Source organism: Cannabis sativa, chromosome 5 (assembly GCF_029168945.1).
Source record: "Cannabis sativa cultivar Pink pepper isolate KNU-18-1 chromosome 5, ASM2916894v1, whole genome shotgun sequence".
NCBI lineage: Eukaryota > Viridiplantae > Streptophyta > Magnoliopsida > Rosales > Cannabaceae > Cannabis > Cannabis sativa.
Window position 1 is genome coordinate 58,826,715 of NC_083605.1, and position 72,089 is coordinate 58,898,803.

The 72,089-nt window shown below is 35.8% G+C and overlaps 2 protein-coding genes and 1 non-coding gene across 3 annotated transcripts; 1 reads left to right on the plus strand and 2 right to left on the minus strand.

Annotated features, from left to right (window-relative positions):
• The first annotated feature begins 30,212 nt into the window (after window positions 1-30,212).
• LOC115702525 (putative Peroxidase 48) lies at window positions 30,213-32,488 on the plus strand. The gene is made up of 4 exons (XM_030629956.2): window positions 30,213-30,812; window positions 30,935-31,123; window positions 31,232-31,397; window positions 31,838-32,488. Exons 1-4 carry the CDS (start codon window positions 30,426-30,428, stop codon window positions 32,287-32,289), a joined length of 1,194 nt encoding a protein of 397 aa, XP_030485816.2. The 5' UTR covers window positions 30,213-30,425; the 3' UTR covers window positions 32,290-32,488.
• Window positions 32,489-32,695: 207 nt separating this feature from the next.
• On the minus strand, window positions 32,696-35,115 carry LOC115713319 (uncharacterized). Its single transcript, XM_030641801.2, has one exon. It carries the CDS (start codon window positions 33,584-33,586, stop codon window positions 32,927-32,929), a length of 660 nt encoding a protein of 219 aa, XP_030497661.1. The 5' UTR covers window positions 33,587-35,115; the 3' UTR covers window positions 32,696-32,926.
• Window positions 35,116-38,855: 3,740 nt separating this feature from the next.
• On the minus strand, window positions 38,856-38,962 carry LOC115703338 (small nucleolar RNA R71). Its single transcript, XR_004009111.2, has one exon. It is a non-coding gene; the product is annotated as a small nucleolar RNA R71 (small nucleolar RNA).
• Between the last annotated feature and the right edge of the window lie 33,127 nt (window positions 38,963-72,089).

Below are 72,089 nucleotides of genomic sequence, written 5' to 3' on the forward strand. Positions count from 1 at the left end.
GGATAACTTGTAGGGTATAGGATTTTATGAGTGTCTTCTCTAAGAATTGTATTCAGGCTGAAAGAAAGAGATTGAGATTGAGTTTTATTTTTCTCAGGTTATAGGCTCTCCATATTACGTATCAAGAATGTGATAGATTTAGGTTTTATAATCTAATTAAACCCATAAAAGAAAATAATAAAATAACCCCTGTAATCTAATACTAATTTAACTCTAAATAGAATAATTAAATAAAAATCTTATTTGTTAGATATAAGTTTTAAATTTGAATTTTAAAACTTAGGGTTTCTATACTAAACTTAACAGGTCGTCACTTTGTACCTTAATTTTGACCCCAATAAAGTTAAAATTACGATAAATCTACTTCTACATAATTGATAGATCTTTGAATTATCTTTCTAACGCCACTGAAATCAGCTCAATCCGAGGTGTAGAACTCCAGATATGATCGTTTTAGTAAAACAGTTTTTAATCCTGCGAATTTATCCAAACCTACGAATTTTTAACATTAATTCTATAATAATGTTATTTAATATCACTTATACCATTAATTAAAATCCACTAAATAATTTATAAAACCCTAATAAACTTTCATATTGGGCTTTAATTAAATGATTACCTACCTTGTAAAAATACCATAATATTTTACTTTCGTAGTTAATATAACTTTAACTCTCTCTAGAAAATTGGTACAATAATCTAAGCAACAATCTCAACTCACTAACAACACAAATATATAAGATAATTATCCTCACACAATTAATATCCCATGGAGAGAAAAAAATAAAAAAAATTAAATACTATTTTAATCTGGATATTACATTCTACCCTCCTTAAAAATTTTATTTGATAATTAATTATAATTATTAAATAAATATTTTTGGCATTTATAGGATTGAATTGAAAAATATATTATCATTGAAAGAAGAATAAGGGGTTGAAAAAGTGACAAAATTGGAACTAGAGATTGGTCCTTTAGTGGCCGGCCCTAGTGTTGATTTTTGCCCAATATTTTATTCTTTTTTAATCCATATAATTCAATCCTAAACCCTAGTTGAAACACTATAAAAGGAACATGATGCTCTCACTCATCCAACTTTTGATAATTTGACAATTACCTTCAACCTAGATGAGAGAGTTCCTTCCATAATGATTTTAGCGTCCTTCATTGTTCTTCACCATTCGAAACCTTGAGTGAAAGAGTGACATGCCCACACATAGCAAGTCAAGTACTCAATCATAGTGAGTAAGATGGTGGTAACCAAACCAGAAGGAGAAAAAGAGATCCAAGTTCAGATCTTGGTAATGCTCTGCGATAGAAAAGAATCAAGGGCTAGAGATCTTGAACGGAATGAGTCATTATATTCCGCTGCAAGCAATGTAAGGTTTTCTTAAATCCTTATGTGTTTAATTTCATTGTTTTAGAGATATTCATATTTAGGATGTTAATCAACATACTTATTAGTAAATCTAGATCCTGGTAAAATATTTCCAACAACTGGTATTAGAGTCATGGTAATGATTTACTTTCATGTAATATAGATATAAAATGATGAATATGCTTATTTTGTTGATTTGGATGTGTTCATGTTGGTTTATGTGTTATTTGATGATTGAATATGTTTTACAAAATTTTCCATAAAAATAATTTTATTTTCGTTCTAAAAATATTTTATTTGGATTCCTTGTGAAAATTTAAGCAATTTTAGTTTTTACAGAACTCAATTCCGATAAAAATTGATAAAGTTATGTTGATTTGAAGTTTCGGGTCAAGGTAGTGTCGAGAGGCTCGCATCGCACGCACCAGTCACTCGGACAAGGTGCTCGTGCGCGTGCGCGTGCCTCAAAAATCACCTTATCTGAACTCACCAGCTTCGGACATGCTCCCACGCTGATGCTGCAAGACGCCGAGAAATCTCAACCAGACACCCTGCTGCCTCCTTCGTACGCGCACATACAGGGCTGCATGCAGCCTGTCCCTTCAAAATCATTTTTTTTTGGTGATTTTTTCACCAAAATTTGAATTTTTTTTTTTTAATTTCAAATCAATAAATTTCAAAATAAAATATTATTTTTAATATTTTAAACTTAAATATCAATTTTGTAAATTAATAATATTTAATTTTAATAAATTATTATTAATTTTTGATATTTTGAGATTTAAATTTAAAAAATTGATTATTTTTTTTTTATAGTTAGATTTTAAGATTTGTTAATTTCTTTCATATTTATTTATTGTGATATTTTAATATTAGGTATATTTTAAATTAAATGATATCCTTATCTTTTAATTTGGAATATTACATTAAAATTACCTTATATGATGAATTAAATAATTAATAAATTTAAAATTAACCTAGATATTTTTTATAGATATTCTAACCATAATATTTTCAAATTTAAAATTAGTTATTTTGTTAAATATGTAATTGTTTAAAAATTATAAGTTAGAAAAATGATATGTTATATCCTTTTACTTATGAGAAATTTATAAATAGTATTTTAAATATTTAAATAACTTAGATATTTTTATAGAAATTTGAAAAAGGCTTAATTTTGATATATTTTGACATATAATTAGGATAATTATTATTTATTTATTATTTTATTCTTAAAATAATAATTGCCTAACCATATCTATTTTAACATTAGTTTATTTTGAAATTTAAATTTCATTAAATTACAAGATTAGAAAATGATATTGAAAATATCTATTTGGTTATTTTTAAATCATTTATCTTATTAGATATTTAATTTAATTTAATAAAATAATTCAAATAAAACTAGATATTTTAAATTAGTTTCATTTTTTGAATTTTAAATTTTGAAAAGATATTTTAGGTTGTTTTTTAACAACCTTAATTTGTCAAAATTTAGTTGGTTATTAAAATAATAATTTAATTATATAAATATCTTATTTCACATTTGTTACATGGACATTGTTTGTTTAATTTAAATTGTTTATCCAAAAACTTTTTTTAACAAACTTGTTATTTATTTAGTCTAAATTGCTATGATTATCTTGTTAACAGATCTAATAATTTGATTTTAATCATAGTCCAATTGTCAATAGATCTTATAAATAATTTATAACAGGTAAATTTTGTAATTCTTTCATCTGTGTAAACCTAGAAACATGATAGGGCCCATCCAAATCAAGTTGACCTATGTGAGCCTATATGTTTATGTTGCCCCTGAATTCGCCCAAAATACGTGGACCAGTCGAAATGGGACACGTGGATCAGATAACTTGTAAATATTTGATAAGTCTTTGTACGCCGCAAGGAAGCGCCATGGGCATAGGTCCCGGAGGAGACACCCGGAATACAAGGCACTCCCGGAAGCTCGCATAGCATGAAGCCTCTCCGGGACGTGTCAGGCCTCTCCTGAGTAATCAAGTCGCATTTAATGCCGCATGGGAGGAAGCGTGTTGGGACTGTAACACGCAATAAAGTCTGACGGCACAACCCCCAAACAGCAGCGCTACAGTAATGATCATTTAAGTCTAGCGACGGCTACTCTGCGAAGAGTCACGTCAATCACAAGGCAAAAAGGACATTCCTCATAAAAACCCTACAGCACCTAGGGATTTGACCATGCATCACCCATGGTATATTCACTGGAAATACCCAACTTTATGGATACTTACAGATACATGTGTAAGAACAATTCTAGGGATTACCCCACCAAAACACTATAAATACCCCCTCAAAGCTCATTTAATGGGGTCGAGAATCTTGGGTTGCATAAGAGCAAGAAGAGAAAATACTCACCAAGAACATTCTCTGTATTTATGAGAAAAACATTCTCTCAAGTGTGGAATCTGTATTAAATACATCCATTAATAACAAAGACTCGTGGACTAAGGCTCATTAACGCCCCAACCACGTAAAAATCTTCATCTCACTTTCTTACAACTCTTTAATATAATCATATCCTAGTAGTTGCCAAAAATCTCGGTCAACATTTTGGTGCTTTCATTGAGAGCTGAGGAAAGCTGCTACATAACAAGCATTTGACTTCACAAGAATGGTGGAGACAAGAAGTACACGTCATCCTCGTCCTCTGGAAGATGCTCAAGATCCAAATGAGGAAGATGTGGCCTCAAGAGCGGCAGAGGAGTCCGAGGAAGAAGAAGAAATAGTCCCCGACGAGAACTACGAGGAAAACCTCGACGAGTATGCCTACGACGGAGGAAGTTACTCAGAGCTGGTGCTCCTCAGACAAAAAGCTATCGATCATGAAGCCAAGATCGAAGCTCAGAAAGCGCAAAATCAAAAAATGCAGGAAGTGATGCTAGCCATGCAGAAAGCCATGGAGGCAGCTGGCATTCACGTGCACCCCAAGGCAATGGCCGCTGGGCTCGACAGAGAGCCAGCGACGTCCTCGCCTAATTCCCAGCAGCAAAGACCTAGGGAACCTAGCCCTATAAGGCACCCTGCTGAGGAAAATCAAACAAAAAACCCTACTTCTACCCCTGGGCGAAAGAAAAAGGTGCAGGATCCGCGAAGGGTCCGCTCAGATTTCCCTAAAGGGAAAGGTCCGCAGAGGGGCAAGCCCCAGAGAGAGGGTCTTGGCCCTCAGGATCGAGGGGACCGTAAAAGTGTTTCTGTGCACCAGGAACCAGGGGGTAGAGGAAGAAGAGGACAGAGATGTCCTCCCATTGATTTGAGAAATCAAATCAATGGGAATCAAGGTGACCTCCGGGATCACCTTGACCAAAAAAGATACAGGCGCGTGGTTTCCTCGGGTACTTTAAACGAAGGGATTATGGCGGAACTTGCCATACTTCGAAAAGATATTGCTCGAGTCTCCCGGAGGCAGAAGGGAGACGACTCCGACTCGGACAGCGAGGATCGGGAGCCATGTGCCAAGCATATCCTGGAGGCGGAGCTCCATAAAAACTTCAAGATGCCCGAAATGGCGGCATATACTGGGAACTCCGATCCCAGTGACCACTTGTCACGGTTCAACCGTGTCATGACAGTCATGCGGGTCAGCAATGACGCAAATGCTTGTGCTTCCCCCTCACTCTGAGCGGATCAGCGGAGGAATGGTTCAAAAAGCTGGAACCAGGATCCGTGGGTTGTTGGAACAAACTCCAAACCAACTTCCGGAGACAGTTTGTCGCCGCCAGGAAGGTTAACTTGGAGGTTAGTGCCTTGACCAACATCAAGCAACTGCCCACCGAGACCTTGAAGAATTACATCAAGAGGTTCCGGGAAGAGGCCTCGAAGACCAAGAAGGTTGATGACGGACAACAGCTTGCACTTCTCCAAGCAGGAATCCGTACTGGGACTCCCTTCTGGAACGAGTTGCAGCAAGAAGGCGCTGCTAGCCTCCAGGACTTCCAGAAGAGAGTCCAAAAATATATTAACCTCGAAGAAGCCCAGATCGTGGCTTACGGAGGTTACTATCAAACCGGGATAGCAGGGTACATGCCCGGAGTGTCGCCCTCGGGCACTGTCCCGACCGCGACTCCACAAGTGAGTGGCATAGAGTTCTCTGCTACTCCCGGGTACAGCCAAGGCCAAGCTTTGGCACCAGTATCTTCCCATTACGACAACCCGTCCGGGGTGAATGGACGAGCTCCTTCACAGGCGGCCCCGACTGTTAGCTTGACAGGCCCTACCCAGGGGTCGAGGAGCAAAAGGTCCTCCAAGGGCAGCACCCGAACGGGAGAGAAGCGCCAAAAGAAGGGGTACACACCCCAATATACTCAGTACACAGAGCTCACGGACTCCCAGGAACGTGTATATTTTGCCACTAGGCAAAATACGCACTACCGGAGACCACAGCCATTGTACAAGGATAGCTCCCGGAGAGATCCGAGTAAAAGATGCGAGTACCACAACGACATTGGTCATAGCACCAATGAGTGTAAGAATCTCAAAGACGAGATTGAAAATCTGATCCGCTTGGGCCACCTCTATGAGTGGATCAAAAATAGGTTGCCCCACCTTAATCCAGGGCAGGTGGCCGGGGGTATGCCTCCGGGAACGCCAGGGGGTACAACAGGAGTATTGCCTCCAGCTGCTCCCGCAGGTGACGCCCAGCATTTCCCCGGGCTACCGCCCCGGCCTAATGGACGGGTAGCCATGATCTCCGGAGGTCCCCATATCGGAGGAAACACTCGCAAGGAGCGAAAACGATATGCCGAGGCCGCGAAACACAGTGAGGTGTGGGAGGTTACTCAACTCCCAGCTCAAAGGCCTCGGCTAATGGACCAACCCATAACGTTCACGGAAGAAGACGCCAAGACGGTGCGTTTTCCTCACCACGACCCGCTGGTCATAGAGACCCCCATCGCAAATAAAGTGGTGGCTAGGGTCCTGATTGACAATGGGAGTTCCGTGAACTTGCTCTTCAAAGAAGCCTTCACTGTGATAGGGTTGACCGACCGGGACCTCTCGCCTAGTGGGTCACAGCTCACGGGGTTTAACGGGACGACGCTAATCCCGATGGGAAAAGTAAGGCTCCCGGTTACCCTGTGCCCGGATACCCCCCAGAGCACATTTAAGTATTGCACCTTCGTGGTGGTAGACTGTCCAACAGCCTACAACGCGATCCTAGGCCGACCGGCCCTAGTGGACTTTGGTGCGATTACTTCAATCCGACACCTGTGCCTGAAATTCCCTACCCAGGAAGCCGGAGTCGGAACTGTGAGGGGAAATCAGGGAGAGGCCAGACAATGTTACAATGTTGCCACCCACCTACCTATACTCATGGTCCGGGAATCCCCTGAAACAGAGAAGGCTGAAGAAGATGAGCTGGATCCTCGCATAGGGTCCGAAAGGGTCGTGGAACCAATGGAGGACGTCGAAGAAATACCAGTGTGCGACGACGACTCCACTAAAGTACTCCGGATAGGGAAAAGCCTGGATCCGGAGGAAAAAGACAAAATAATAAAAACACTGAAGGGCGCCATCGACATCTTTGCATGGCGCCAAGAAGACATGACCGGCATAAGCCCTCATGTCATCACCCATGTACTCAATGTCAACCCGGACATGCCCCCTGTACAGCAAAAGAGACGCCCGCTCGACTCGGTGAAAGCCGAGGCCTTAGAGAAAGAGGTGGACAAACTTTTGTCCAGTGGCATGATCCGCGACGTGTACTATCCGGAATGGCTGGCCAATCCGGTCCTGGTGCCCAAGCCGAACGGGACTTGGCGGGTTTGTATAAATTTCACAAATCTAAACAAAGCCTGCCCAAAGGACTGCTTCCCGCTACCCAGGATCGACCAGATGGTAGACGCCACGTCCGGATTTAAGCTGCTGTCTTTCATGGATGCCTATGCTGGGTACAACCAAATAAAAATGCATACGGCAGACCAGGAGTGCACTAGCTTCAGGACCGATAAGGGGGTATACTGCTACCTAGTCATGCCTTTCGGACTGAAAAACGCCGGAGCAACCTATCAAAGAATGGTTAACCGGATGTTTAAAAGCCTCCTGGGACGAAACATGGAGGTATATGTAGACGACATGCTCGTCAAATCCAAAGCATGCAACAGCCATGCAAGCGACTTAGAAGAATGTTTCGAAGTCGTCCGGAGATACGGTATGAAGCTCAACCCGAAAAAGTGCACCTTCGGGGTCAAGTCAGGAAAATTCCTAGGCTTCATAGTCAGCCAAAGGGGGATCGAAGCAAACCCGGAGAAAATCCAAGCTCTCCTGGACATGCCATCCCCCAAGAAGCATAAAGACGTACAGAGCTTGACCGGAAAGGTAGCTGCACTGAGCCGCTTTATCTCACGCTCTACGGACAAGTGCATACCCTTCTTCAACATACTGAAGAAGTGCCAAAAGTTCGAATGGTCGGATGAATGCGAGGAGGCATTCAAGAGGTTAAAAGACCACATGGCCAAACCCCCTATCCTATCAAAACCCGTCCTTGGAGAAGACTTGTTCCTTTACTTGGTCGTCTCCGAGCACGCGGTTAGCGCTGCCTTGGTCCGGGAGGAAGAGAAAATTCAGCACCCGGTGTACTATGTCAGTAAGCGCATGATAGGGGCCGAGACAAGGTACCCGGTCATTGAAAAATTAGTATTCTGCCTCCTGGTGGCATCAAGGAAGCTGAGGCCATACTTCCAAGCCCATCCGATCAAAATCTTGACCAACCATCCGCTCCGGCAAGTTCTCCAAAAGCCTGAAGCATCCGGAAGACTCCTCAAGTGAACGATGGAGCTGAGTCAATTCGACTTACATTACGTACCCCGGATTTCCATAAAAGGCCAAGCCTTGGCAGACTTCATCACTGAATGTAATGAAGCCGAGGCAACAGCTGATACGCCGGTACCGCCAATTCCCACTTGGAGGGTGTTCGTGGACGGAGCTTCTAATGAGAACGGTTCGGGAGCCGGAGTGGCTATGATATCACCTACTGGATTGCGGCTCCAGGCAACACTCCGATTCAACTTCGCAGCTTCAAACAATGAAGCCGAATATGAAGCCTTGATAGCAGGGCTGAAATTGGCCAAAGCTGTAGGAGCCAAAAGAGTGGAAGTCTACAGTGACTCTCAACTGGTCGTAAACCAGGTATCCGGAGAATACCAAACTCGCGGCGAGCGGATGGCCGCGTACGTAACAATAGTCCGAGAATTGCTCCACGAGTTCGCGGACTATAAAATAGAAAGAATCCCCCGAGAGAAGAACGCTCATGCGGACTGTCTGGCTAAGTTAGCCTCGAACAGTGAAATCGAAGAGCTGGGGGTAGTACCAGTGGAACGCTTGGCAGAGCCAAGCATCAAAATAAAAGAGACCACACTAACGGTTGGGCAAGAACCCAGCTGGATGGTCCCCATCATAAAATAAATAACCACAGGTGAGTTGCCCCAAGAGAGGGCACTGTCTCGAAAGATTCAGTATCAGGCTCATCGTTATATAATGATGGACCAAATTCTCTACCGGAGAGGACTCATCATGCCTTATTTAAGGTGTGTATCAGACCCTGAAGCTAGACAAATCATGCTAGAGGTCCATGAAGGGTTCTGTGGAGATCATACGGGAGGACCCAACCTCTCAAAGAAAATATTGAGGCAAGGGTACTTCTGGCCAACAATGAAAAAAGATTGTATAGACTATGTCCAAAAGTGTGACTCGTGCCAAAGGTACGCGAACATACCGAGAGCTCCTCTAAATGAGATCACCTTGATGACCAGCCCCTGGCCCTTCGCGGTCTGGGGAATAGATCTCATCGGGTCTCTACCTACGGGAAAAGGAGGGGTAAAGTATGCAATAGTAGCAGTAGACTACTTCACCAAATGGACAGAGGCTGAGTCTATGAAGACAATAACTGCTAAGAAGGCATTGGACTTCGTTATCAAAAACATAGTGTGTCGATACGGCTTGCCTCACAAAATAGTCTCAGACAATGGAAAGCAATTCGATTGCGAGGAATTTACTGACTTCTGCAACCAACACGGAGTAGTGAAAAGCTTCTCCGCGGTAGCCAGGCCTCAAACAAACGGCCAGGCGGAAGCGGTCAATAAAATCCTAAAGGTCACCTTGAAGAAGAAGCTGCTGGCCTGTAAAAATAACTGGCCTGAAGAATTGCCAAGGGTATTATGGGCCTACCGGACGACCCCCAGAACCACAACCGGCCACTCGCCGTTCTCAATGGCGTACGGTTGTGAAGCAATGGTCCCGGTGGAAACGTTATTCCCATCCCACAGGAGGACGACTTACGATCCTGCCACTAATCAGGCACTGCTCCAAGAAGCTTTGGATCAAGTCGAAAAACTCCGGGATGAGTCTCAAATACGGATGGCTGCTTATCAAAAGAAGGTGACCAAGTATTTTAACTCCAAGGTTAAAAACAGAAAATTCGCTATTGGGGATATGGTCCTAAGAAGGGTTTTTCCAGCCACCCAAGAACCCGGAGTGGGGGTACTTGGACCAAATTGGGAGGGACCATATGAGATCGAGGACGAGATCGGTTCTGGCACTTACAAACTAAAAAGAATGGACGGAACCACCGTCCCAAGAGCCTGGAATGCCGATCACCTCAGAAAATATTACCAGTAGCGAATTAAAACTTAGATTTTGTTCAAAGGGTTTGTACCGTCCAAATGTATACCTCCTCTATATTAAATAAAACTGAGTGCCTTAAAAACAAAGTTTCTATGCCACTCAGGGGGGTACTAGGGTATACCGCACGGACAAACAAAAAACAAACTAAGTAAAATATCCTGACCCAAAGGGCAGGTCAAAGAGTATGCACAAAAATAAAAAGCATAAGTATAAAAACCCTGATCCAAAGGACAGGTTAAAAAACATAAGTGTGACAAAAAAAAAGATCGCATAAAAAAAATATCCTAGCCCAAAGGGCAGGTCATATACATATAAACGGCCCGGGGACATGCCTTAAAATATAATTGTCTCCCCTTCAAATGAAAGCTGCTACCTATATGTAAATTGTTCTAAGGCAGCAGCAAATATGTACAAACAAAAAAAAAAAAGAGTTATAAAAGAAGCGGGTGGAATCTTGGTCAGTTGTACGGCAGCTCAGTCAGCCCGCGGAGGAAGGCGAGGTCCAATACGCGCCTCTAGCGCGGCATCAAGCTTCTTCTTCTTTTCCCAAAATTTGGCAATCATTTCCTCGGGTTTGGGATAAAAAGTAAGCTTGATATTCTGATCATTGGTGGACCAAGCCATGTAGACACCATCATCGAAGCGTTTCGGGCACCGGGCGCAGGAAACGGGAGAGAGGAGCTCGGCCCTCTTGGCCTTCCTGGTGGATTGTTCTTTGAAATCCCTAAGCTCCTTCAGCTCCGCAGTTAGAGCGGCCTTGGACTCTATGTCCGCCTGGTGAGTTTCCTCTAAAGATCTCACTTTGGCGACCATTTCATCCAAAGCCTCCCTGGCCCCCCGGAGGCCTCGCCTGACCTTCTCAGCAGCCTCGGTTTGAGCCCTTAGTTCCTCCTGATGATGGGCCTCCATCCTGTCCCTCCGTTGAGCCTCGTCCCGGATCATGGCCTCCGCCTGAGCCTCCCTCCGTTTGGCCTCCTCTTCCTTGGCCTTTGCAGCCGCCTCCTGGCGCTCGGCAGCCTCCTGGTAGATCTGCCTCTCCGCTGTGAGGTCCTGAAGGACCTTCCTGACATCGTTCATGTCCCCAAAGTCGGACAGAACGAAGCCATGGTTTATGATGTTCTTGGAGAGGCGGCCAGCCTCAGCAGCAAGCTGAACCATAATGCAAGCATAAGAAGGAGGAATTTCTCAAAGGGAAAAATAAAATATAAAAGGAAAAGCAAAAATTGCAAAGTACTTACCACCGTGAGAGAATGGCTGAGATCCTGGACCTGGAAGATGGAGTTCAGGGAAGCACAAGTGGCAAACCGCTTAGGCGCGCAACGGGTGAGCTGAGAAGCGAACTCGCCGGTCATCTTCGCGGCAAAAGGAGCCAAGGTAGGCCCTAGGAAGCGACAGAACCAGTCCGATAAGGGGTCCAGATTAAGGTCCCACGGATCCTGGTATTCCGGGAGGTTAATGCTCGCCTCAACCTCAGCTCGCAGAATCCTCCTAAGGGCTTCCACTTCAGCGTACCCCCGGGAGTACTCATCCATGGCATAGTTATGCTTGGCTATTCGAAGCTCCTGCCTCACCTCGTCCCCCGGAATCGGGGTAAGCACGATGTTGGGAGGAGCAGGATTTTCCTCCATGGGGGAAACCCCGCCGTCCAGACCATGAGCAGGAGTGTCGGCCCTCCGAGGTTTCTTGGGCTCATCCTGGGCAATCATCTTGCCCTTGCGCTTACGAATCAGAGCCACCTCAGGCTCCTCTTCGCCCTCCTCAGCTTCCTCCGGAAGGGCTCGGGGCTCTCCCGCACCCTCAGCGACTCCCTCCGAGAAGTCCCATCCCTTCCCGTGGCCTTCTCCCGGGAGCACCTCCTCGTCATCCACTAAGTCAATAGTGTCGGGGGGAGCGCTGGAAGAAACCTTCAAGGAAGGGGCCGGGGGAGAAGAGGTAAAGGCCGGAGGAGCCACGGGAGTATGAACTCCAGCAAGCTGGTCCAGGATGGCATCCATGGAGATACCTGATTCACAAAATAAGCAAGTGTTAGAAGACCGTGAGGAACCGCTTATACAAGACATAACAAATAAGCTACTCCTACCCGAACTTCCTAATTCAGCCCTAGCAAAGTCCTGAAATTTAATGCTGGTGTCGTCATCTCCGAGATAACTGTCCGAGGGACGGAACCATCTGGACGTTATGTAAGCTGATGGACCTAAGGGAATAGGTTCCGGAGGGCCGGAGCCCATCCGGGACCGACCTAGGTAATCTCCTAAGTTCGAAAAATAAAATTCCTTCAAACGATCCCCCCACCGGGTCGACGGCATCTTAAATCTACGAAGACGCTCGTCGAACCCTACGGGCCTACGACTGGTGTATTCATCAACGGGAGGAACATAACGAATTATCAAGGGAGACTTACCGCCGGCACCGGAGGTGCTAGCACCGGGAGCCCCCGAGTTTGGTTTGGGGACCGAAGGCTGTGGCCGGGAAGTCTGTTTCTCAGAAGAATCTTCAATACGAAGGGGCCTCCCGGCAGGACGATCCCCAATCTCTTCTTGAAGAATCTTGTCAAAAAATTTAGCCTCGGACTTCCCGGCAATGGCTTGGCTCCTTCGCACCACCGGACTCCCCACGCGAAGTCCTCTCCCAGAGGCAGCCTGGGCCTGAGAGTATGCTTTCTCCTGGTCCTTCCGGTAGAGATAATCTTGGTACTTCTTCTCTGCCGTGGCAATGAGCTCATCCCGGAAGGCCTTCTCCGCAACCGGCGCCCTTACGTTGGGGCAGATGACCCGTGAGAGGTTGGAGTCCTCCACGGATTGGTGAGAAAGGATAAGTTTGGCCTTCCTACAATTCTCCGTGGTGACTAGGCCCCCGACATCAAGATCGGCGCGGTCATAGGAGGCAAAGGCTTGGGCCCTTCGGAGGAAAGCCTGAGTACGAGGCGTCCGCTGGTAAGGTGGGATCCGCACCCACTCCGTGAGAAGCTCCGGGTGGTCCACGGCCCTGAACCCGGAGGAGAAGAAAAAGCGGTGGCGGTACTCCTTAACGTGAGTCTGCCTATTGTACGGAACCACCCCCTCGTTAGCAGGGTGAATCCGGAACCCATAAAAACCATCCTTAAGTTTGTCCCCTTTCTTGGGGACGGATACAAGTTCGTAAAAATACAAAATTTCCGCCGGACTGGGAGACCCCCAGCCGCGGGCGGTATAAAAAATAAATAAGCCTGAGAGCAGGCGGTAAGCTTGAGGAATGAGTTTGTATGGCGCAAGGCCGACAAATACAAGGAAATTAACAAAGTAATCTTGGAGCGGGAGCATGGCACCGGCCATCAAATGAGTCTGGCTCCAAGCCCCGAAGCCGTCATAGTTATGATTAGGCGTCTCCGAGTCGCGAGGAGGCCGGTGATAGGTCCCTGAAGTGGAGGGTTTGATCCCAGCGACTTCTATGATATTCTCCAGCTGGTGAGGACAAGTCAAGGTGGATCGAAGCTCAGCCGCTTCCCACCCAGTCGCACGGGATTTATACCCCTCCTGGGCAACAGGTCCCAGAGAAACCTCCTCCAACGTGGCCATGTCTTTTCCCTTCTTCTTTGAAGATTTCGAACCAGAAGCAGACATTTTGTGTTCTGCGAAAGACAAAAGGGGAAAAAGAAAATTCCAGCAGTTAGGTCCCATACCAAACCCTAAGTCAAGAAAAAGGGAGTGGGGGTCCCCTAACCGCTGGAAAGAGGCCCCCTCCGGACACGTGTCACATGAGAAACCCTAGAGAGAATCCCTGAACAAGTGTCGGGTGCAGAGAAATCGCAGAAAGTGGTTTTGCAAAAAGAAAAAAAAGAAAAACCATTCTATGCCCTAAGCAACTGTTGAACGAAGAACACATGGCTTTCTTCAACAGAAATGCACATTATAGCAGAGGCATGATAATGGCGATCCTACAACTAAAGCAGTAGACATAAAGCAGAACACTCAAAGAACTTAAAACACTCACACACTCAGAACTCGAAGTACGAACCCAGAAAACGAACGAAGTAAATGAAAGCATGTTATTATCTAAGGATGCAAGAAACTTACAGTAGATCGTTGAACTGGGGGTACTGGATGTGGTTGAGTAAAAGTTGAGAAGAGCTGGCGTAGGCAAACACTGGAAAACTGAAAGAAACGTCTAAGTGCTAAGTCAGTTCGTGCTACTTTGAAGAATTTTCTCTCTGAGAAATTCGAGCAAAAATGGCAAGAAATGGAAAGTAACCGAAATGAAGGAAAGGTGGTGGCTTTTATAGGCAAAAACGCATGAGGAATAGGCGTCATCACCTACCAATCGCACGGTGGGGGAGATGCACGATTCGAATTCCCGAAAATCAACGGATCAGATCAATCTGCCATAAAGGCGGTGGAAACGTTTGAGTATCCGTCTGACACCATTAATGCGCCGCATCAATCAAAGGACGTGAAATGAATCGACCTCTGCAAAAGCGAATCGCTGCATTTAATGCCATCATTAGACGCACCTTCACGCGCCCCAAGCTCGTGTCAGGAGACCGAGGAGGCGGCCGGAGACATTCCTGCAAAAAGCAAATCGCTGCATTAAATGTCATCATTAAATGTGCCCCCACGCGCTCCAGGCTTGAGTCAGGGAAACGAGGAGTCGACCGGAGGCACCTAAGCAAGCCTTGGTTTATTTTTTCCAAGTAAACAAGGCTTGGGGGGTAAATGTTGCCCCTGAATTCGCCCAAAATACGTGGACCAGTCGAAATGGGACACGTGGATCAGATAACTTGTAAATATTTGATAAGTCTTTGTACGCCACAAGGAAGCGCCATGGGCATAGGTCCCGGAGGAGACACCCGGAATACAAGGCACTCCCGGAAGCTCGCATAGCATGAAGCCTCTCCGGGACGTGTCAGGCCTCTCCTGAGTAATCAAGTCGCATTTAATGCCGCATGGGAGGAAGCGTGTTGGGACTGTAACACGCAATAAAGTCTGACGGCACAACCCCCAAACAGCAGCGCTACAGTAATGATCATTTAAGTCTAGCGACGGCTACTCTGCGAAGAGTCACGTCAATCACAAGGCAAAAAGGACATTCCTCATAAAAACCCTACAGCACCTAGGGATTTGACCATGCATCACCCATGGTATATTCATTGGAAATACCCAACTTTATGGATACTTACAGATACATGTGTAAGAACAATTCTAGGGATTACCCCACCAAAACACTATAAATACCCCCTCAAAGCTCATTTAATGGGGTCGAGAATCTTGGGTTGCATAAGAGCAAGAAGAGAAAATACTCACCAAGAACATTCTCTGTATTTATGAGAAAAACATTCTCTCAAGTGTGGAATCTGTATTAAATACATCCATTAATAACAAAGACTCGTGGACTAAGGCTCATTAACGCCCCAACCACGTAAAAATCTTCATCTCACTTTCTTACAGCTCTTTAATATAATCATATTCTAGTAGTTGCCGAAAATCTCGGTCAACAGTTTGCTTTTGGACTTAGATGCATATAGGAAGCCCATTTATTTCTAGATAGATAAATGGACTAGGTTGCTAGAATAAAATATCACCTTATGATAGTTTTATTTAGGCCCAATTAGTATTGTGTTTACTCAATGAATAACAATTATTTAATGAAAGATTAAATTCCTCTCTTTTAGGCCTTGTGTGAGAGTGAAGGGCCATTAGTAGTGTGTACGACATACTGAACCTAGCCCTCCCTTACATGAACAACCCTAATTGTGAAGGCCCATTCGCCTTATTTAAATAATTGTATTAGGCTAATTATACTAGTTTAACCTAATTAAAATTGAATTAGCAACATAATTAATTTTAAAAAAAAATGAAATTAATTTTTCATTGGATTATTTTAAAATTAATTTAGAAAAACACACTTAGTTTAATGAAATATTCTAAATAGAAATTTCTAGTAACTAATTAATATTTTCTAATATTTAATTAATTAAAAAATATATATGAGCTGAAAATTAATTTTTTAATTAATTTTAGACCAACTTAAATTAGGATATTTTTTTTAGAACTTAAATAGAATTAAGTTGATTTTATTTATTTCTATTTCATGAAATTTAACTAAATATGAAAAATATATTTAAGTTGAAAATTAATTTATTAATTAATTTTAAACCAACTTAAATTAGAATATAGGGCCCACAAAGGGAATTCGGCCATATGGTTCAATTTAAAGCTATTTTATCTTTTTTTATTCCATATTTAAATTTTAACATAACCTGAAAGACATCTTATAAATAGATAATTATAGGCTCTTATTTTAATGTCCTATGGTATATAATGAACGAAAGACAGAAATTAAAAAAAAATATAGAATATTAGTTTAAGTTAAGGTATAATTTTATTTCACTAGGAAATATTGTCTTTATGTTCATTGGTATATCATGAAGGAAAGAAAAAGAAAAAAAACATGTGGAATATTAAATTAAGTTTTTGGTATATATAATTTTTTTAATTTATTATATTACATTTTCATTATAGTATTTCTGTTGATGGTTGTGGTATATAGTTTTTGTATGTTATTATATATATTTTGGAAAAAAAATTCATTTAATAGTATATTAGTTTAAGTTTGTGGTATATTCATATTGGTCTTAGGTATATCGTTTGTATGTGATATGATATAAAAAAATTTGACATATATAATTTTCACTATATTATATATATTATGCATTACATTATCTCATTAAAAAAACAAATAAAAGATAAACAAAAAAGAAACTTATGAAAAATTTAAGCTCGTGGTATATTAATTTTACACTATGGGATATGTTGGAAATTATTTTACCAAGATCTTAGATCTACTCACAAGTATGTTGATTAACACCCTAAACATGAACTTTCTAAAATGATGAAATAAACACATATAAAGTTTAGGAAACCTTACATTGGGTGCAGCAGAATTAAATGACTCCTTCCGTTCAGATCTCTAACCCTTGTATCCTTTCTATCGCAGAGTAGTATCAAGATTTGAACCTGGATCTCTTTCTCTGAATCTTTGGTGCTGAAACTCCTTCTTGCTGAAAGTCTTTCTTCACGATCTTCCTCACTATGATTGAGGTCTCACTTGCTGTGTGTAGGCACTACTCTAATCACTAAGTGTTTCGAAATCTTAAGGAAGAAGAGAGAGAGAGAGAGTGGGCGGCTAAGGTAGAGAGAGAGGCTCAGGTTTTTTCTGAATGAAAAGTGTAATTTTCCTGAAGCCTTCACTATCTATTTATAGCATTCCACTAGGGTTAGGTTTGAATTATTTGGCATTAAAATAATGAAAATATCAGAGGACAAATCCTATAAAAGTGGCTGGCCATGGCAGTGTGGATTTGGGCTTCACTTTTTGCAATTTTGCAGTTTTATCACTTTTGCATCTGATTTTCTCAAAAACGCCAATTTATTAATTCAACCATTTAAATGCCAATTCTAACTATTTAATAACTATAAATAATTATTAAATAATATTGTCATTTATCATATTTATTAATTGAACCATACAAAGTATCATAATTAACAAATATGCCCCTAAAACTCTTTCTTTACAATTTCGCCCTTACTTAGTGAAAAATTCACAAATAGACATAGTCTAATTTGAGAATTATAATTGATTAATCAAAACCAATTACATGAGTCTTACAAGCAATATTATCTCAACTAGTGGGGGGACCATGGGTCTATATAACCGAGCTTCCAATAAGTAGATCAAGAATTTATTACTTAAATTCACTAACTTATTAATTCTTCGTTGAATCTACGCATAGAACTTAGAATTGCACTCTCAGTATATAGAATCCTCTATGTGTTCCACCATAAAGACACATCATTAGTTATCCATTGTTAGAATCCTAATTTGATCAATGATCCTCTATATGAATGATCTACACTGTAAAGGGATTAGATTACCGTTACACCCTACTATGTATTTTATCCTTAAAACACTTGACCCCGTATAAATGATATTTCAGCTTATGTGAAATGAGTACTCCATTTATTTATCGTTTGTTCAAGCTCGAAGGAGATCATCCTTTGCTTACTATTCGCCAGATAGAAGCTATAGATTCCATGTTTATGTTAGCGCTCCCACTCAATTGCACTACCGTGTTCCCAAAATGTACGTATCACCCTGACCTAAAAGTAGGCTTAACTAACAAATCAAAGAACACGAATAGCCTCCTGAGATTGAGCCTAATCAGAACAGGATTAAGATCATTTGATCTAGGATCAACTAGGCGATATTGACTTGAATAGATTTTACGGTAAGTTTAATAAATCTAAGTCAAAGTTCAATATCGGTCCCTTCCGATGCATACTCCATGCATCCAACCTGAGCTTTACTTTAACCAATGTTCTTGAAAGAACATAGCATTTCTCCAAATGCAAGTAAACTCTTGTTGTAGATTATCATATCAGTAAAACCCCGTGTCTGATAAATCTAGGAAACTTTATTCACATAGTCATGTTTACTTTCCAAAGTGTTGACAACATAATTAACAGGATCAAGTATGTGAAAAGGATTTCAGATGAATTTATAAATCAAATAGACAAGCAATTGATAAAGTGAACCAAAACATACACAGATGAATGAAAAATACTTCTGTTTCTTTATTGATGTTGAATAAAATAGATTACATTGAAATGGAGTTTTATTTAGGGCATAAGACCCAACAAACTCCCACTTGCATTAATATAAAACTAATCAGTACATATCAATTAATCCTAAATTCTAACGGTGCTTTTCAAATGCAGTCACGGCCAAGACTTTAGTGAATGGATCAGCTAGGTTGTCCTCTGTGTCCACTTTCTCAACTAGTACATCCCCTCTTGCCACGTATTCTCTGATAATATGGTACTTCCTTTCAATATGTTTGCTTCTCTTGTGGCTTCGAGGTTCCTTACTGTTAGCTATTGCTCCATTATTATCACAAAGTAGGACCAGAGGCTTTTCCATTCTAGGGACGACACCGATGCTGGTGAAGAACTTTCTTAGCCAGACAAGTTCTTTAGCAGCTTCGGCTGCAACTATGTATTCAGCTTCCATTGTCGAGTCCGATATAGCGGTTTGTTTTTCACTTCTCCAAAGCACTGCTCCACCCCCAAGTGTAAACACCATCCCAGATGTAGATTTCCTGTCTTCAAGACTTGCCTGGAAATCTGAATCAGTGTAGCCTATGGGATTTAAAGCACCACCCTTGTAGACTAACACAAGATTCCTTGTACTCTTTAAGTATTTCAGAATATACTTAACTGCATTCCAATGTTCCTGTCCTGGATTAGACTGATACCTGCTCACGATTCCTACTGCATAGCAGATGTCAGGTCTAGTGCATAACATTGCATACATTAGACTTCCAACTGCAGAAGCATAGGGAATTTTTGCCATGTCCTCTATCTCTTGAGGATCAGTCGGAGACTGTTCCTTAGATAGATGAATACCATATCTGGAAGGCATGTTTGCCCCATTGGTGTTATTCATGGAGAATCTCTTTAAGACTTTATCAATGTAGGTTGTTTGAGAGAGAGCAAGAGATTTGTTCTTTCGGTTTCTGATAATCTGAATACCAAGAACATAGGCTGCTTCACCCAAATCTTTCATATCGAATTGAGTGTTGAGCCATTCCTTGATGTGAGTCATTTTCTTGACATTGTTTCCAATAATCAAAATGTCATCAACATAAAGGACCAGGAATACTACTACTTGGTCTTCCTTGAGTTGGTAAACACAAGGTTCATCTTCATTCTGAAGAAAGCCGTAGGTCTTGATGATTTCATCAAACCTTTTGTTCCATGAGCGAGAAGCTTGCTTAAGTCCATAGATAGACCTATTTAATTTGCAAACTTTCTTTTCCCTGCCCAGGAAGAACATAGCCTTCTGGTTGCTCCATATAGATGGTTTCTTCAAGTACCCCATTAAGGAAGGCAGTCTTGACATCCATTTGCCAGATTTCATAATCGAAAGCAGCAGCTATGGAGAGAAGAATTCAGATGGATTTGAGCATGGCAACAGGACTAAAAGTTTCCTCATAGTCCACACCTTCTCTTTGGGTATAACCCTTGGCTACAAGTCTAGCTTTAAAAGTTTCGACTTCGCCTCCAGCTCCTCTTTTCTTCTTGTAAACCCACTTGCATCCTATCGGATGATAGTCGTCAGGTGCGTCTACATATTCCCAAACTTTGTTCTTTTTCATGGAATCCATTTCTGAATCCATGCCGACCGACCATCGTTTCCATTGCGGACTAGCCATTTCCTGTTTATAGTTCAATGGATCGTCTTCAATACCGTCACCAACGACCATATTGATTTCACCATCCAAGCCATAACGAGCTGGTTTTTTTGAAACCCTCCCACTACGACGAGGAGCGGTGATCTTCTGAACAGAAACTTTAGTAGTAGATTTCTCAGTTGGTTCGACCGAGGGAGTGGGATTGTCTTCTTCACGAGTGGAGAAGGACGGAACATTGGAAGGACTTATATCTGAAAGCAATTCCTCTAGAACAACTTTACTTTTTGGTTTGTTGTCTTTAATATAGTTCTCTTCAAGGAAAGTAGCATTTGTAGAAACAAACACTTTGTTATCCTTGTGACTATAAAATAGTTCACCCCTAGTCTCTTTAGAATTTCCGACAAACATGCATACTTCGGTACGTGATTCAAGTTTGCCTTCTTTCTTTCTTAAGACATGAGAAGGGCACCCCCAAATTCTGTAATGGCATAAACTAGGTGTACGACCATTCCAAAGTTCGACGGGTGTCTTAGGGACTGCTTTAGATGGAACAACATTTAAAATGTCATTTTCAATCTGTATAGCATATTCCCAGAAGGACGTAGACAGAGTTGAATAACTCAGCATAGACCTAACCATTTCCAAAAGAGTGCGATTTCTTCTTTCTCAACTCCATTTTGTTGTGGATTTCCTGGGGCAGTGTATTGGGATTCAATTTCAAGTTCAATTAAATAATCTTTGAACTGCATATCCATATATTCTCTACCCCTATCAGTTCGCAAGATCTTTAATGATTTACCTAATTGGTTTTGAGCCAAAGCATGAAACTCCTGAAACTTTTCAAACGTTTCAAATTTCTTTTGCATTAGGTAAAGAAAACTATATCTAGAGTAATCGTCAATGAAAGTGACAAAATACTCATAACCTCCTCGGGCTTTTACATTCAGAGGTCCGCAAACATCAGAATGCACTAACCCTAGGGGGATTTTGGCACGCTCTCCCTTTGCAGAGAAAGAACATTTAGTCATTTTTCCTTCTAGGCAGGACTCGCATAATGGCATTTCACCTAAGACGACATTTTTCAATGGACCGCCTTTGGTTAGCCTATTGAGTCTATCAAAGCCTATATGACCTAAACGTAAATGCCATAGATAAGTTTGATCATCATTATCAATCTCTTTTCTTTTGAGGTTTCTAGGTTTAGCTACATTGAAAAGTTCACTGTTTAGTGAGATTTGTGTATTCGGTCTTAAAACATAAAGCCCTTGTTCCATGGTAGCAACACATATTTGAAATCCATTACGAGAAATTGAATAATTTGTACTCGAAAAATTCAATATATAAGATTGTGTTTGCAAACATGAGACACTAATCAAGTTTCTACTAAAGTTTGGAATAAATAAAATATTTTCTAAAATTAAAAATCATTGTTGAAACTTGATGCGGGCTTTTCCTCTAGCTTTGACCGACACTAACTCGCCATTGCCAACTTTAAGCTTTAACTCTCCTGGAAGCAGATTTTCCTAAGTTTCAAGCAGCTGCAGTGAAGAACATACATGGTTAGTAGACCCAGAATCAACAATCCAGACGGATTTGTCGTTCTCTAAAACACATGATTCAAAGACAAAAGCATTACCTTCGTTTGAATTGTTTAGAAGCCTGGGACATCGTTCTTCTTGATGTCCCTTTTCATTACAATTCGAACATAGAAGATTATGTCTGATAATTGTACTTGAAGAAGCAGCTTTGCTAGAGCCTTCATGCTTAATCCTTTTCCTCCGATTATGAATTGCAAACCCAGGGGGACCCATTGCAATCAGATTCTGCTCATGGGCTCGTAATTCTGCTTCGAGCTTGTCCATGTCGGAGGGGTTGAAATTGTTGATCATGTAAGAAATAAAAAATTCATTATACTCCGGAGGAAGACTATTAAGAATGAGTTGGACCCATTGTTCTCTTGATAAATCAATTCCTAGTAGATTTGCCTTTTGGAACTTCAGATTCATCATCAACAGGTGCGAGTTTATGCAACTACCAGGATGCATTTTCACACTATAGAGTTCTTTTGCTAAGATATTAACTAGGAGAGGATCGGGGTGAGGGTTATTCATAATGGCACTACAACACATCAATAAAACAGAAGTAAGGTTTTGGTTCATAAATTCACACACATGTTCAGAAAATAACAAATAATCACATATGTTATAAAAATACTAAATCTAACATAGTTTATTTTCCGAGGTCTTTCAACAAACTGATACAGTGTCCCGTTTAGGCGAGAGTTAAAGCATCATCCATTGAATAGAGTTGTCAACTCATCTAAAATGATAATCATTCTAGTAACCTTTTATTCGATCAAGATTGGAATTCAGCGTTGTCCCATTTAAGCGAGAGTCAAGGCAATTCTATCTTATGAGCTTCCACCATTGTTTCATAATTTGCAAGTCAAATATGGTCGCCACCATTAGGGTGATCCATACCATATAAAACACTTACAAACTTCTTATCTTTCGAGATTAAACGGTGCGAAATTGCTAATGAACGTTCCTCCATTAGGGAGGATTACTCACTAAAACAAACGCGATGTAAAACCAACAATGGAGATCGAATGTCTCTTGATTAAAAGCTCATTATTTTAAAATATGTATTTTGTATAATCATTTATTCCATATTATAATAATGAAAAATTACAAATTAAAGTTGGTTTAAATAAAAAATCAACTTTAATTAATTTTCAATTATTATTTAAATTCAAAAAATAAATTCGATAAAAATGGAATAAGTTCCATATAATAATGAAAAATTACAAATTAAAGTTGGTTTAAATAAAAAATCAACTTTAATTAATTTTTAATTATTATTTAAAATTCGAATATAATGGAACAAATTTGAAAATATCTTGTTTAAGTTGTTTTAGAAGAATCTAAAAAATCAACTTAAATATTTTTCAAATTAGACTTAATTAAATTAAAATTAAGTTGTAACCACTTAATTTGAAAATATTCCATTTTAAATTCCTCAACTTAATTTTGAAATTTTAAACCCAAAAGATATTTAGATTTAAGTTGATTAGTTATAGATAACTAAATATCAACTTAAATAGGTATATTTAATGAAAAATTTAAATTAAGCTTCAGAAAGAATCTAGATGATTATAATTCTATATTAATTAAATACAAGAAAATACATATAGTTTAGCTTAGAATAAAATTCTTTAAACTATGATTTTCTTAAATTAATTTAAAAAAAAATGAAATTAATTATGTTGCTAATCAATTTTATTAGGTTAAACTAGTTTAATTAACCTAGTACAGTTATTCAAATCAGGCAAATGAGCCTTCACAATTGGGGTGGTTCATGTGAGGGGGTGCTGGGTTCAGTATGTCGTACCCACTACTGTGGCTCCCAACTCTCACACAAGGCCCAAAAGAGAGGAATTTAACCTTAAAATGAACAACTGTTATTAATTGAATAGGCCCAAAAACTAAATGGGCCTAAATAAAATCTATCAAGAACTATGATATTTTATTTAGCAACAACAACCTATATGCATCTATAATAAAATTAAACGCATAGGCTCACACAGGCACACAATTTGGATGGATCCTATCATGTTGCTAGGTCATACACAGTTGAAAGAAGATTGTAAATATACCTGTTACAAATTATTTACTTGACCAAGGGAGCCATGAGTTAGAATCAGATCATTGGATCTGTCAACAAGTTAACCATGGCTATTTGCAATCAAGCAATAATAGGTTTTAAAAACTTACAAACAAGCTAAAACATATACTCCTGCAACAAGGTTAGCTGGATAGTTTGATGTAGGATTTATTTAATATTAAATAAATAATTTCGAAAAATTAATTAAATAAAAAGAATTTATTTTCGAAAATAATAAAATAAATTAAAATTTAAAAAATTTTGAAATTAAAAAATTTAAAATTAAACCTACAATTTTGAAAAATTAGGTTTCAACCAACCTAAATATCATTTCAAAATTTGCTAACTACTTTTAAAAATTTAATGTTATTTTATAAATAAAAAATTAAAAAAGATGAATCAATATCTTTTTCAAATTTTAAATGTAATTTAAATAAATAAAATAACAAAATTTAAAAGTTAGCAAAATATCTTACATCTATTTAAAATTACATGGTTATAGTTATCTTATTTTAAATTTAAATAAGGTCAAATTATTTTAAAAAAATTAATTTAAAGAATTTAATATCTGACCTTAAATTTAAAAATAAGATAAGATATAATCAAATTTAAAAATAAGATAGATAATTAAGCAAAAAGATAGATATTTACTATTTTTCAAATTCAAATTACACTAATATCATGAATTAAATTTAAAAAATATTAATTAATTTAATTATGATAATTAGAATTGAATTAGGAATAGTAAATGTATAAATACAGAACTACACAAAAAATCGGAAGTTAAATCCATGAAATAGCATGAAAAAACGAAGAAAAATGAAAAAAAAAATGCGAGCTGTACGGACGGTATGCAGTGCATACCCGTCCGCGCGCGTAGGTGGGTGACTTGGGTGAGGAGACACGGCGCAGGGAGGAATTTGCATGATTTCCGCGCACGTGTCTCTGTTGCACAATCCCAAATTTTTTTCGAAACTTCAAAAAATCATAACTAATTCAAAATTAAATCGAAATTGAGTTTTGTAAAAAGGTAACTTGCTTAATTTTTTCCATACTATCCAATAAAAATAATTCCAGAAACAGATATTCAATTATTTTTCACGAAAATTCACAAACATCAATCAATCATCATATAACACTCAATACAACATGATACCATCCAAAACATCAAACAATCGTTTTAAAGTCCAAATTTCTTGCAAGCAAATCAATTACCATGGCTCTGAGGCCAGTTGTTGGAAATTATTTTACCAGGATCTTAGATCTACTCACAAGTATGTTGATTAACACCCTAAATATGAACTTTCTAAAACGATGAAACAAACACATATAAAGTTTAGGAAACCTTACATTGGGTGCAGCAGAATTAAATGACTCCTTCCGTTCAAATCTCTAACCCTTGTATCCTTTCTGTCGCAGAGTATTATCAAGATCTGAACCTGGATCTGTTTCTCTGAATCTTTGGTGCTGAAACTCCTTCTGGTTGAAAGTCTTTCTTCACGATCTTCCTCACTATGATTGAGGTATCACTTGCTGTGTCTGGGCACCTCTAATCACTAAGTGTTTCGAAATCTTAAGGAAGATGAGAGAGAGAGAGAGTGGGCGGCCAAGGTAGAGAGAGAGGCTCAGGTTTTTTCTGAATGAAAAGTGTAATTTTCCTGAAGCCTTCACTATCTATTTATAGCATTCCACTAGGGTTAGGTTTGAATTATTTGGCATTAAAATAATGAAAATATCAGAGGATAAATCCTATAATAGTGGCCGGCCATGGCAGTGTGGATTTGGGCCTCACTTTTTGCAATTTTGCAGTTTTATCACTTTTGCATATGATTTTCTCAAAAACGCCAATTTTCTAATTCAACCATTTAAATGCCAATTCTAACTATTTAATAACTATAAATAATTATTAAATAATATTGTCATTTATCATATTTATTAATTGAACCATACAAAGTATTATAATTAGCAAATATGCCCCTAGAACTCTTTCTTTACAATTTTGTCCTTACTTAGTGAAAAATTCACAAATAGACATAGTCTAATTTGAGAATTATAATTGATTAATCAAAACCAATTACATGAGTCTTACAAGCAATATTATCTCAACTAGTGGGGGACCATGGGTCTATATAACCGAGCTTCCAATAAGTAGATCAAGAATTTATTACTTAAATTCACTAAATTATCAATTCTTCGTTGAATCCACGCATAGAACTTAGAATTGCACTCTCAGTATATAGAATGCTCTATATGTTCCACCATATAGACACATCATTAGTTATCCATTGTTATAATCCTAATTTGATCAATGATCCTCTATATGAATGATCTACAATGTAAAGGGATTAGATTACCGATACACCCTACTATGTATTTTATCCTTAAAACACTTGACCCCGTATAAATGATATTTCAGCTTATGTGAAATGAGTACTCCACCATTTATTTTCGTTTGGTCAAGCTCGAAGGAGATCATCCTTTGCTTACTATTCGCCAGATAGAAGCTATAGATTCCATGTTTATGTTAGCGCTCCCACTCAATTGCACTACTGTGTTCCCAAAATGTACGTATCACCCTGACCTAAAAGTAGGCTTAACTAACAAATCAAAGAACACAAATAGCCTCCTGAGATTGAGCCTAATCATAACAGGATTAAGATAATTTGATCTAGGATCAACTAGGCGATATTGACTTGAATAGATTTTACGGTAAGTTTAATAAATCTAAGTCAAAGTTCAATATTGGTCCCTTCCGATGCATACTCCATGCATCCAACCTGAGCTTTACTTTAACCAATGTTCTGGAAATAACATAACATTTCTCCAAATGCAAGTAAACTCTTGTTGTAGATTATCATATCAGTAAAACCCTGTGTCTGATAAATCTAGGAAACTTTATTTACATAGTCATGTTTACTTTCCAAAGTGTTGACAACACAATAAACAGGATCAAGTATGTGAAAAGGGTTTCAGATGAATTTATAAATCAAATAGACAAGCAATTCATAAAGTGAACCAAAACATACACAAATGAATGAAAAATACTTCTGTTTCTTTATTGATGTTGAATAAAATAGATTACATTGAAATGGAGTTTTATTTAGGGCATAAAACCCAACAGGATATCCATTTAATCTACAAATATATTCTTTTTATGTGCTGATGTATATCAAACAAGAAAAATAAAGAAAAAACTTTAAAAAAATGGTAGTTATTTGAATAAATACATATCTTAATATGACGAATGAAATAAAGAAAGAAAGAAAAAACTAAAGATTGCTATTTTTTGTTAAAAAATATATGTATGATATACAACAAAATTAATATACAATCCAAATTTTTTTATTTTTATTTTTTGAATGGTATACCATAGTATAGAAAATATATATACCATAATACAAAATATATATACCATCGACTAGAAAAAATTGACTGAGACTTTGGTCGTTGTTTGGGGGAAATCATTGTAATTTGGAGATGTGAGAAAACCAGAAGAAGAAGAAAATCAGTAGAGCTTCGTCGCTTTCGATTGTAAGGAATTAGGAGAAAATGATTGGATCCAACGAATGAATCGAATAAATGGATGAGAGAAAAATATTTCATCGCCTTTCGGGAGAAATCACGATAATACCATTTTTTTTTGAAGAAATCCAAACTAACCGAAAAAAATAAAGAGAGGGAGGCTTTGTCATTTAGATTTTGGAGCAGAGCTTCTATTTCTATTTGGAGAATGAATATAATGTTAATAATACCCTTATATAACTAAGGGTATTTTAGGTACTAAAAATAATAAAGGCCATTTTCTATATTATTTTTAAAAAGGGACATTAAGCTTCAGTAAAAAGGAATAAAGGGCCATTTACTACGGTTTCCCTTAATTAATTGGTTTTAATTATTCAATTAGAATTTTAAATTAGACTATGTCTTATTTATAAATTTTCACTAAGAAATGGCTTAATTGAGAAGAAAAGAGATTTCAAGGTTTGTTTATTAATTAAGAGACTTTGAAAGGTCTAATTAATAAATAAGTTAAATGGTAATTTTATTTAATAATTAATTATAATTTATTAAATAGATTAAATTGACATTTATAGAGTTAGAGTTAAAATATGGTATTTGCGAAAGAAAGATAAATTTTTAATAAAGTGGCAAAATTGAAATCTATAGGGCCCACAAAAGGACTTCGGCCATAGGATTCAATTTAAAGCTATTTTATCTTTTTTTATTCTATATTTAAATTCTTATATAACCCAATAGACATCATATATATAGATAATTATAGGCTCTTATTTTAATAAACTGATAACCTAGTTTTACTTTGTCAGAAAAAAATAAGAGAGGCTTCTTATAATTTCAAGATCCTTAGTCATTTCTCCTCTTGAATTCGTGCCCTATACTGAGAGAGTGCTTGCCCACACATTTTAAGAAAGTACTCAAAATATATTGTGGAATATTGTGAAGAATTCCATCACCTAAGGAGAAACCAGGCTCAGATCTTGGTATTACTCTGCGACAGAAAGGAATAAGGGTAAGAGATCTGAACGGAATGAGTTGTTATATTATGCTGCCACTAATGTAAGGTTTTCTATAACTTTATATGTGTTTATTTAATTATTTTAGAAAATTCATATTTAGGATGTTAGATTATAGTCCTATAATTAACATACATGTTAATAAATCTAGATCCTCGCAAAATATGTTCCAACAATACGACGGCTAGCAAACTTTCTTCAACTCTCAATGAAAGCACCAAAGTATTTACTGAGATTTTCGGAAACTAAATAAAGAGAGCTTCAAAAATAATAAAACAATAAATAATAGACAAGTAATTTTTACGTGGTTCGGACGTTAATAATACCTAGTCCACAAGTCAGTTGTATTAGCCTTTTAGGCAAGTATTTGGGTAATATAAGTGTTTATAGTATAAACCTTAGCTCTGCACTTCTTTTGTGTCAAATTGTTCACCCTTTTGTACATAAAAAATGAGGGTATTTATAGGCTTACATGTGGGTAAGGACATTCCCTTTACCCACCTAGGGTTTTGTACCAAAGCTCGTTGCAAGGGTAGAAAAATACAACTGTAGATCTAGATGTCCAGCCTTGAAGAACCTTCTTGATCGTGCAATGCGCAAGGGCAATGGCTAGTACCATTTCGATAAAAGACATGTGTTGCTTAAAGGTTCTCATTTACAAAATACTCTCCAGACAAGCCGTTGGGCAAAAGGCATGTCTTGAGGTACGTACGCGCACTACCATGGTCTGGTATGGGGGACAAGATCTGATCCTATGTCAGATAAAGGTATAACCGTCTGTAGGTCGATTTCCATATGAAGCTGACGTCGCCATTTGCCTTGGTGCATCAATTATGATCCGTGATCAGTCTGTAAAGGTCCTTACCCAGAAGTCATTCAACTGAATAGTGTTCCAGGACTTCTTAGAGTTGGGGATGAATATGGTTCTTCCGTGTCCCGGAGACGCTACGTGAGCTGGGGATGGCTGTCCCCATTAAGCATCCATAAAAATCCTCCCAGATGAGCAAGACATCTCTGCGAGGAATCTTAATGGTCATATCTGCTAATCTTGGAGGTTAACAAATCTTCTATTCTAATTATGCCGCATATTCCTTGTTCAGAAACACGGATAACAGTATGTGTGTAAGAGAAATGTGTATATAATTATTATTATATGATAATATTGTATTATTGTGTAAATGTTTTTGTGTTGATATATATAAATATATTTTTTTAAAAGAAAATCATATTGTGTAAATTAATTTGTGTTTATGTATGTGTGTGAGAATGTGGATGTGATTGTTATTAGATAATAATATTGTATTATTGTATTTTATAAATTAATTTGGGCACTTTATTGAAAAAAAAAATGTTACAAAAATAATTTTTTTTTAAAAAAAAACTTTTTTTTTCGGCCCAGCCCAACCTGAAACCCGACCCCACCCCACCCGAGCCCGTCTCAACCCACACCTGAACTCGAAAACCCGTACTCTCAAACGAGCGAGTTCGGTACACAAAATCTACACACTCAAAATTCAAACTTAAAAAACCTCAAAACCAACAAAACCCACCCATGTGTGAATCAAGATCTACTATTAAAAAGTGGTATTCCATATTATGTTAAACTAATCTAATTCTGACAAGTCAATTAATATATATATAAAGTATGCTAACTATTTTTGTTGACTTATTTAAAGAGTCAAACTTAGATTGATTTAACATAATAGGAGACACTACTTATTAACAAGAGATCTTAATTGACTATTACTTTCAAGTATTGTTCATTTCCACAAGTCAACGGCTCCTATAATTTTTCTCATTCACTATTGGGGTATTTCCGTAATTTTATACGATCTTTCCCGCCACCCTCCCCTCTCATAAAAGCATGAAAACGAACAAATCAGTATTCCAAATTCAAATGCCACCCTTGAGGAAAACCAAGAAACCAGAGTAAAGAAGAAGAAGAAGACCCCTTTCTTCAATCTCCCAAACATGGCTATTTGCTCAAGGATTTGGAATTTTGTGATATTCTTACTCTCCCTTTACATCTACCTCGAGTTTGCTAAGCAACACAAGTTAGTGATGAAAGAGAAACTATTTCCCGAACCTCCAAACAATTCACGGGATAACTCCTCTGAGTTTCGACCACTTACAATTCCTCCTCCTCCATTTCCTATTCGGCCTATCTTTTTGTCAGCCAAGAGCCAGTTACTTGAAGAAACTGATCATCTTTCTCATCCGCTTGACTACGATTTCTACCGCCATTCATGCCCCAAGGCCGAGCGAATTGTTCGAACTGTGGTCCAACATTTGCATCGAGTTCGGCCCGATGTAGCCCCTGCCCTCCTCCGCCTCATCTTTCATGACTGCTTTGTTCAGGTATTTCTTTTTCTTGTTTATTGATTGTGATCTTTCGAGTTTTTTTACTTGTTGAATTGAATTATTTTAAAATGTTGCATTTTGACCGAGTTTTCTTCATATTTTCTTTGTTTAATATTAAGGGATGTGATGCTTCTGTGTTATTGGATCCCTCTGATGAAATTGATTCGGAAAAAGAGTCTCTTCCTAATTTAACTTTGAGAGGTTTTGATTTAATTGACATAATCAAGTCAAAGCTTGAAGAAGAGTGTCCTGGTATTGTTTCTTGTGCCGATGTTCTTGTTTTGGCCGCCAGAGATAGTGTTGCCTTGGTAATAATCCTTCTTTTCTCTCTACAATCTACATGGTCTTTTTTTTATCAATAGTTTCAATTTTTTTTTGTATAGAACTTTTTAGTTTGATGAGTTAATGAATTTCAGTCTGGAGGTCCCTTCTATCCTGTGTATACTGGTAGAAGAGACAGTGTTGCTGCATATTCAAACCTCGCAAGGGATGTGCTTCCTTCTCCCCATGATAATATCTCCCTGCTTCTACATACCTTCGCTTCTCGGGGATTCGACGAAAAGGAAACCGTCAGTCTCTTTGGTATTACTCATCTTTTTCCTTTTGTTTTTAAACGTTTTGTGATACTAAATTTGTATGAAGATCTTTACATAGTTCAGGTACTGCTGTATGTTATCCATTTAGTTTGAACATTATGGGGTGACCTTTTTCTCAAGATTTTAGAGTACAGTTTGTGGTAGTTTGAATGCGGTCTTTCCCACCCTTTTTCTTTCTTCCTTTTTTTCCCCTTTATCTTTTCTTCTGTTGGGAGTTTAGTTGAAAATAAATAAGTGAAAGCATTAACGCAATCAAGATACAATTTATTCTTTGAAAAAGTAGGTCTCAATGACTCAACTAAAGAAATTGATTATTTTAAATTAAAATTGTGTTGTCTTTTGGTTATAGTGTTATCCTATTCAACTATATCTACGTTCTACTATAGTTAAAGCTAAAGCACAAAGTTTCTTCTGTGTGATCTTTAGCTGCTCACAGCATTGGAGTGATACGGTGCAAATTCTTCAAAGATCGTCTCTATGACTTTAATCGGAGTCAGGAGCCTGATCCATCCATGGACCCCGAATTGGTACCTCTTTTGAGGACAAAATGCCATAAGCGTCGTTCAGTATCTTCTCCTGAATCACAGCCTTGTTCCTGTGATTTCTCAACTGAGGAGGAGCCAGGAATTCTTATGAACCATGAGGGATCAGCTTTTGGTATCCAATACTATCACAGCATCTTGCAAGGCAGAGGAATCCTCTATACTGATCAGCAGCTGATGGCAGCCGAAGCAACTGGAAACTGGGTTAGAGCATATGCTGCAGATGCCTTTTTATTCCGCCGAGACTTTGCTTTGACAATGATGAAGCTTTCAGACCTCCGTGTCTTGACAGCTCCAACGGGTCAGATCCGGTTCAGTTGTTCAAAAGTAGCATAAAGGAGAGGAAGAGATTGGGGACTGTAAATGATTTTGGCATTGTTTAAAATGTTAAATTTTATGTTCAGTTTGCTCTTGCTATGTTGTAGTTTTACCATACCGAATAGCAACTGCAGACATCCTAATCACTAGGGATAGTTCAAACAAACATTGTAAAAGTCATAATTTTTTCAATGAAATTGATAGTAGTGACATACAATGCTGGTCTTAATGCAGAGCAACGTAGTTGGATAAAAAAACAAAAAACAGTAGAAAGTGAGATTTATTACCAGACTATGGAAACACATGCTGTCTGAATTGAAAGAAAACTATTTTAATAAAAAAGAAGCATCATTAAGCCAAAAATAAATAAATAAAGAAGAAGAAGAAGAAGAAGAAGAAGAAGCATCGATTCTCATCAAAAAGGTGGAACAAACTTTAAAATCCTCAGAATTTTTATTATTATTATTTTCAATGGTGACAAGACTGGTTCAAGCACATATAAATAAAAGGTTAAGAAATAAAGGCCAACAATCACTGAATGTAAAACAAAAATCCAACAAACTTACACACAAAATGGAGAAGAATGACAAAATAGTGAGGAGAACAAAACAGATCCATGTACACAAGGAAAAAACAAACTTACAAACATGGCCAACTACAACCTAAATGAGCCGAGTCTCCGCTTTGAGCTGGTGACCTTTGTTGAGGCTTGTGGGACAGAGAAGTCCGAGTACATATCCAGGAAAAACTTGTCAACAATGTCAAGGTAAACCGGGCTTTTAAGGCGGGAATAGTAGTGAAGTGCCTCTTCTATATCCAAGGCTTGTTCCATATCAGCTGCATCTACCATCTCCAATTCCTTCATCTTTTGAGCCAAAACATGTCCTCCTGTGTTTGTCTTCTTTGAGTTGGACTCTTTTCCTTTCCCAAGATAAGAGCTTCCAATCTTCTTTTTCTTCTCCTTTATTCCCAATTCCTGTTTGGTCTTAACAGGACTCTTCTGTGAGAACTTTGTGAGGCTTCCACTACAGGCATTATTATCTTCTTCCTTCATTTGCTCTTGTAATGTGGTTGCAACATTATTATCCTTCTTACTCATCATCTCATCTAAATAATGAGACTCCCATTCCTCATAAAAATCAGAATAGATTTGATCTGTCTTACAGCTTTTCATCTTGCTGCTGCCACAAGAAAAAGCGTTAAAAGAAAGAGATTTCGGTAACTTTTGATAACCTCCAAAGAAGAAGGATTTGAAGTTCTGAATGGTTTTCTTGACCAAGCTTTTGCTTCTATGGATGGTTTCTTCTAACAGCATTTGTGGCTCTAGTTTAATAGCTAAAAGCTTTGTTTCTTTTTGTGTTTTCAGTCTTCAAGAAGGGACAAAGCTCTAAGCTGCTTATCTTTTTTGTTTCTTCAATCTTCACTCAGTGTCGTTTCCAATATGCAGAAAAGAGAGAGATTGAGACAGTTCAAGTTTCATAAGCTTACCTCACGACAAAGGCAGTGGAAACTGTAGAGAAAAATCTCTCTTCTATTTTGGCCTCACTTCCTCCTCTCTCTCTCTCTCTCTCTTGTCTTCACTATGGTTCTTGCTATCTCCCTCTTTAGTCTCTTAAACTGAGGATGGCGGTTTATTATGATATGAGAGAGAGGAGAAGGATAAGGCTTTGCTTTTATGATTTTGTTCAATTTGTCTACCAAAGCAGTGAATGTAAAAAGAGGTAAGTTCAGATAATATTCTGCTCGTGCAAAAGACATTTAAGAAGAGATTATTGAGAATGAAAACCTGGGACCAAATGAGCATACATGATTTGTTTTTGACTATATGCTGTATAAAGTGCTGAAGCATTGATTAAGATGCAAAGCTAAAGGTACCATGTTTATAATATTTGGTTTAAAGGTTGTGAAAGCATAATATTATAGTCTCCTTTGTGTTCAACCATAATTCAGATTTTATTACCCGTTTTATTCTGAATTGTGGGACCCAAGGGCCCTATCCCTTTGTTAAAGAGCTCTGTCTTACAGTTGTTATGAGGAAGAGAGCTCTATCTAACCATGTGAAGTATAAGGTCAATGAGTATGAGAGAAGGGTTAAAACTACTTTTTAATACCTTATAATCATATCATGGTTAAGTACTTGACAATCTCTCATCTGTGAACTAAGATAAAAAAAAAAAAGAAAATCTGGGAAGCTGCCTGTCAAAGCAATCAAGTAAGCCACATGGGAATTATAAGGTCAACATCATATGGCAACACTCCAGTTTCTCAGTGTTTTTGTAATATCAAAGTCAATCAATATATCTCGTGAAAACAATGATCTTGTTTAGTGAAAAGAGGAAAAGAGGAAAAGTTAAGAGTGAAGTAAGAAGCTTGGTGCATTTATAAGAATTAACAACATGGTCCCCGAAGTGGGAAGAGGTAGGTACCAGAGCTTTGTTGATTGGCACAATAAAGCCCAATCAGATTTATGAACATTTAAGTCACTTTCGAATAGTAGCTGTGTTAAAAGTTTCTGAACTACTCAAATGTTATTTACTTGAAAATGTAAATCAATTGCAAATTTCAGAGCAAAGGCAAATAATGTTTTTGCCTCTTTGAATAACTGATGGGACCAGATAGTGACTTCAAATCCCCATGTTAGGAATCCTCATTCATGATCACGAGCATAATTAAAGGACTGGATTTAGCCTTGGAAACTCCCAAACCTCATGCCAAATTCCAATGTTAGGCCCCCCACTAAATCAAATAAGACAAGGGTTTGATCACTGCATTATTGCATGTAGGATATGCCACTCTCAACTTTGTAAGGCATTTGTTCACATTAAAAAAAAAAAAAAAAAAAAAAAAAAACTTCATTAGACATTTGAACTTTTTTTTTTTATTTTTTTACTTCTTCAAAAGATTCTACATTTAGGTCAACGCCATGCTACTTGGGTTTGATTATATGCACTATGCAGTAGGGGTGTTCAATAAAATTTACAAACAGTCCAACCCGAATAAACTGCCTAAACCAAACCGACTAAACCGACAAAAAATACAACCCGAAATAATACAGTGAAGATCCAAACCGCCCAATGAATATATTGGGTGGTTTACAAATTATTCTAAACCGCCCAATTAACCTGAATAAACCGAATTAAACCGATTTATATATTTTTTATCTTATATTATATAAATTACATTTATTAGTTAAACTATTTTGTTTTTAAAATTTGGGCATTTTAATTTTTAACTTAAAACTTAGATTTTATAGTTAATAAGTTTTAGTGTATTTGGATATTGAAGTTAAAGTTTAAAATCTATACCATATTATCACTTGTTTTTATTATTTTATTCAATTATTTTATGTTTACTTAATTATATTTATCTTATATTAAAGTTCTTAAAATTAATTTAAACTATAACATTTTTTAACTTGAAATATAAATAATATATTTTTATTTTTTAAATTTAATTACCTAAATTCTAGAAACTATCAATAACAATTATATATATATATAAAAAAAAAAGAACAGTTTGGACGGGTTAACCCGACCAAATCGACAAAATCATTGGGCGGGTTGAAATTTTTCTAAATTTTTATTGGGCGGGTTACGATTAAATATTTGCAACTCGATATTTATATTGGGTTAATAAAAATATTTTATAACTCGACCAAACCGACCGACGTATACCCCTACTATGCAGCCAACCCAAGAGTCCTTATACATAAATTTCAGAAAATCACTTTTACTTAGCTTGTTTTTCCCAAACAAAGTGACAACAATATAACTTAATATGTGGGTTCGATTCAAGTTGTTGAAGTCCGAACCTATCCCAGAAATTTTGGAGTCAACCTGGGTGTAGGGCTAGGGTTTCTTCCTAGGTTGACTGCTATGATTCGTGTCTACTTAGCTCCATGACGTCATCTTTCATGTCACGTGTTAAACATTGATGTCCACATCACTAGAAAAAAATTTTGATTTAACAGACTTGTATTGGGAAATCTTAATTAAGGAATTATTGATTTAATCCCTTTCCTTAAATGCCACGTGTCATACATTCAAAAACACAGATAATACTTATGTACCACTAATTCAATGTAAATAGTTAATCTATAGGCTAATTAGTAATTTTTCCCCCTGAACTTTGACATGTACTAAATCGTGCCCCCTAAACTTTTTTGGCCGTTAAAAATTCCCCCCGAACTATTGAGATTGTTAAATTTAAGGACTTTTGTCTAATTTTAGTAAAAAAATTCTAACATGGATGAAAGTTCAAAGGGCATGATTTAGTACATATCAAAGTTTGAGGGGCATGATTTGGTAGATATCAAAGTCTGGGGAGCATGGTTTAGTACATAAACAATCACTGAAACAGTAAAATTGAATAAAATTAGACAAAAGTCCTTAGATTTAACAATCTCAATAGTTCGGGGAGAATTTTTAACGGCCAAAAAAGTTCAGGGGGCACGATTTACTACATATCAAAGTTCAGGGGGAAAATTACTAATTAGCCTAATCTATAATCCAATTATATATTTAAATTAGGAGTGTGCATAAATCAATCCAATCCAATCACAACTGAGTACCAAACATTAGATATTCAATTGTGATCGTATCAAATATTATTTTTGAATATCCAACCGCGGATCAGATGTTGGATGGGGTGTTTGTTAGGTTATATTTAGCCTATGTTTTGGGGTCTGAAAAGTAAGCACTTTCTCGTCTATTGGTGTCTTATGGAGCGGTTTTACGCTTGATTTTCCTTGTTTCAGGTTCTCGGGGTATCAAAAGTCAAATTCAGTCAATTAATGTAAAGACGAGACAAACTGGCAAAAAATCAAAAAAGTCTGTTCAAGATGTGTCAGTAGTCGCGACTACCAATGAGCCAGGTCGCGACCCTTTTCTGTGGTCGCGACCATGGTCGCGACTTGGAAGATTTGGCAGAAACTCGGTTTTTTCGATTTTTGCCTGTAGTCGCGACCAGGTACGGAAAAACGCAGTTTTGACCTAGTTTGGATTTTTTCTCAATTGGAGGCACACCTTTCATCTCTATATAAGGAATACGACTCAGAAGGTTAAATTAAGCGAAAATAGACCTGAAAAGTGGATGAAAGTGGAGAGAAAGCTATCTTGAAGACCCGAAGCGATATCACCTTCTAGTTTCTTTCTTTTACCCTTATTCTTTCTTTTTTGTCTAGTTTTGTTTCAGATTTAATCATGGATGTTTTTATTGTTTTTATGAGCTAAATTTCCCATTTAGGGAGGATGATGAATGTTGTTTAAGTTTTTGCCTAGTTAATAAATAATTGCCATTCCTCCATCTTGATTGTGAAAGCTATCTATATTTGTGTTTAATTTCCATGTGCAAGATTGATCACCTTTTACATGTTTTATGATCTCAATTCGAAATCTGAAAAGTGAGAATTGAGAATGCTAAAATTGGATAGTCTAGGTTTTGATGTGAAACGAAAGTATTTACATAGCCTTAGTGACAATTAGATTATTGCTTAATGCTGATTTCATGTTGGTTTAATTAAGAAGTTAATTAGAGAGCATGAGATTTAGAACTTAAAAGATCTGAAAGAGTTAGGTTAATTTATAATTTGTCATTCACTTCAAGTAAAGGATAGCAATTAGGCATTAACATTGGTAACTTAACAACAGGATTCTCCTCCCTAATCTCTCATCTTGATTAATATTCATTTGTTATTTTAATTTTCTGAATTATTTTACTAAATTCACAAAAATATTACTTTGCCAGATAAAATCATAAGTATAGTTTAGTAGTATTTAGTCCACTTCCCTGTGGTTCGACCTCACTTGCGTGAGCTACTACTTGATTGCATATACTTGCGTAGTGATCATAATTTTTGTAACAAGTTTTTGGCGCCGTTACCGGGGAATTGTTTAAATAATAATATTACACAAAATTACACTAACTTCTAATTTGGTATATTTCTCTTGCTGAATTTCTAACCTTTCTCTTACAAAACTGCCTTTATCTATTTCAGGAATTCTGAGTGCATGCGCCGCCAAGGGCAAGCAGTCATACTACCAGTTGACCTTGAAATCGAGAAGACTTGTAGGAGAAACCGAAAGAACAAGAGGCAAGAAAGAGTTTCAGGAACTGCTGAAACATCAGAAATCGTGGCTGCTAATGTGAATGCTAATGCTGCAAACAATGGAGGCAATAACGGTAATAATGGAGGTGCCGTTGAAGATCAAGCTAATGGCCGTAGCTTGAGAGATTACATTCTCCCTACTCTTACGAGGGTGCAGTCATGTATCAGGCCACCGGCAGTGGAAGCTAACAACTTTGAAATCAAGCCTGCCATACTTCAAATGGTGCAGTCCTCAGTTCAGTTTGGTGGCCTCCCTTCTGAAGATCCTAATCTGCATCTATCAAACTTCATGGAACTTTGTGAGACTTTTAAAGTAAATGGAGTTAGTGATGATGTCATCCGTCTGAGACTGTTTCCATTCTCACTTAGAGAACGAGCCAAGAGTTGGTTGAATTCCTTGCCACCCAACTCCGTTGCCACATGGAATGACTTGGCAACAAAATTTCTGTCAAAGTTCTTTCCTTCAGCAAAGTCTGCCAGGTTGCGAGGAGAAATCAACAACTTCTGTCAACAAGATAATGAATCTCTCCATGAGTCTTGGGAGAGGTTCAAGGATCTCATCAGAAAGTGCCCTCATCATGGTATAGAGAAGTGGATGCTGGTTCACAACTTCTACAACGGTGGTTAGTAACACTAGAACTCTTATAGATGCAGCAGCTGGTGGAGCATTTATGAGAAAGAGTGCGAATGAGGCTTATGATCTGTTGGAGGAGATGGCCCTAAATAATCAACAGTGGCCATCTGAAAGAAGTCAAACTAAGAAGGTAGTTGGTGTGCTAGAGGTTGATGCCCTTACAAAGCTGACAACTCAGGTTGAGGCCCTAACAAAGTTGATTTCAGGGCAAGCCAAGCAAGCTCAAGTGGTCTGTGAAATATGTGGAGGTCCCCATCACTTTTCTGAGTGTTAGGCAGAGGTGGATGATTTGCCAATGGATGAAGCAAAATCCATTGGGAATTATTCTCAGAATAACAACAACTATGGGTTTAACCAAGGAGGTAACCGAAGAAACAGTGGGTTCTATCAGCAGAGAAATCAGAACCAGACTCAGAACCAACAGTATACTCAGCAATAAAGCTCTAGTGGAAATTCTATTTTGCAGACAAACTTATTGTTACAATTCATGACTGAAGCTAGATCTTCCATTAAAGATTTGCAGACTCAAATGGGGCAACTAGCGACTCAGGTAGCAACCCGTCCTCAAGGAAATTTGCCTAGTACAACTGAAGTTAATCCTAAGGAAAACTGTAAGGCAATTACCCTAAGGAGCGGTAAGAAATATGATGGGCCAGAAATGATACAACCAGTGGATGAGGAGATTAATGATCAACCAGTGCCAATCCCAACATCAACAGAAAAGAAGGCTACTGATAGCCTTGCACCGCCACAACAGTCTCCACCAATCAGTATTGATCATCATGTGAAGATACCTTACCCTCAGAGACTCCGAAAGACCAATCTAGACAAGCAGTTCACAAAATTTCTAGAGGTCTTTAAAAGGCTACACATTAACATTCCTTTTGCTGAAGCTTTAGAACAGATGCCGAGTTATGTGAAGTTCATGAAGGAGATTCTGTCAAAGAAGAGAAAGATGGAGGACTATGAAACAGTGGCTCTAACTGAAGAGTGTAGCACTATTCTGCAGAAGAAACTCCCTCCCAAACTCAGAGATCCAGGGAGTTTTACTATTCCTTGTACCATTGGGAGAATTGAAGGAATAAATGTGCCTTGTGACTTGGGAGCCAGCATTAACTTGATGCCTTTGTCTGTTTTTAAAAGATTTAAGTTGGGAGAAGCAAAGCCAACCACGGTAACTCTACAATTGGCGGATCGATCAATAGCTCATCCTAGAGGAGTCATTGAGGATGTGTTAGTCAAGGTTGACAAGTTCATCTTCCCAACATATTTTATTGTTCTGGATATGGAAGAAGATAGCAATGTCCCAATCATTCTTGGGAGACCATTCTTGGCAACTGGCCAAGCTTTGATCGATGTTCAGAAGGGTGAATTAAAGCTGAGAGTCTAAGGAGAAGAAGTGGTTTTTAATGTTTTAAAGGCAATGACATACCCAAAGGCAAGTGATAACTGTCTCTTCGTTGATTTGATTGATACAATTGTGAGTGAGAAAAAGCTGGTAGATGGTCCTCTCGAACTGAGCCTAATTGAAGATGATTTGACGGAGCAAGAGGGACAAGATGTAATGGGTTATGTGAAATGGCTTGATTCCTATGGGCCATTGAACAGAAGGTATTATGAGGAGCTGGGAGTAGTGCCAAAAGAGCTGATGCCATCTACTGAAAAACCTCCAGAGCTTGAGTTGAAGGTGCTCCCTAGTCACTTGCGGTATGAGTTCTTGGGAGAAGATAAAAAGCTGCCAGTTATTGTGTCAGCTTCTCTTTCTGATGTGGAAACTGATAGATTGCTGAGAGTACTTCGGGCGCACAACAAAGCCATTGCTTGGACACTGGGTGATGTCAAGGGAATCAGTCCCTCAACTGTGATGCACCGAATTTTGATGGAAGAAAATGCTAAGCCAACAATTGATGCACAAGGTAGACTCAATCCACCTATGAAGGAAGTTGTCAGAAAGGAAGTGTCAAGTGGTTAGATGCTGGAGTGGCCTATCCCATCTCAGATAGTAAATGGGTTAGTCCGATGCAATTAGTTCCAAAGAAAGGGGGAATGACCGTGATCAAGAATGAAAAGAATGAGTTGATTCCCACAAGAACAGTCATTGGTTGGAGGATCTGTATTGATTATAGAAAACTCAACAAAGCAACCCGAAAAGATCACTTTCCCTTGCCCTTCATTGATCAGATGCTAGACAGATTGGCGGGGCAAGAATATTACTGTTTCCTTGATGACTACTCTGGATACCACCAAATAGCCATAGCACCTGAAGATCAGGAAAAGACTACTTTCACATGTCCCTACGGTACTTTTGCTTTTAGAAGAATGCCATTTGGATTGTGTAACACCCCTGCTACTTTTCAAAGGTGTATGATGGCTATCTTTTCGGACTTAATTGAATCCTACATTGAGATCTTTATGGATGATTTCTCGGTCTTTGGCTCATCGTTCGATCATTGCTTAGAGAATTTGGAAAAGGTGCTAATCAGATGCGAGAAGTCTAACTTGGTGCTAAATTGGGAGAAGTGCCACTTTATGGTAACAGAAGGGATAGTTCTGGGACACAAAATTTCAAAAGCATGAATTGAGGTGGACAAAGCCAAAGTGTCAACAATAGAAAATTTGCCACCTCCAGTTTCTGTAAAAGGAGTAAGGAGTTTCTTGGGACATGCTGGTTTTACCGAAGGTTTATTAAGGACTTCTCAAAGATCTCCAAACCATTGTCCAATTTACTTGTTAATGGCGTTCCGTTTGAGTTTGGAGAAGATTGTTTGAAGGCATTCCAGGTTCTTAAAGAAAAGTTGATTTCAGCACCAATAGTCACTTCACCAAATTGGGAGTTGCCCTTCGAGTTGATGTGCGATGCAAGTGATTATGCAATCGGAGCGGTCTTGGGTCAAAGGGTTGACAGGGTGTTTCACACAATCTACTATGCTAGTAGAACCCTGAAGGATGCTCAACTAAATTATGCCACTACAGAGAAAGAGATGCTGGCAATTGTGTTTGCTTGTGATAAGTTCCGACCATATCTAATTGGGAATAAGGTTATTGTCTACACAGATCACTCAGCGATTAAATACCTTATGACCAAGAAGGATGCAAAGCCAAGATTGATTCGGTGGGTACTTCTACTTCAGGAGTTTGACTTAGAGATAAAGGACAAAAAGGGCACTGAAAATTTGGTAGCAGATCATCTGTCAAGATTAGAGTTGGAAGAGAGCCAGAATACGAAAGAGGTACAGATAAATGAGCAATTTCCTGATGAACAACTCTTTAGTGTGAGGGAAAACCTGATGGTACCATGGTATGCTGATTATGTCAACTTCTTGGCTGCAAAAATAACTCCTCCTGAGCTTTCTCGTCAACAATTGAAGAAGTTCTTTTCTGAGGTGAAACATTATTATTGGGAAGAGCCAATCCTCTACAAGCACTGTGCTAATCAGATAATTCGAAGATGTGTGCCTGAAGAGGAAATGTACTCTATCCTAAATTATTGTCATGCTTTACCATGTGGGGGACATTTCAGTGGGACTAGAACTGCTGCTAAGGTGTTACAAAGTGGATTCTTTTGGCCAACACTCTTTAAGGATGCTTGTGCTTTTGTGAAGGCATGTGATCGCTGTCAACGTACAGGTAATATCTCAAGGAGGAACGAAATGCCTTTAACGGGAATCTTGGAAGTGGAATTGTTTGATGTGTGGGGAATAGACTTCATGGGTCCTTTTCCTTCATCTTTTAGCAATCAGTACATCTTATTGGCTGTGGACTATGTGTCGAAATGGGTTGAAGCTGCAGCAACACCACAGAATGATGGTAAAACAGTTCTCCGCTTCCTTCAAAAGAACATCTTCACTCGGTTTGGTACTCCCCGAGCAATCATATGCGATGAAGGGAGTCACTTCTGCAACAAACAGTTTGAAGCACTCCTTTCAAGATATGGTGTCCGACATAGATTTGCTCTACCGTACCATCCCCAGAGTAATGGCCAAGCTGAAATTTCTAATCGGGAGATAAAGATGATTTTCGAGACAACAGTGCAGAGATCAAGGAAAGACTGGTCAAGAAAGTTAGATGGTGCAGTGTGGGCGTATAGAACAGCATTTAAAACACCGATTGGCATGTCACGATATCGATTGGTGTTTGGAAAGGCTTGTCATCTGCCGGTAGAATTAGAACATAAGGTCTTCTGGGCTATGAAGACTCTCAACATGGAATTAAAGGCTGCAGGAGAGAAAAGACTACTGCAATTGAATGAACTGGAGGAGTTTCGTAATGAGGCTTATGAGAATGCTAAGATCTACAAGGAAAGAACCAAGAAGTGGCATGATCAAGGCTTAGTTAGGAAGGAGTTTCAACCTGGGCAGCAAGTGTTACTTTTCAATTCAAGGTTGAAATTGTTTCCTGGTAAGCTAAAGTCAAGGTGGTCAGGACTGTTTACCGTGGTCAAGGTGTTTCCCTATGGAGCTGTGGAGTTAAAAGGTGAAGGTCCAGCAACTTTCAAAGTTAATGGACAACGTTTAAAGCTCTACTTGGGAGGTCAAATTGACCAAGCCAAGTCCGCCATTATTCTGGCGCCTCTCTAAACAACAACTCAGTGTCCGGCTAGATGACGATAAAGACAGCGCTCTTGGGAGGCAACCCTAGTGTTTTCTTTAAAATTTTCAGACTTTTTTATGTTTTTAGTATATGTTTTAGTATTTCTTGTATTTTAAATTTTTAGTTAAGTAACAGACATTATTTTTTCCAGTTGAATCGTGAAAAACGTGAAAAAAAAAATTCGGGACTGCGAACCCAGTGGTCGCGACCACCAGGTTCCTGGGTCGCGACCCTTTTTGGTAGTCGCGACCATGGTCGCTACCTGGGACTTTACAAAAACAAATGAAAATTCAACTCCCAGTGGTCGCGACCAGCCCTTGTGCTATTCGCGACCCTTTTCCATAGTCGCGACCCGAGTCGCGACCACCCCAATTTCCAGAGCCATCGAATTTTCAAGTTTAAGCTAGTTGCGACCAGCCCTTGGGCTTGTCGCGACCAGCTAACAGATTTTCTATAAATACCCTATTTTCCCCCCATTCAACTCTAAACCAAATTCAATTTTTTTTCAAACTCTCCTCAGCTGGCTCTCATCTATTCTCAGCCAAAAATCAAGTTTTCTCATCCCCATTCTTCAATTTTCTCATCTTCTCTTAAATTTCTAAATCCCAATCCATCCCAAAACCCACTTTCACTCATCAATCTTCACTTTCCATCAAAAATCACACCAAAAATCATCAATATTACCCCAAATCCGAAAATACCTTTATTCTTCATCTTCAACCTCAAGCTTTCAAGGACATTCAACAATGGAGGTGGAGTAAAAGCTTCTTTGGGTTTGTAAGTATCACTTCCTACCATATTAAGGAATTTGATTTACTGTTTATAAATTTTGGGTGGTAATAGTGCATATTGTGATAGAATTGTTGTTGATATTGGGTTTATTGGAATTGTATTGTGGTATAGTTGTTGATATTGAGTTTGTTGGTGTGGATTGTAAATTTTTGGGATATAGAATATTAAGGGGAGGTACTGCCCAATTTTTCTTAGAATTATTTTGAAAAGAACAGAAAAAAAAACAGAAAAATAGAAAAAAAAAATAAAACAGCAAAAAAATCAAGCAAAAGAGAAAAAAAAAAGAAAAAAATATTATTATTTCTAAGAGAATGGCACCAAAAAGAATGAGGCACGTTGAAGAAGGTTCGACATCAAAAACCCACCAACTACGGGTTTCGATAGAACCCGGTTTGTCAATGAGGAGGCTCAGAATCGTTTCATGAGGCTAAAAATTAGGCCTTACATTGAAGACCGGGGTATTGAATTCCCTGAAAAATCCATTGAGGCGTCAACCTAGGTTCGAAGCAATTCGGGCTCAAATTGAGAGGATGAGATGGGGTAGTTTCGTGGATGCTCGGGGCCGGGCTAATGTGACTATGGCATGTGAATTTCTCGCCAATTGGCCCGAGCGCAGAAATGGGGAGGTGAAGGTGCGAGGAAAGAAGGTTCCGCCACTGCTGATGCATTCAATGTTATGTTTTCTGTCCCGGATTATTATAGGGAGGAACAACGCCTCTGAATTATTGAGGAAGAGCAGTTTGATTTGGTGGATGTGGCTGAGACAGTGGGATTCCCGGGGTTAAGGTTCCACAATAATGATGGCCAAGACAGGTCACCAAACATTCTACATAGGTGTGAGATAAACCCAGTGGCAAAGACATGGTTGTACTTCGTGAGTGCTCGGTTGGTGCTTAGTAAGCACTTTTCAGATGTCCAAATGGATCGCCTCAAATATGTGTACGCCATTATGAAGGGGTACAACATAAATATTGGACAAGTCATCAGGAACAGCACTGAGCAGATTGTACAAGGAGCCACGGATGGTGGTCTTGGGTTGGCGGGTGTCATAACTGAACTCTGCGGGGCATATGATGTGCCACAACTGGAGTATGATAACACTGTGGTGCCACTTCGAAAGATGGATATCACGTTTGTCAACAGGCTAAAAGAGCCACATCCTTATGGCCAGCCTCCACCTAATGCACCACAAGGCCGAAGGTAGCAAAGAGAACCTAGTGTTGAAGAAGAGGAAGAACAGCCCCCACAACTGCTTGGGCCTATTGATCCGACGATGCAGTACACTCATGCCCAGCTGAGTTACATAATTCAGCAGAACAACCACATGCAAAACTATATGGTGCAGAGGAGTATACATGATGAGGGACAAGTTCACCAACTCAACGCTCTCATCAACAGAATGAACATCAGGATTGATGACCCGAATTACTTGGCGCCACCTCCTCGGTTCTATCCATATGATCAGCCGCTGCCACCCAACCCTTTCTGAAAGGGTCTCAGGTAAGTCTCTTCTCTCTGCATTTCATTGTGAACATTGGGGACAATGTAATATTTAGTTTGGGGGGAGAGATTTAAAATTTTTTTTTATTATTTTTCTGCATTTTAATTTTCTGTTTTAGTTAAGGAATGACAATAAGCTAGAAGATAGTTGTATGCTGCTGCTTAGTGTAATGTGATCTAAAATTGTAAAATAAATGTGTGCTTGATTCTGTTAACTCTTTGGATTAGTTTGGATGCTTAGAAACCTGTGTATGATTGCAATTTGTCAATCTGTGAAAATTGTTATAATTGTTTTACTATGGTTTGTGGTAAGATTGACAGGATAGCTTAGAACTTGCATGTTTATTCTTTTAAGGCGAAATCCTTGACAATGTTTAATTGGAATATGATTTAGGCATTTGTTGGATAGTTTGAGCCTTTCAAGCCTACCATAAGAATTTGTATCCCTAGTTAACCCTCTTGAGCCTAAACCTGTTATGTTTTTCACCCATTGAACTGAAAATTGTAACCACACTATTAATTTTCTCTTCACCATTTAATCCATGATATCATAAGTTACATATTTAGTATGGGGGAGAAAGAAAGAAAAAAAAAGTATTTAGTGTGAGAAAACCGTTACAGGGAGAAGAACTTGCAAGATTGAGAAAAAGAAAAAAAAACGTGTAACTCAATGTCACTGAAGAAAAAAAAAAGAAAAAAAAAGAAAAGGAAAAAGAAACACAATAAAAAGTAAGATGTGTTTGGAAAAAGTTTATTCAAGAAAGAAAAATTTTTCAGTGATGTTTGAGATAAATAAATGTATCTTTTCTCAATCTTGGTAAATGTGGGAACACTATGGGGTTTTGAAAAAAAGTAAGAAGCTTGTGGGTTCTGTTTGTGTGCTTATGATATCCTGAGCTAAAACTTTAGTGATGTCTTTTGTCGATTTCTGAATATCTGAGCCATAATTCCTAAACCTCGAAAAGACCTAATGATTCCAAAGGATATTGTCAACATTAGTGGAGAGAGGTAAGCATGCAAGCTTATGAGTTATCGGGCTGTGGAACAGTTAGAAAGAGTGAAACTTTTATAACAATGTTTCACGTGTGAATAAATTTTTTGGTTATGCATAGTGTTATGAATTGAGCATTTGAATTAATTGTTAGAGTTAGTAGGATTGAAATTCTAGTTTGTGTAAGGAAGAAAGTAGAGCATGAGTCAGCAGTGTAATGATTATCTGATAGCGTAGTTAGTTTTTTTTATCTTACTCAGGGGCGAGTAACAATCTAGTTTGGGAGAATTTTGTTAGCTTATATTTAGCCTATGTTTCGGGTCTGAAAAGTAAGCATTTTCTCGTCTATTGGTGTCTTTCAAAGCGGTTTTACGCTTAATTTTCCTTGTTTCAGGTTCCCGGGGTATCAAAAGTTAAATTCAGTCAATTAATGAAAAGACGGGACAAACTGGCAAAAAATCGGAAAAGTCTGTTTAAGATGTGTCAGTAGTCGTGACTACCAATGAGCCAGGTCGCGACCCTTTTCTGTGGTCGCGACCATGGTCGCGACTTGGAAGATTTGGCAGAAACTCGGTTTTTTGAGTTTTGCCTGTAGTCGCAACCAGCTTATAAGCTAGTCGCGACCAAGTACGAAAAAACGCAGTTTTGACCTAGTTTGGATTTTTTCTCAATTGGAGGCACACCTTTCATCCCTATATAAGGAATACGACTCAGAATGTCAAATTAAGCGAAAATAGACCTGAAAAGTGGATGAAAGTGCAGAGGACGCTATCTTGAAGACCCGGAGCGATATCACCTTCTAGTTTCTTTCTTTTACCCTTTTTCTTTCTTTTTTGTCTAGTTTTGTTTCAGATTTATTCATGGATGTTTTTATTGTTTTTATGAGCTAAATTTCCCATTTAGGGAGGATGATGAATGTTGTTTAAGTTTTTACCTAGTTAATAAATAATTGCCATTCCTCTATCTTGATTGTGAAAACTATCTATATTTGTGTTTAATTTCCATGTGCAAGATTGATCACCTTTTACATGTTTTATGATCTGAATTCGAAATCTGAAAAGTGAAAATTGAGAATGCTAAAATTGGATAGTCTAGGTTTTGATGTGAAACAAAAGTATTTACATAGCCTTAGTGACAATTAGATTATTGCTTAATGTTGATTTCATGTTGGTTTAATTAAGAAGTTAATTAGAGAGCATGAGATTTAGAACTTAAAAGATCTGAAAAGAGTTAGGTTAATTTATAATCTGTCATTCACTTCAAGTAAAGGATAGCAATTAGGAATTAACATTGGTAACTTAACAGCAGGATTCTCCTCCCTAATCTCTCATCTTGATTAATATTCATTTGTTATTTTAATTTTCTGAATTATTTTACTGAATTCACAAAAATATTGCTTTCCCAGATAGAATCATAAGTATAGTTTAGTAGTATTTAGTCCAATTCCCTGTGGTTCGACCTCCCTTGCGTGAGCTACTACTTGATTGCATATACTTGCGTAGTGATCATAATTTTTGTAATAGTGTTCAGAAATACAATACATCTAATATCTAATCTAACTATTAATATTTTTATTTAGTTTAGGTAAACAATTATAATTTATATTGTTATACTTAAATATATACGTATACATGAAAGTTAAAATTAAATTTTGACATTTTCTTGTTGAATTGGATGGTTCCTATTTGATCTAAAATATTAGATGTATCCGATCAGATCTAAAAAATTGCATGCCTAAAATATGTGATAAAGTTGAACTAATTCAATAAATGTACATGTAATACATCCAATGGATAGAACCGATCCAATCCAACATCCATTGAATGTTGGATCGATCGTGTTTACCGAGATTTCAATAAGTAAGAGCCTTAAGAAATTAAATAGTGATTAAGTAAAAGAGATGATGGATTTTTATGTGGTTCTAGCATTAATTATTACTAGTCCACGAGTCGGTGTAGTGGCCTTTTAGGCTTTAAAATGTATTATAAATGAGTTTTACAATAAGAAACCTTAACCCTGACTATAAGATGGTTTCTCAAGATTTATCTTGGAGAAGAAGAAAGCTTAGAGTAAAACTAGCAAAGCTTCAGCTAAAACTCTATCCCCCTTGCATGAAGGGATAATGGGGTTTATATAGGCTAGAGTTCGAGTCCGGGCATACCCATGACCCATTCAATTTTCATCGTAAAAGCAAGCCCACTGATGGGTTAAATACACAAATACATGACTATGAGGCCCATTAAGAATATCCAGCTCGTGGGGCGACAGTTTCATACTGATGACGGGACCATTTTTATAGGACACGTGTTGCACGGAGGTCATTCTTGGCAGACAAAGGTGTCAGGGGAGCTATTGGACAAAAGGGGTGTATGAAAATGTAGTGGTGGTGCGCCCACTACCATGATCTGACACTGGGGATAGTATCTGATCTTGTGTCAAAGAGGTGAACATGTCAATAAAGGGGAGATATCCACCTCTTGTCTTATGGTAGACATCCGGTACTCACCTTGCGGTAGACATCCAACTTTGGTCCATGGTAGGCTTTCGAGAGTCATCCCGCCGTAGACATCTAGGAGTATCTCGCGTAGTCTGCCTCCTTGTGTGCCCTTATCCTCATTCAAAAGTCTTCATACCTTCTGTTAACACAGATTTTCGTTAACCAAATTTGAGCCTCGCGATGATAATTCAACACAGAAAAAATAAAAGTTATAGAAAAATAAAATATGAACACGGGGTTTTTTACGTAGTTTTGTAGTTAAAACTCTGCATAGTCCACGAGTCAATCTTATTCAGATTTCTGGGTGTTTTTTTTTAGGGCCTCTTGCATAAGAGTTTTTTCGTCCCCCTTCTTGATCTTGCATAAGAGTTTCTCGCCAATACATAAGTTTAAAAGGCTATTCAGCCAGCCGAGTTATAAACATACCTTGCAAATTATATTTCCAACAAGTCGTTCCATGTTGAGCATATTTGTCGTTTGCGTGTTTAAGTTTTTCCCAGCTCGACACGTGTCCTCCTCTGATTTGCTTACCGAACTTCGGGTATAACAACTGCCACTAAGGGTGTCATGCCATCTCTAACTTGGCAGAGTATTTACGATGGGAAAGATTTGTTGGTTAAGGGCCTTCACTGGAAAATTGGTTTCGGAAATAAAGTTTGCTATGCTAAAGATCCTTGGTTTCCATGTAATACGACATTTACGCCATTTACTTTTAGTGGCGATCGAGATTTTACAATTGAACACTACATCACGCAAGATAGATGATGTCGCCCAATTAGTTACACTGTGGTCGCGGTAGTAAACAGGCTATATGTCGTATCCACTGGGAGGTAAATTACAACTAAAGATTAGTATAGATAGAAAATGATATAAATGTGTGAAGTAATAATAAAAATGATGATATGAGAAAGTTAATCAGATAAAGAGTTTGGTAAGGTAGAAATGTAGTTATGCAAATCTTATTCTAATACCGATATTAATTCAAAACACAGTTGCAATCTTACACCATTAATTACAACTGGAAGATATATATTATAAGCACAAATTAAATAATCTTAAATAAATTGAATCTCACCTCTAACTTAACAGCATATCATATTATATATCATAAATCGACAAAATACCACTGTTGGCAGAATGCAGTAAACGACATACAATATAATAAATATACCAAAATAATTAATAGCCTAACTTACATAAGAAAAGCATGACTGAACTTATATAAAAGATACTATTAAATTTGGAAGAAAAATTAGAAGATGAAGAACAATTTAATAAATGAGATATGGAGATGAAGTACAAAAGAATCAATATCAATAGTAGAAATAAGGAATATAAAAGCTACACTCTAACCTCACCAATATTTCTAAAATAGTTCACTCATTTTTGTCACTAAAATAAGTAAAATAAAATAGAAATAAGAGAGAACAAGATGAGAAAATATATTTCTCTACTCTAAAATCTGATGCCTTTTACATTAGAATTGGGTCCTATTTACAGTGCCAATTTGCTCTCAATGCGTATAAAATCGTGTACAAATAAGTGGGAGAGATAGCTCAAAAAGGTGAGAAATTGGTGTTGAGCAGCTGATGAACGTGGCTCACGTCAAAGTCATTATGCTTGCATAAATTGGAGAAATTGTCAGAGTTGGATTGGAAGTTACTTGAACGTGGGTCTGCTTGTGGTGGATCACGCCAATGTAATTGATGAGAGTGATGGGCTTGACAATTGAACTTGGGCTTTGGATTCAGAATAACACAAAGATAACTTTCCAACAAATCATGAAACTATGATATATGTTGGGCCATAATAAAGAGTCCAAGTATTTGGACTAATGATCTATTGAGCCTTTGAAAATAAAATCTCGGCTCAATGGATCAATTTAACTCCACCCAAGTTATTACATCATGTGTGATGCTTTGCTCTTTTAATTGTTGTATCTTGAACTTCTCATTTAATTTTTATTTATACAACTTTGCTTAAATCTGAAAAATAACACAAAAAATTAAAGTAAATTAAATAATCCATCTAAAATAAATTAATTATTAAAATCATGGAATACTTAATTCATATTAATTATATATGCATAAATAAAGGCTTAAAATGTACGAATTTTGAGCCTTAATCACAACCCCCAACTAGCTTATTGCTAGTCTCTAGCAATATAAGCGAAAATAATGTCAACATGATATTTTTATATGTCAAAAATTCTAAAAATGGCACAAATTTTCAAGCAAAATATTAGTAACAAGCCAATAAGAACTATACAAAATTACCTTGAATAAATCTAGAGTTGTGAGTGTGTGCACTAAACCTGAACCTTCTTACCGCAAACCACAACACTTAAATGCTTTCGAAAAATGTACCAAGTCAAAGTCTCAACTCCATTAGCCTCACAGGTCATTTAAAATATTTATATATGGCTAAGGTATTCACTCATGGAGTTAGAAATTGAAAATTGAGCACTCGAAATGGATAAATCAATTTATGACAAATATTTGAATAAACATTGAAACGAAGATAGATGATGAATTATTTGGACCAACAACCATAAGAGTACCACAAACCAGATTTTTGGGATTTTTGAACGAAAATAGACAATAATTTACATTTATTCTAGGAGCTAAAACAAATGAAATACAACAAACTTTCTTTTTTTTCTTTTCTTTTCTTTTTCTTTATTTATTTATTTATTTATTTTTTTGAACAAGAGGCAACATGTTGGATATAATGATGGAAATGTTGCTCTTGTATCTTTTTTTTTTTTTTTTCAACAAGAAAATAATTACAAAAACGCTCCCTAATAAGATTTTTCTATAGAAAACTCATCCCTTAAAGCAAGATCCAAACCGTAGTACCATGTCCAAAATAATTACAACCATTTCTAAGAATCAATGAAAATTCAAAAGTTGTTTTCCCAAATCTCGCCACTCAAAAAAAAAATATGAACACTTAAACTTGGCAAAATTTCTAAGCAAATATGTGCTAACAACCATCTTACCACAAAGTTGGGCATGTGCTTTGTATAACTCTAGAAAAATTCTAAGCAATAAAGATAGTAAAAATTGGCTTGAAAATAATATTTTACAAGAATAAATGAATAATTTTTAAAAAAATTGACCATGAAAATATTAATATGACAAAAAATTAAGAACAACGCTTGAATATGCTCACAACCCCCAACTAAAATTAGACAATATCCTCATTGTTTAAAAATATATACATGAAATGCATGAAATGGGAACACTTAGAGAGTGAGCCAATGCAAAATGACATGATATTGATTCTTAGAAAAATAAAACTAAGTTAAAAAAATAAATGAACAAAACAAAAGTTAAATCATACCGAAAATAAAAGAAAGCAAGGAAAGATAGAACCTGATTAGTCTTGGCAAACCGGAGACAAGTCTCCTCTGGGAGGCTTACCAACTCAATATTCTTGACTATCCAGTATCAAAAATGAATTTTCTTTTTTCTTGTGTCTCAAAAATAGAAGTATGAGTTCCATTTTCAGGAAAAGGAAAATGGGCATTCTCTAAGTCGTAAAGGAAATAGTGTAAATGACTAAGTGAAAATAATTTTCTAATTTCCTCAACGACTTTGTCTATCACATCAGTATGATAGCATTTCGTTTCATCCAGAAGTAGGGGAAGAATGGTAGAATGAGAAAGAGTTTCATTATGAATAGTGGTGGTATCATCCTCCTCTATTAATAATGTGGGTACCACATCAGTATGGTAGTTCTCATATGTACTTGATAGAGTGGATTCTTCAAAATTTTCACCACTAGTTGTAGAGGTGAAACTTACCTCGTCAAAATTGTGAAAGGTAGTATTGGAGATTAGTGCTTCAATCACCTGTTGTAGAGGAAAACTGTCTGCATGCGAACTTACCAGGTGACCAGATAACTTGCTCAATTCCTCCTTAATTTGTTTCAAATGAAGTAAGTCTTTCATCATCTTGCAATTTGTCACCATAGATGCTTGTAACTCAAGAATAGTGTCATTGAGGGAACTGTCGTATAGATGCTGAGAATTATAAGAAAACTAAGAATCTTTCTTTTCACAATTCCACTCATATAATTGAGTATAGTCATACTCAGGCTTCCAACTATAATCATCAAGACTATTCTGATAGAAAGAGTTGTAAGACTGTTCTTCCTCCTCATCATAGGGATATGCACTAGATGGTGTATGTTCACAAGGATGTGGTCGATGAGACTCGTACCAAGCTTTCCACTTTGTAGAACTCTCACTCTTGTAAAAAGAATAGTATTGGAAAGCTTCCTCCCCGTCAGTAAATTCTGGTTCGATAACATTACTAGTACCTTCAGTAGCACTAGAATTTTCATTGTTTAATGAAGCAAGATATATTGGATATAAATATTCAAATCGGCGATGATCTTCTTCATTCATTTTTTTTAAATTAGTATAAAGTTCAACAATGTAATAATTTAAGGGAATATACATGAGATATTCCCAAGCCGATTGGGAAGGTTGCCAAGGTACCGCTTCGTCCCGCACTTTACTAGAACTCCCCGAGGTTGCTAGAAAGTGTAGAGGGTACTCTACCACAAACCTTTAAAGCGAGTCTTTCTTAGATAAAATATTCTCAATTTTACCACTTTTACCATTACACAATTGTTCTTAACACTAAACCTTTTTTTTCCTTATGAAAAATTTTTATGCACAATTTTTTTGGTAAAAATCTATAACTATCTTAAGAAATAAATTATAAAAATATTAGTCTAATTTTACGTTTACAAGTGCACTAAAGAAATAATAACAATAGCAAATAATTTAAACTATTTTTTTTTACATAATATAAAAAAATAAAAATAAAAAGAAATATAACACTCAAATATATATATATAAAAAACAAAGTGTACAATTTTTCTTTTTAACAGTACTAATGTAAAAAAATAAATCTACTTATATTTATAATTATATATAAACAAAAGGAAAAGAAAAAAAAAATTACTACAGTTTTTTTTTTTTTTTTGGGGGAATAAGGAAACAATGAAAAAAAACACTATATAAAAAAAAAACAAAAAACAAACAGCGGTAAGAAAAGGTTTTTTTTTAATTTTTTTTTCGAAATAATTAAATAAACAAAGAAACAAATAAATAATAATAAAAAATAAACTATTTTACTAACCTATTGTAGCGCAAAAAGCTCTTCGGCAACAGCGCCAAAAATTGATGTCACTCAATTAGTTACACTGCGGTCGTGGTAGTAAACGTGCTATATGTCGTATCCACAGGAAGGTAAATTACTACTAAAGATTAGTATAAATAGAAAATGATATAAATGTGTGAAGTAATAATAAAAACCATGATATGAGAAAGTTGATCAGATAAAGAGTTTGGTAAGGTAGAAATGTAGTTATGCAAATCTTATTCTAATACCGATATTAATTCAAAACACAGTTGCAATTCTAAACCATTAATTACAACTGGAAGATATATATTATGAGCACAAATTAAATAATCTTAAATAAATTGAATCTCATCTCTAACTTAACAGCATATCATATCATATATCATAAATGGATAAAATACCACTGTTGGCAGAATGCAGTAAACGACATACAATATAATAAAAAGACCAAAATAATTAATAGCCTAACTTACATAAGAAAAGCATGAATGAAGTTATATAAAAGATACTATTAAATTTGGAAGAAAAATTAGAAGATGAAGAACAATTTAATAAATGAGATATGGAGATGAAGCACAAAAGAATCAATATCAATAGTAGAAATAAGGAATACAAAAGCTACACTCTAACCTCACCAATATTTCTAAAATAGTTCACTCATTTTTGTCACTAAAATAAGTAAAATAAAATAGAAATAAGAGAGAACAAGATGAGAAAATATATTTCTCTACTCTAAAATCTGATGCCTTTTACATTAGAATTGGGTCCTATTTACAGTGCCAATTTTCTCTCAATGCGTATAAAATTTTGTACAAATAAGTGGGAGAGATAGCTCAAAAAGGTGAAAAATTGGTGTTGAGCAGCTGATGAACGTGGCTCACGTCAAAGTCATTATGCTGGCATAAATTGGAGAAATTGTCAGAGTTGGATTGGAAGTTACTTGAACGTGGGTCTGCTTGTGGTGGATCACGCCAATGTAATTGATGAGAGTGATGGGCTTGACAATTGAACTTGGGCTTTGGATTCAGAATAACACAAAGATAACTTTCCAACAAATCATGAAACTATGATATATGTTGGGCCATAATAAAGAGTCCAAGTATTTGGACAAATGATCTATTGAGCCTTTGAAAATAAAATCTTGGCTCAGTGGATCAATTTAACTCCACCCAAGTTATTACATCACCTGTGATGCTTTGCTCTTTTAATTGTTGTATCTTGAACTTCTCATTTAATTTTTATGTATACAACTTTGCTTAAATCTGAAAAATAACACAAAAAATTAAAGTAAATTAAATAATCCATCTAAAATAAATTAATTATTAAAATCATGGAATACTTAATTCATATTAATTATATATGCATAAATAAAGGCTTAAAATGTACGAATTTTGAGCCTTAATCACAACCCCCAACTAGCTTATTGCTAGTCTCTAGCAATATAAGCGAAAATAATGTCAACATGATATTTTTATATGTCAAAAATTCTAAAAATGTCACAAATTTTCAAGCAAAATATTAGTAACAAGCCAATAAGAACTATACAAAATTACCTTGAATAAATCTAGAGTTGTGAGTGTGTGCACTAAACCTGAACCTTCTTACCGCAAACCACAACACATAAATGCTTTCGAAAAATGTACCAAGTCAAAGTCTCAACTCCATTAGCCTCACAGGTCATTTAAAATATTTATATATGGCTAAGGTATTCACTCATGGAGTTAGAAATTGAAAATTGAGCACTCGAAATGGATAAATCAATTTATGACAAATATTTGAATAAACATTGAAACGAAGATAGATGATGAATTATTTGGACCAACCACCATAAGAGTACCACAAACCAGCTTTTTGAGATTTTTGAACGAAAATAGACAATCATTTACATTTATTCAAGGAGCCAAAACAAATGAAATACAACAAACTTTCTTTTTTTTCTTTTCTTTTCTTTTTCTTTATTTATTTATTTATTTATTTTTTTGAACAAGAGGCAACATGTTGGATATAATGATGGAAATGTTACTCTTGTATATTTTTGTTTCTTTTTTTTTTTTCTTTCAACAAGAAAATAATTACAAAAACGCTCCCTAATAAGATTTTTCTATAGAAAACTCATCCCTTAAAGCAAGATCCAAACCGTAGTACCATGTCCAAAATAATTACAACCATTTCTAAGAATCAATGAAAATTCAAAAGTTGTTTTCCCAAATCTCGCCACTCAAAAAAAAATATGAACACTTAAACTTGGCAAAATTTCTAAGCAAATATGTGCTAACAACCATCATACCACAAAGTTGGGCATGTGCTTTGTATAATTCTAGAAAAATTCTAAGCAATGAAGATAGTAAAAATTGGCTTGAAAATAATATTTTACAAGAATAAATGAATAATTTTTGAAAAAATTGACCATGAAAATATTAATATGACAAAAAATTAAGAACAACGCTTGAATATGCTCACAACCCCCAACTAAAATTAGACAATATCCTCATTGTTTAAAAATATATACATGAAATGCATGAAATGGGAACACTTAGAGAGTGAGCCAATGCAAAATGACATGATATTGATTCTTAGAAAAATAAAACTAAGTTAAAAAAATAAATGAACAAAACAAAAGTTAAATCATACCGAAAATAAAAGAAAGCAAGGAAAGATAGAACCTGATTAGTCTTGGCAAACCGGAGACAAGTCTCCTCTGGGAGGCTTACCAACTCAATATTCTTGACTATCCAGTATCAAAAATGAATTTTCTTTTATCTTGTGTCTCAAAAATAGAAGTATGAGTTCCATTTTCAGGAAAAAGAAAATGGGCATTCTCTAAGTCGTAAAGGAAATAGTGTAAATGACTAAGTGAAAATAATTTTCTAATTTCCTCAACGACTTTGTCTATCACATCAGTATGATAGCATTTCGTTTCATCCAGAAGTAGGGGAAGAATGGTAGAATGAGAAAGAGTTTCATTATGAATAGTGGTGGTATCATCCTCCTCTATTAATAATGTGGGTACCACATCAGTATGGTAGTTCTCATATGTACTTGATAGAGTGGATTCTTCAAAATTTTCACCACTAGTTGTAGAGGTGAAACTTACCTCGTCAAAATTGTGAAAGGTAGTATTGGAGATTAGTGCTTCAATCACCTGTTGTAGAGTAAAACTGTCTGCATGCGAACTTACCAGGTGACCAGATAACTTGCTCAATTCCTCCTTAATTTGTTTCAGCTCAGCAAGTAAGTCTTTCATCATCTTGCAATTTGTCACCATAGATGCTTGTAACTCAAGAATAGTGTCATTGAGGGAACTGTCGTATAGATGCTGAGAATTATAAGAAAACTAAGAATATTTCTTTTCACAATTCCACTCATATAATTGAGTATAGTCATACTCAGGCTTCCAACTATAATCATCAAGACTATTCTGATAGAAAGAGTTGTAAGACTGTTCTTCCTCCTCATCATAGGGATATGCACTAGATGGTGTATGTTCACAAGGATGTGGTCGATGAGACTCGTACCAAGCTTTCCACTTTGTAGAACTCTCACTCTTGTAAAAAGAATAGTATTGGAAAGCTTCCTCCCCGTCACTAAATTCTGGTTCGATAACATTACTAGTACCTTCAGTAGCACTAGAATTTTCATTGTTTAATGAAGCAAGATATATTGGATATAAATATTCAAATCGGCGATGATCTTCTTCATTCATTTTTTTTTAAATTAGTATAAAGTTCAACAATGTAATAATTTAAGGGAATATACATGAGATATTCCCAAGCCGATTGGGAAGGTTGCCAAGGTACCGCTTCGTCCCGCACTTTACTAGAACTACCCGAGGTTGCTAGAAAGTGTAGAGGGTACTCTACCACAAACCTTTAAAGCGAGTCTTTCTTAGATAAAATATTCTCAATTTTACCACTTTTACCATTACACAATTGTTCTTAACACTAAACCTTTTTATTCCTTATGAAAAATTTTTATGCACAATTTTTTTGGTAAAAATCTATAACTATCTTAAGAAATAAATTATAAAAATACTAGTCTAATTTTACGTTTACAAGTGCACTAAAGAAATAATAACAATAGCAAATAATTTAAACTATTTTTTTTACATAATATAAAAAAATAAAAATAAAAAGAAATATAACACTCAAATATATATATAAAAAAAACAAAGTGTACAATTTTTCTTTTTAACAGTACTAATGAAAAAAAATAAATCTACCTATATTTATAATTATATATAAACAAAAGGAAAAGAAAAAAAAAATTACTACAGTTTTTTTTTTTGGGGGGGGAATAAGGAAATAATGAAAAAAAATACTATATATACAAAAAAAAAAACAAAAAACAAACAGCGGTAAAAAAAGGTTTTTTTTAATTTTTTTTCGAAATAATTAAATAAACAAAGAAACAAATAAATAATAATAAAAAATAAACTATTTTACTAACCTATTGTAGCGCAAAAAGCTCTTCGGCAACAGCGCCAAAAATTGATGTCACCCAATTAGTTACACTGCGGTCGTGGTAGTAAACGTGCTATATGTCGTATCCACAGGAAGGTAAATTACTACTAAAGATTAGTATAAATAGAAAATGATATAAATGTGTGAAGTAATAATAAAAACCATGATATGAGAAAGTTGATCAGATAAAGAGTTTGGTAAGGTAGAAATGTAGTTATGCAAATCTTATTCTAATACCGATATTAATTCAAAACACAGCTGCAATTCTAAACCATTAATTACAACTGGAAGATATATATTATGAGCACAAATTAAATAATCTTAAATAAATTGAATCTCACCTCTAACTTAACAACATATCATATCATATATCATAAATGGATAAAATACCACTGTTGGCAGAATGCAGTAAACGACATACAATATAATAAATATACCAAAATAATTAATAGCCTAACTTACATAAGAAAAGCATGAATGAAGTTATATAAAAGATACTATTAAATTTGGAAGAAAAATTAGAAGATGAAGAACAATTTAATAAATGAGATATGGAGATGAAGCACAAAAGAATCAATATCAATAGTAGAAATAAGGAATACAAAAGCTACACTCTAACCTCACCAATATTTCTAAAATAGTTCACTCATTTTTGTCACTAAAATAAGTAAAATAAAATAGAAATAAGAGAGAACAAGATGAGAAAATATATTTCTCTACTCTAAAATCTGATGCCTTTTACATTAGAATTGGGTCCTATTTACAGTGCCAATTTGCTCTCAATGCGTATAAAATTTTGTACAAATAAGTGGGAGAGATAGCTCAAAAAGGTGAAAAATTGGTGTTGAGCAGCTGATGAACGTGGCTCACGTCAAAGTCATTATGCTGGCATAAATTGGAAAAATTGTCAGAGTTGGATTGGAAGTTACTTGAACGTGGGTCTGCTTGTGGTGGATCACGCCAATGTAATTGATGAGAGTGATGGGCTTGACAATTGAACTTGGGCTTTGGATTCAGAATAACACAAAGATAACTTTCCAACAAATCATGAAACTATGATATATGTTGGGCCATAATAAAGAGTCCAAGTATTTGGACAAATGATCTATTGAGCCTTTGAAAATAAAATCTTGGCTCAGTGGATCAATTTAACTCCACCCAAGTTATTACATCATGTGTGATGCTTTGCTCTTTTAACTGTTGTATCTTGAACTTCTCATTTAATTTTTATGTATACAACTTTGCTTAAATCTGAAAAATAACACAAAAAATTAAAGTAAATTAAATAATCCATCTAAAATAAATTAATTATTAAAATCATGGAATACTTAATTCATATTAATTATATATGCATAAATAAAGGCTTAAAATGTACGAATTTTGAGCCTTAATCACAACCCCCAACTAGCTTATTGCTAGTCTCTAGCAATATAAGCGAAAATAATGTCAACATGATATTTTTTTATATGTCAAAAATTCTAAAAATGGCACAAATTTTCAAGCAAAATATTAGTAACAAGCCAATAAGAACTATACAAAATTACCTTGAATAAATCTAGAGTTGTGAGTGTGTGCACTAAACCTGAACCTTCTTACCGCAAACCACAACACATAAATGCTTTCGAAAAATGTACCAAGTCAAAGTCTCAACTCCATTAGCCTCACAGGTCATTTAAAATATTTATATATGGCTAAGGTATTCACTCATGGAGTTAGAAATTGAAAATTGAGCACTCGAAATGGATAAATCAATTTATGACAAATATTTGAATAAACATTGAAACGAAGATAGATGATGAATTATTTGGACCAACCACCATAAGAGTACCACAAACCAGCTTTTTGAGATTTTTGAACGAAAATAGACAATCATTTACATTTATTGAAGGAGCCAAAACAAATGAAATACAACAAACTTTCTTTTTTTTCTTTTCTTTTCTTTTTCTTTATTTTTTTTATTTTTTTTTGAACACACTACTACAAAATTCACTATTCACGTCGGTCAACGCGACTATTCATCGCGTTGACCGACGTGAATAGTACCATATTTAATATATTCGTCATTTATAAAATGTCACAAAAAATAAATAAATTGCGTCGGTTATATATCCCTCACTAAATACCCAACCGACGGTAAAAGTCAAAAAATTAAAAAAATTCGTTCGTTATTAGCGTCATTTTAAAAGCCTCGCGAATTCTTTATGTGGCCTTTTAAAACCGACGGTAAAGATATTGCGAGTGTGAGAAAATGACGCAAATTCACCTATTGTTCACTTAACCCCAAATCGACGAAACAGGCCATTCATTTCGAACAGCTAGCTCTCGCGCTCTGTGTTCAAATCCTCCTATTCTCGCGCTCTGAAGGCTCGATCGAACTGCGAGTTCGAACCGGCGTAGATCTCCCACCTCCGTAAGTCTCTCTCTTTCCCTCTCTTTCTCTCTTGCGTTCTCTTTCTCTCTCTCAGTCTCTCGATGCTCTGTGTTATAATAGCTCTCGCGCGTCCTCAGCTCTGAAGGTCTCGAACAAGGATGAGATTTCGAATCGGTGTAGCTCTCCTCTCCCACCTCCGTAAGTCTCTCTCTTTCCCTCTCTTTCTCTCTTGCGTTCTCTCAACTAATCACTCTCTCAGTCTCTAGCTAGTGCTCTATGTTATAACAATAACAGTTGGTATCTATGCTCTATTTTCATCATCAATGGATAATTTCTCATTTTATTGTATGTTAATTTTTTGGAATTGGGGGTTCCGAATGTTAAATTTAGATTGAGAGTTTTTAATCCAAAATTAGGGTTTTCAAACTGTTAATAATTTTGAATCTTGCTAGCAAACTATTCACTTAATATAACCATTGTGAATCTTGTTAAACTAGATTTACATTTCAGTCAAAATTAGGGTTTCTAAAATCTTAATATAAACTACTTTGATCTTGTTAATAATTATGACTTTCAATTTTAAATTATTGAATGTGTTATAGTAATTCCTAACTGTTATAAACTATTATAAATTATTGAAGGTTTCAAGAGTTTTTACACTCATAAAAATTGATTTGTTAATAGTCAAGTTGGTGAGAAAAGGCTTGCTACTAGTTGCTTTGTTAATATGATTAGATCAATGGTGAAGTTTCAAAAAAAAAAAAAAAAACTTGTTTTCAACCAAACCATTGTGATTGTGGCTGCTTACATTGACCCAAGCAATAAGTCTAATTTTTTTAGCAGGGTTTTTGATCAAATTGTTGGTTCTTATTTGATTTTCATGATAACAATGATGATGATAAGTTTGTTGTTTTGGTTTCTTGTTTCTCTTTGGCAATTGTGTTTAAGTTGGTTTATTTAAAATTGAATGTTTCTTTCTTTTCAAGAAATTAATAAAATTGATCAAGTTCTTCATACTTAAATTGTTGCTCTATTCAAATTTAGATTGAAGCTTTATGATGTTGTATGTCTCACAATTCATTTTTATTATGTTCACAGATTTGTTTAAACAATAATTTAATGGGAACTTTTGTCAGTAAAAGTGGTTGAGCTTTATTTATAATATTAGTATAGTTATCATTCTTTTTCCGATTGGTCTTGCTTAGGTATTTTATAATATTATTTATGGAAGATTTTGATTAAATATGAAACCTATTCACTTAAAACAAAATCAAGAGTGCATGATGCATCTCTCTACATATCTTGAACAGAATATTTTCAAACTATTTGGCAATATTAGATTGTATTCATATTTGACTTTAGCATAAATCAAATTACCTGATGCTTATGATAAATTATTATTGTTAATTACTCAAACTTGAGTTAGACAAGACACTTATGGTTCAAGTCTGTCTAACAATGGGCTGAGTTGGAGAAACTTAGGCTTCTCATGATTGTTTCTGGATAAATTACTGAACTTAGTGGCATCTTTACACATTTGGCTACTATGGTTGCCCAACAAGGGGAGCTAGCTATCAGGTTTGCTATTTTTGCTTGATAACATACTATGATATTTTGGCTAGTGTTCTTAGATTGGGGAAGCTCCTATGACTTTCTAAAGAAACTTTGCACCATCAATAAAGCTTGTTAGTGCTTGATTTTATCTGGTCTCAGTTGCGTTGTACTAAATCTGATTAATTGATGCAAGCAGGATTGATGATAACATGGATGAGTCATTGACCAATGTTGAAGGTGCTCGCAGCGCTCTTCTGAGGAATCTTAACCAAATATCATCAAATAGGTGGCTTCTAATCAAAATATTTGGGGTACTGATATTTTTCTTGATTGTATTCATTATGTTTGTGGCTTGAACTTCAATATTGAACTGAGCATTAGAAGTTCCTGCTACATATCCTTTCATTTGTAATTGCTTGTAGGTATAGGAATAGGATACCTCGTTATTAAGGAGTGATTTGGGCTCCCTTGTTCTGTAGAATGGTCTTTCTTGTTTGTCTTTTTTCCTTTTTACTACAATAAGCTATTGCATAGTAGAAGAGCATATCGATATAGATTTTTTTTTTGAAAAATATATGGATATAGATTATTGCTTGTACTTAATATACAACACAATATGCTGATAGCTTGTCTCTGTGAAATTTGAAATTCTTTATTCATGGTTGATTCATTTGGTAATTGGTATAAAATATTAACCTTCCAAAAAGAAAGGGAAGTTCTACTTACGTTTTACAACTCTTCCACTTTCAATGAATAACACTCTTGTCTTTCTTAATATAAGTTTAAGGCCAAACAGTACTTGAGTAGTACGAGCTACTAATAAGATGTTAAAATTATCATAAAGCATCTAATCAATTGATTTGTCACTTAAACTGTAGAGATGCATATATCTATTTATATTTATCAACAAAGATTTTATGTTTCTTAAATTATTGATTTCTCTAATCAATTGTTGATAGCCATCAAACTTTAATTTTCCCTCATGACATATATGATATCCTATTCCTATAATACATGTACGAGAGATCTTTTCAAAGTTCCTTCTATATATAATACACACAGATTTCTTTTAGATTAGATTTTGCTTTTAGATTAACTGCTGATCTCTCGCATAAATTATAGTTAGTACTGGTATACTAATCCTGATCATCTCTAGTTGTTATTTATATGTTATTATCTGCAAGATGGGACATAGCTTAATTTATGTAGTACAAATATAAGTGGCAGAGGTTTTGGATACCTTGAAGCCTTTTGTGGCTACTTTTAATGAGAAAATGATTCTTTGTTTCTGTATTGTCATTTTTTATCTGAGTAACATTCTTGTCTAGTATGATATATATATATATTGTATGTATCTACCTTTTGTTTTTGCATTTTTGGCTATTCGACCAAATATACAATTTTTCACATCACTACTTTTATTCACAATGCAGCTTTTCAATTGTGGTAGTATCTTTTGAAGAAATTGTTTGAACGCTAGCTTGGAATTGGTAAGCTACTCAAACTTTATTTCTTTATATTTTATAAATCCTAGAAGAGTTTGAATATCCTAGATATTCATCCATAGTGAAGTAAGTTCTGGAATTGCATGACTGCGGTCGGATGGGTGGTAATATTTGTACTGTTAATTATAGTTTTGTTTGTTTGTATTATTGTGGATGTTTTAATAGATTAGTTGCATATTTAAAATTTTCGGGAACGTCCGAATTATAGATGTTATGCTGTCGAAATTTCGGTAGAAATTTCAGTAGGATTAGTATTTTATTAAATTAATTAGGTTAAGTTGATATAGAATTATTTTATTGTATTAATTAGGTTAATTAAATTGTTGTTTTGTTGTTTTGTTAGAAGTTTCGAAATGGATAGAGATTGGATGAGTGCGAATAGGTTAACGGTAAAATATAGGTGTCGACAGCAGCCGGATGGAGTACAATGTGGTTATTATGTTATGAAGATCATTCAGAGTTTCATGACGGTTGTTAATCCTGCAAGTTTTTTGAAAAATCATGTAAACATGAATAACTACTATTCTCTATTTAGTTTGTATTTTAATTATATATACTTTTAATATGTTGATTAATGTTTTTTGATCTTTTATTTTACAGTTCAAGTTAGACGCTCCCTATAGTAACGAGGAGATCAATGCCGTACGGGATGAGTTAAATTTGCCGAATTCGTGAAGCCATTGATTATAGATTAAGTACTTAAGGTTACTACACTTTTGATATAATACATGAGTAACAAGTTTTATGATTATTGTTATCTTTCGCATATATTATTAGTTTATATTTAGTTTACGATATACATGGAATTTAAGTTTTAGAATCGATTTTATTAACAATTTTGGTATTGTGTGATTAGTTAATAGAATCGATTACTAATTTAATATAAGTTTTAAAAATGTTATTTTAATTTTTTTTGTATTATGTATTTACTATTATATAGAGTTATTCTAAAATTTGATAATGCAGGTGGGGAAAATTGCATGAAAAGTTTGCAATTTTCCCTTACTTATATTTGTGCTTCATTTTATAAGTGACGCAATAAGTAAAAAAAAAAAGTTTTTTCGTAATAGATATGACATTTTTAAACCGACGGAATAAGTTTTTTGTGACTGTTTTAAAATGTCATGACACATTTAGCGTCACTTTTTAACCGACGCTTAAAATAAAATAGAAAAGTAATTTTTTAGCGTCGGTTTTCAAATGACGAAAATTGTATTTTGCGTCTTTTTAAAAACGACGCAAATAAAACACTATTTACGTCTACGGATTACACGTCGGTTCTGTAGACCGACGCAAAATCTTTATATGTCACTTATAAAACGACGAAAATAACCCTTTTTGTAGTAGTGACAAGAGGCAACATGTTGGATATAATGATGGAAATGTTGCTCTTGTATCTCTTTTTTTCTTTTTTTTTCTTTCAACAAGAAAATAATTACAAAAACGCTCCCTAATAAGATTTTTCTATAGAAAACTCATCCCTTAAAGCAAGATCCAAACCGTAGTACCATGTCCAAAATAATTACAACCATTTCTAAGAATCAATGAAAATTCAAAAGTTGTTTTCCCAAATCTCGCCACTCAAAAAAAAAATATGAACACTTAAACTTGGCAAAATTTCTAAGCAAATATGTGCTAACAACCATCTTACCACAAAGTTGGGCATGTGCTTTGTATAACTCTAGAAAAATTCTAAGCAATGAAGATAGTAAAAATTGGCTTGAAAATAATATTTTACAAGAATAAATGAATAATTTTTGAAAAAATTGACCATGAAAATATTAATATGACAAAAAATTAAGAACAACGCTTGAATATGCTCACAACCCCCAACTAAAATTAGACAATATCCTCATTGTTTAAAAATATATACATGAAATGCATGAAATGGGAACACTTAGAGAGTGAGCCAATGCAAAATGACATGATATTGATTCTTAGAAAAATAAAACTAAGTTAAAAAAATAAATGAACAAAACAAAAGTTAAATCATACCGAAAATAAAAGAAAGCAAGGAAAGATAGAACCTGATTAGTCTTGGCAAACCGGAGACAAGTCTCCTCTGGGAGGCTTACCAACTCAATATTCTTGACTATCCAGTATCAAAAATGAATTTTCTTTTATCTTGTGTCTCAAAAATAGAAGTATGAGTTCCATTTTCAGGAAAAAGAAAATGGGCATTCTCTAAGTCGTAAAGGAAATAGTGTAAATGACTAAGTGAAAATAATTTTCTAATTTCCTCAACGACTTTGTCTATCACATCAGTATGATAGCATTTCGTTTCATCCAGAAGTAGGGGAAGAATGGTAGAATGAGAAAGAGTTTTATATTATGAATAGTGGTGGTATCATCCTCCTCTATTAATAATGTGGGTACCACATCAGTATGGTAGTTCTCATATGTACTTGATAGAGTGGATTCTTCAAAATTTTCACCACTAGTTGTAGACGTGAAACTTACCTCGTCAAAATTGTGAAAGGTAGTATTGGAGATTAGTGCTTCAATCACCTGTTGTAGAGTAAAACTGTCTGCATGCGAACTTACCAGGTGACCAGATAACTTGCTCAATTCCTCCTTAATTTGTTTCAGCTCAGCAAGTAAGTCTTTCATCATCTTGCAATTTGTCACCATAGATGCTTGTAACTCAAGAATAGTGTCATTGAGGGAACTGTCGTATAGATGCTGAGAATTATAAGAAAACTAAGAATATTTCTTTTCACAATTCCACTCATATAATTGAGTATAGTCATACTCAGGCTTCCAACTATAATCATCAAGACTATTCTGATAGAAAGAGTTGTAAGACTGTTCTTCCTCCTCATCATAGGGATATGACCTAGATGGTGTATGTTCACAAGGATGTGGTCGATGAGACTCGTACCAAGCTTTCCACTTTGTAGAACTCTCACTCTTGTAAAAAGAATAGTATTGGAAAGCTTCCTCCCCGTCACTAAATTCTGGTTCGATAACATTACTAGTACCTTCAGTAGCACTAGAATTTTCATTGTTTAATGAAGCAAGATATATTGGATATAAATATTCAAATCGGCGATGATCTTCTTCATTCATTTTTTTTAAATTAGTATAAAGTTCAACAATGTAATAATTTAAGGGAATATACATGAGATATTCCCAAGCCGATTGGGAAGGTTGCCAAGGTACCGCTTCGTCCCGCACTTTACTAGAACTACCCGAGGTTGCTAGAAAGTGTAGAGGGTACTTTACCACAAACCTTTAAAGCGAGTCTTTCTTAGATAAAATATTCTCAATTTTACCACTTTTACCATTACACAATTGTTCTTAACACTAAACCTTTTTTTTCCTTATGAAAAATTTTTATGCACAATTTTTTTGGTAAAAATCTATAACTATCTTAAGAAATAAATTATAAAAATACTAGTCTAATTTTACGTTTACAAGTGCACTAAAGAAATAATAACAATAGCAGATAATTTAAACTATTTTTTTTACATAATATAAAAAAATAAAAATAAAAAGAAATATAACACTCAAATATATATATAAAAAAAACAAAGTGTACAATTTTTCTTTTTAACAGTACTAATGAAAAAAAATAAATCTACCTATATTTATAATTATATATAAACAAAAGGAAAAGAAAAAAAAAATTACTACAGTTTTTTTTTTTGGGGGGGGGAATAAGGAAATAATGAAAAAAAAACACTATATATACAAAAAAAAAAAAAAAAAACAAACAAACAGCGGTAAAAAAAGGTTTTTTTTTAATTTTTTTTCGAAATAATTAAATAAACAAAGAAACAAATAAATAATAATAAAAAATAAACTATTTTACTAACCTATTGTAGCGCAAAAAGCTCTTCGGCAACAGCGCCAAAAATTGATGTCACCCAATTAGTTACACTGCGGTCGTGGTAGTAAACGTGCTATATGTCGTATCCACAGGAAGGTAAATTACTACTAAAGATTAGTATAAATAGAAAATGATATAAATGTGTGAAGTAATAATAAAAACCATGATATGAGAAAGTTGATCAGATAAAGAGTTTGGTAAGGTAGAAATGTAGTTATGCAAATCTTATTCTAATACCGATATTAATTCAAAACACAGTTGCAATTCTAAACCATTAATTACAACTGGAAGATATATATTATGAGCACAAATTAAATAATCTTAAATAAATTGAATCTCACCTCTAACTTAACAGCATATCATATCATATATCATAAATGGATAAAATACCACTGTTGGCAGAATGCAGTAAACGACATACAATATAATAAATATACCAAAATAATTAATAGCCTAACTTACATAAGAAAAGCATGAATGAAGTTATATAAAAGATACTATTAAATTTGGAAGAAAAGTTAGAAGATGAAGAACAATTTAATAAATGAGATATGGAGATGAAGCACAAAAGAATCAATATCAATAGTAGAAATAAGGAATACAAAAGCTACACTCTAACCTCACCAATATTTCTAAAATAGTTCACTCATTTTTGTCACTAAAATAAGTAAAATAAAATAGAAATAAGAGAGAACAAGATGAGAAAATATATTTCTCTACTCTAAAATCTGATGCCTTTTACATTAGAATTGGGTCCTATTTACAGTGCCAATTTGCTCTCAATGCGTATAAAATCGTGTACAAATAAGTGGGAGAGATAGCTCAAAAAGGTGAAAAATTGGTGTTGAGCAGCTGATGAACGTGGCTCACGTCACAGTCATTATGCTGGCATAAATTGGAGAAATTGTCAGAGTTGGATTGGAAGTTACTTGAACGTGGGTCTGTTTGTAGTGGATCACGCCAATGTAATTGATGAGAGTGATGGGCTTGACAATTGAACTTGGGCTTTGGATTCAGAATAACACAAAGATAACTTTCCAACAAATCATGAAACTATGATATATGTTGGGCCATAATAAAGAGTCCAAGTATTTGGACAAATGATCTATTGAGCCTTTGAAAATAAAATCTCGGCTCAGTGGATCAATTTAACTCCACCCAAGTTATTACATCATGTGTGATGCTTTGCTCTTTTAATTGTTGTATCTTGAACTTCTCATTTAATTTTTATGTATACCACTTTTCTTAAATCTGAAAAATAACACAAAAAATTAAAGTAAATTAAATAATCCATCCAAAATAAATTAATTATTAAAACCATGGAATAATTAATTCATATTAATTATATAATGCATAAATAAAGGCTTAAAATGTACGAATTTTGAGCCTTAATCACAACCCCCAACTAGCTTATTGCTAGTCTCTAGCAATTCAAGCGAAAATAATGTCAACATGATATTTTTATATGTCAAAAATTCTAAAAATGGCACAAATAATAAAGCAAAATATTAGTAACAAGCCAATAAGAACTATACAAAATTACCTTGAATAAATCTAGAGTTGTGAGTGTGTGCACTAAACCTGAACCTTTTTACCGCAAACCACAACACATAAATGCTTTCGAAAAATGTACCAAGTGAAAGTCTCAACTCCATTAGCCTCACAGGTCATTTAAAATATTTATATATGGCTAAGGTATTCACTCATGGAGTTGGAAATTGAAAAGTGAGCACTCGAAATGGATAAATCAATTTATGACAAATATTTGAATGAACATTGAAACGAAGATAGATTATGAATTATTTGGACCAACCACCATAAGAGTACCACAAGCCAGCTTTTTGGGATTTTTGAACGAAAATAGACAATCATTTACATTTATTCTAGGAGCCAAAACAAATGAAATACAACAAACTTTCTTTTTTTTCTTTTCTTTTCTTTTTCTTTATTTATTTATTTTTTTTTTTTTGAACAAGAGGCAACATGTTGGATATAATGATGGAAATGTTGCTCTTGTATCTTTTTTTTTCTTTTTTTTTTCTTTCAACAAGAAAATAATTACAAAAAGGCTCCCTAATAAGATTTTTCTATAGAAAACTCATCCCTTAAAGCAACATCCAATCAAACCGTAGTACCATGTCTAAAATAATTATAACCATTTCTAAGAATCAATGAAAATTCAAAAGTTGTTTTTCCAAATCTCGCCACTCAAAAAAAAAATATGAACACTTAAACTTGGCAAAATTTCTAAGCAAATATGTGCTAACAACCATCTTACCACAAAGTTTGGCATGTGCTTTGTATAACTCTAGAAAAAATCTAAGCAATAAAGATAGTAAAAATTGGCTTGAAAATAATATTTTACAAGAATAAATAAATAATTTTTGAAAAAATTGACCATGAAAATATTAATATGACAAAAAATTAAGAACAACGCTTGAATATGATCACCACCCCCAACTAAAATTAAACAATGTCCTCATTGTTTAAAAATATATACATGAAATGCATGAAATGAGAACACTTAGAGAGTGAGCCAATGCAAAATGACATGATATTGATTCTTAGAAAAATAAAACTAAGTGAAAAAATAAAATAACAAAACAAAAGTTAAATCATACCGAAAATAAAAGAAAGCAAGGAAAGATAGAACCTGATTAGTCTTGGCAAACCGGAGACAAGTCTCCTCGGGTAGGCTTACCGACTGAATATTCTTGACTATCCAGTATCAAAAATGAATTTTCTTTTATTTTGTGTCTCAAAAATAGAAGTATGAGTTACATTTTTAGGAAAAAGAAAATGGGCATTGTCTAAGTTGTAAAGGAAATAGTGTAAATGACTAAGTGAAAATAATTTTCTAATTTCCTCAACAACTTTGTCTATCACATCAGTATGATAGCATTTCGTTTCATCCAGAAGTAGGGGAAGAATGGTAGAATGAGAAAGAGTTTCATTATGAATAGTGGTGGTATCATCCTCCTCTATTAATAATGTGGGTAGCACATCAGTATGGTAGTTCTCATATGTACTTGATAGAGTGGATTCTTCAAAATTTTCACCACTAGTTGTAGAGGTGACACTTACCTCGTCAAAATTGTGAAATTTAGTATTGGAGATTAGTGCTTCATTCACCTGTTGTAGAGGAAAACTGTCAGCATGCGAACTTACCAGGTGACCAGATAACTTGCTCAATTCCTCCTTAATTTGTTTTAGCTCAGCAAGTAAGTCTTTCATCATCTTACAACTTGTCACCATAGATGCTTGTAACTCAAGAATAGTGTCATTGAGGGAACTGTTGTATAGATGCTGAGAATTATAAGAAAACTAAGAATCTTTCTCTTCACAATTCCACTCATATAATGGAGTATAGTCATACTCAGGCTTCCAACTATAATCATCAAGACTATTCTGATAGAAAGAGTTGTAAGACTGTTCTTCCTCCTCATCATAGGGATATGTACTAGATGGTGTATGTTCACAAGGATGTGGTCGATGAGACTCGTACCAAGCCTTCCACTTTTTAGAACTCCCTCTCTTGTAAAAACAATAGTATTGGAAAGCTTCCTCCCCGTCACTAATTTCTGGTTCGATAACATTACTAGTACCTTCAGTAGCACTAGAATTTTCATTGTTTAATGAAGCAAGATATATTGGATATAAATATTCAAATCGGCGATGATCTTCTTCATTCATTTTTTTAAAATTAGTATAAAGTTCAACTATGTAATAATTTAAGGGTATATATATGAGAGGGTACTCTATCAGAAACCTTTAAAGTCAATCTTTCTTAGACAGAATATTCTCAATTTTACCACTTTTACCATTAC

What these genes read in the sequence shown, in the direction of transcription:
- LOC115713319 (XM_030641801.2), bottom strand. Translation starts at nt 33,586, where the DNA reads ATGCTGTTAGAAGAAACCATCCATAGAAGCAAAAGCTTGGTCAAGAAA.
- LOC115702525 (XM_030629956.2), top strand. Translation starts at nt 30,426, where the DNA reads ATGGCTATTTGCTCAAGGATTTGGAATTTTGTGATATTCTTACTCTCC. An exon ending in TTCATGACTGCTTTGTTCAG is followed by an intron (nt 30,813 to 30,934) that starts GTATTTCTTTTT and finishes TTTAATATTAAG; the next exon opens with GGATGTGATGCTTCTGTGTT. An exon ending in GGAAACCGTCAGTCTCTTTG is followed by an intron (nt 31,398 to 31,837) that starts GTATTACTCATC and finishes TGTGATCTTTAG; the next exon opens with CTGCTCACAGCATTGGAGTG.